The following is a 72,089-nucleotide window of genomic DNA, read 5'->3' as shown; positions in this document are numbered from 1 at the left end:
AAACCTGTATCCTGGGGACAGTGGAGGAACACTTAAGAACTGGGAGGGGACAGACGTCCCCACTAATGTTCTTTTCAGAACCACACTTCCTCTCCATCATATGGATTAGAAGCCTTAATCTGTGAGAAGTGCAGCATATTTGGAAGCTAAGAAGATTGGCTGATCTTCCTGAGCTGCAGTAGAGAAGACTTAGGGAGAAGCAAGAAGACACTCTACCCTAGAGGAAGGGAATTCACAGAGCAATGTCTCATCTGGAGGAGGAACAGGGATGTCTGGAATAGGTCACTGTGTCAAGGGGCATTACATTCGCTGAGGAGTTTGACTCAGTGAGAAAGTCAAGGTATGCCATGTCAATCAACCCTTTACACCGTGTTGACAACTGTCCAGTAAATTTAAAACTAGAATGCACCTTGGGAAGATGAAACAGTTGTTTCTAGGAAAACAAAAGGTCAGAACACAGAGCCAAATAGGAAACAAAGGCAGGATATCTCTGGAGGGTACCCTACATCCTTTGTGGTCAGAGCAGAGAACACCTTTAACACAAGGAGACATGGCATCAATAAACTTCAAATGCAGACCTCAGTAGATTCACAAGACTTCCATAGTATATGCCTAGGAAATACAGGTGTGGTCCTATACAGGAAGAAATGAAAATAAAATAATAAGCCAAAAACAACCATGAAATCCAACATGTCTACCTTATAGAAAAAAAATTATAGGGTATGGCAATAGAATTTAATAAATCATAATGATAAATTTTCTAAATGAGGTACATACATAATGCAGACAGAAAAACTGTCTGATTTAAAAGGAATGTGAAAGTAACTGTAATCAATATCTTAAGATGTGTAAAGGTGAGTATAGCCATGCTACAAAACCAGGCAGCTGACTTGAGCAGAGAGATGGGTATTAACAGAGTCGGATGGAAATGCGCAGAGCACTTTGCAGTGAGAAGTAAACAAGCATCTCTCAGGCACATCAGCAGAGTGGCCTCACCTTTCAAAGAAACCATGACCTTGGAAATAGGCCCAATCAATTACACAGCATAACATGCAAAGGGAGAAACAGAGAAGTAAAAGAACATCGATATCAAAGAGCATAATATAGACATAACTGGAATCTCAAAAGTCAAAGTAAAGGGGAGAAACATACATATTGAAGAGGTGCTGGTCACTAATGTTCCAGACCTAATGGCAGACACGCGAATCACAGATACAAGAACCTCAAGCACCTCTTGTCGGATGAACTTGTACACACACACACACACAACACACACACATAGCCCCAATGCATACATATGCATGTGAAAAAACTAACATAAATTTCCCATTCAAAACACACTTTTCTCTGTATTTTCATTAATTAATTAGTTCATTTAGTGAATTATATTTCAGAATATTACAGGGTTACATTGTGGTTACATGAATGACTTTTGTGCAGTGAGTCAAAGTTATAATTTGCCCATCAGCCAGACAGTGTGCACTGTACACAGTAGGTGTGAATTCACACATCCCCTCCTGCACCCCCACTTGCTTGATTTTGAAGAGAGTCTCCTGTGTTATTTTTTTGTTGTTGTTAATTTAACTACAATTTTACCTGTAGTATGAGTTTGTGGTTGAAAATCATATTCTTCTATGTGTAAGTCTGTCTATTCCAATCTCAACATTTGTATATATTAAAATACATATTCTGGTACAAGTAAAGGTTAATGCCGTCACTGGCAAATGTAGGATTGGCAAGTACAATGACATTGAGTTGTAAGCTCTGAGTTGGTTTATTTCCTATCTATGAGAATAGCGTCCTTTCTGAAAACCAGGGTTTACCAATAGTTCTCACAGCCCAGGCTGCAGAAGGCTCTCAGGCTGGGCCCATGGTCCACCACCACAGGACCCCTGCACCTGGCTGACAGAATGATCCTGAGTCTAAGTCCAGGGGCAGGTGCACAGAGACAAGGCCCCTCCTGACCAGACCCTGCCACGCACCCCCAGGGAGAGCAGACGGTGCTCACTCTGCCACACCAGAGTGTGCAAGGCGGGTGTTATTCCTCCACTCCTGAGACAAGAACCAGGGTGGGGTGCTGCCACCCAGACCAGGGTGTTGCAGGGAGCATGGTCAATGGTAGGAACACGTCTGGCTTCAGTGAGAATGAGGAGAAGGAGCTGATTCAGCAGGCATGAGAGAGGGACAAAGGGACCTGCTGCCTCATTGTGTGGATGTCCAGGCAGACCAGGAGCTTTGACAGAACAATAAGGGGAAGGACTCATCTCAGGATGGATAACCAGTAGCCAGGAAGAGGGGAGGACACACTGAAATGATGGTTCTTCCCCACAAAAGGCAGGGGATAAACAAACCCCCAGCACATACAGAGCCATGTTTCCAGAGAACTGTTTGCTCCTCAATGTCCAACACAGCATATAGCAAACACAAACCCCTTCATGACTCTAGAGGGGATTGTGGATGTTTCCTTACTATAAGGATACTACTGAAAATTTATCAACAGCATATAACTGAAAGAAAATAAGGCTTAAGTTTGTATTAAAATCAGGTCAGAAGCCATCCAATTGTAGATGAAAGAACCCAGGACATTGCAGGGAAAAAAACCACCATGAGTCCTGAGGAAGACTAACAGGCAGAGAGACAGGAAACAGCAAGGTCTGGAAGGAAACCTCAACTTCCCTCAGCACCTGCTCAGGCACTAGGGATAAACCCCCTGGTGGCCTTGCATGTCCCCACAGGAGGTTTGTGTCTGGGCTCACACTGATGTCCTGTCACTGTGTCTCTCGCACAGTAGTATACAGCCGTGTCCTCTGCTTTCATACTGTTCATCTGAAGATACAGCGTGTTTTTGCCGTTGTCTCTGGAGATGGTGAATCGGCCCTTCACGGCGTCTGCGTAGTTTGTGCTACCACCATCACCATTAATTTCTCCGACCCACTCCAGCCCCTTCCCTGGAGCCTGGCGGACCCAGTGCATCCAGTAGCTGCTGAAGGTGAATCCAGAGGCTGCACAGGAGAGTCTCAGGGAACCCCCAGGCTGGACCAAGCCTCCCCCAGACTCCACCAGCTGCACATCACATTGGACACCTGCAAAACAGACACATTCTGGTTAGACTGCCACACACACCCCTGTTACTGTCACTCGCATCCACTCACACAACAAATATCTCTAGTTCTCCGTGAATTACCTTGTAACAGAGCAACAAGGAAAACCCAGCTCAGCCCAGACTCCATGGTATCTCTGTGTTCAGTCCTGATCACCAAACAGGGACACCTGGGAATGCCGGGGCTGGGGCTCCTCTCCCAGAGCTGCAGGGTGAGGGCTGGGCTGGTTTTCATCAGCAGAGGGAGGGCCCTATTTGCATGACCCCTGCTATATAGCAACCTCTGTGTGGGACACTGGAGAACAGAGCTGGCCCAGATCACAACTGAGTGTCAGATGGCAGGTGTATGACAAGGTTAACATTTGATACAATATAAATTATTCTGATGAGACTACAATGTGATCAATACTTAGCAACTGTCATCATATTTCCTATTGATACATGGACATGGATCATGTTTGTAACCGTCCATGTTTTTTCCATGTTACAAATGTGAGGGCCACCCCAGCGCATGGAGAGCCTGTGTAATGGGTCAGGAGCTCGTGTCTGTTAAAAGTGAGTTCTGGTATCTGAGCCTGTGCCGCTCAGCACTGGACACACCGGACCCATGAACCAACTGCCGCACAGAGCTGAACAGGCCTAGTGAGGATTCACGAACTCTGTAATGAGAACATGTGTGATTTTCCACACCTAGACTTTACTCCAACATATGCAGAGGCCTAGGCTTGATGCTGTAGAATTTTTAGGGTGCTTGGACATGTAACATATTATGTTTGTACGATTTCTTACCAATTATATTTTATTGTTTATCTGAAATAAGTTTGATGAGGTATAATTGACATGGGGAAAACTTCATATATTTAAAGTGTGCAATTTACAAATATTGACACATCCACAATCATTATGAAGACAGTGAGAAAATCAGTTCTTGGTAATGTTTCCATCTCTTCTGTCTTCCCTTCTTTCCACTAACTTTCTTCTATGACTACCTGAGGCATATGTTGATCTTGTTTAAACTACTTTACTTTTTAAGCTCTAGAATACATAAAAATGGTATAATGTAGTGTGTACTCTTAATAACTCAGCATAAAGACCAGCAAACATAGTCATGCTGTGGTGTGTATCAAATGTTCATAGATGTTAACAAGGCATATTATTCCAATGAACACATTTGCAGTGTCTTTTTCGGATAAGATATTGATCGACATATAATACTTAAATTTTATGGGTCTTACAAATAAATCTGTTACTCAGCTTGAAGCTGTACATGGTGAGAAACATTTTTTTTTATTTCATTCTTAGAACAACTTTGAAAACAACAAACTGAAGTAGTTGCAATTTTGCAGACATTATTTAATACTTCATATAATTGATGCTATAACACTAAAATCTAACCTGAGATGGGGCAGTGATGAGTTTTGCAGGAAGTGACAGAGCCAGGGAACAAGCTGCTCTGGGGCAGAGGCTGCCATATACAATGCAGGCTGTGGCAAGATGCAGCTACCAGTGTGCACTGGGCTGCTGGAAGCTGAGGATGGTACAGGCACATCAGCACAGCAATTTGGTTCATAGATAACAGAATAGGGACAGGGGTAGCTATTGGGCATTCAGAAATAAATAACCAGAATTCCAGTTTCAGCTTAAGCTGATGTAAAGTGCATCATCGTTCACCACTTTAAATAAATGATGAACCAATCACAGAGCTGAGTTCTCAAGGCAAGGCACCAGACTGAATAGGGAAGAGGTGGGTGCATCCAGACAGAGCTCAGACCTCCTTACCTCCTGAATAGGCTGCAGGAACCACAAACTAGTTACCACAAATCTTCATTACAACTTTGTTGAATTGCTGGAGGCAGATTTTGGCACAGCATGAGGCTGGGACCACCCACCTCTCCCACAGCCACTAGTTCCTCTACTCTGGGACCCACAGAGACACCATGCAGGTCTGGGAGGCAGGGCAATGGAAACATCGGGAAGGACACCCCGAGCTTCTCCACACCAAAGCCTACTCTCAGGGACCATCTTCCCCAGAGACTTACTGTGACTCCAGGAAGAGGTCCTTCCCCTCTTCATGAGCAGACTCAGGTATTGCCCATAGTCTGAAGTTGTCACACAGCAAATGTAAAATAACTGTTTAATATGTGAAGTCAATCAATTACAGCGATGTCTGCTGCACCGATTTGATGAAATGATGAGGATTCTTGTGATGAAGCACCTGAGACTGGTCAACAGAGACAGACCAGTCCTCTTGCAAGACAACATTTGAGTACATGCCGCACAAACGACACTGCTCAAACTACACCAGCTGGACTTGGACACTCTGTGAGCCACAATATGCACCAGACCTTGCACCAACTGTCTACCACTTCTTTTTGGATTTGGATCCCATCTTGAAAGAAAAGATATTCAATTCTCAACAAGCTGTGGAAAGTGAGTTTTGTGATTTCATCGCCACTTGCTCTCCAGGCTTCCTTGCGGGTGGCATAAACAGGCTACCTGTAAGACTACAAAACTCTGTTCATAGCTTAGGAAGATACTTTGGTTAGCTGTACTGCTTATTATTTGAAATATAATAAACTATAATTTTTATTTGAAATTCAACATTGCATATCTAATTACCTAAAAATATCTATAATGACTTTATTTTTCCTACTAGGCCTCCCCCAAGCATTATAACATGATCCAGTGTCCAGCCTCAGTTGCATTAATAATATCTATAAATGTCACAAGATCTGCTTTTTCTTTACAGTAGATATAGTTATCTATTCCCTGGAGATGAACACACACTGCCAACCTATCCACACAAAGGGACATATGCACAATTTCCTTCTCTGTGAGCAGTAACTTATAACATTGTCACTCCAAGTTCACAACACACACCCCCTGCTTAAGGAAGGACAGACCTTTTCCCATATGTTCAAATCATGGACTTAGTGACCGCTAGGTAAGCAACGTCTCACCTTGATCTAAACGTTGGGTCTGTCTCTCCCTTCCAGTGTCCTATAGCACCTTGGCCCAGATCTTCAGCTGTAACACAGGAGCCCAGATTCGTGCTAGTATTTTGGCCCCCATATCTTCTGGGCGATTGTCCCATCACCTACATTCAGAGTGGTAGATTTTTCTTTATTTATAACAATTTCTTTTACTAATATGTTTGAATATCCAGGTGGAACAAGGGGGTGATCAATGCTCTGCTCATGAAATGATATGGAGGAAAGGGCCTTTCAGAGACAACAGGGTCTGACTCAGTCAGTGTGTGTGAGGACCCTGTGCTTAGGGTGCAGGACCTGCCCCAGCCTCACAGGTGTGACATGTCAGGGCAGGGCCAGAGCAGGGGTTCCCTGGGCCATCAGAGGTGAGGCTCACACAGGTCATTTGTGGATCCTAGGAAAGGAAATGACACTACTAGAGGGGATGAGAATATCTAACAACACTGACATCATTTTAAATAGCATACATGTTAAATTATCACTTTTATCCCCAATCTACATCTTTCAGTGGGAGGTTCATGGGTGTGAGGCCACATCCTCAGGGTCACACAGCTACTCAGAAGGGAGCTGTGCTCTGCACCAGGACTAAATCATAGGATCACAGCCACACGCCAGGACTCACTGACATGTGGACTATGACTGCAGCTGTCAGTGGTTGGTCAGAGGGAACCTGCTTCCTGCAGCAGAGAGTTTTCTTCTGACCCTGATAAATGCATCTCTTCCACAAACCATTAGCAATATAGTTCTATTGTAAAAAGATGTGAAGATTTTCTGCCAGAAATTGGGGGGGAAACTTGTTCACTGAATAAAAATCATTATAATTGGCAATGAGAAGACATGAACAGTGTAGCATATGCAGGTTTGTTCATGAAGACCAGGTTGCTGAGCAGCTTCCCCAGCTGTGTCTGTAGCACTGAGAGTATTTGTGTTCATCAAAGTCTTCTCTCAAGGAGAGAGTCCTGAGGTCCAGGCTGGTTTTCCAGACACTCTGCTGTGTCCACGGAAGAGGCATGAAAGAGGCTTCTGTATTTCAACAACCTAAGAAGAAACATCTACATCACCCCAACACAAACTGCATGATTGACTGGCGTGAATTAGCCCAACTCCATAGCAGCCCCTGAATATATTTGGAATTGAAGCTGTTTCAAGTAAGGAGACCCTTACCAAAGTTAGCTGCTCCAGTGAAGCTCCTCTGAAAAACAACAAACTTTGGACTGTACCCAGCTCTGTCTGAATTCATAGTGACTATTCTATTTATACACTGCTCCCTTTCCAATAAATGTCCAAGATTTAAACAGAGTGATGGGGAGGTAATAAAGAGTGCCTGGTAGCTGCAGTTTAGAGGTCTGTGTGCGCACAGAGAGTGCCTGGGTAGGTATCTACCCAGGTGTGAGGGGTCCCAGGGCCCCTCCTCCCAAAGCTGGTCCTGACCTTGGACCTTATTGGCTCCTGTACCTGCTCATGCCAGGAGCCCGGCTGCAGGGAGGTAGAAGAGTCAGAGTTAAGCAGGTGCATCCTCGCCCCCGCCCAGGCAGAGACAGGCCGGAATCCCCCATCCCTCACACTGAGGTCGCTCCCCCTGGGACACCTGCAGGAGTGGGAGTCACCGCCATGCGCACTGAAAAACCGGCAGTTGCCCCTCCGTGGAGACAAGCGTCCAGGAGTTCCGGCCTTGTGGGACAGACTGCGGGAGTCCCGGGGCTCCGTGTCTGGGCTGCGGTTCCCACTCCGGGTGCTCCGGGACCTGCCTCAGAGCTGGGGCCAAGTGGACACCGAGAGTCTGGATCCTACCAGTCCCTGGCAGTCTGCTCCAGGCTGTGTCCTGTGTCCATCGTGATCTTCCGGCTGCCTGGGCAGTGCCCCCGCACGTGCGTGGGCTACAGAGCTCCAGTGCTCAGCCACCTCTGGCATGGGGGTCCGGCAGCTTCTACCCGGGAGCTGAGACTCTGGGCGTGGGGTCCGCTGCATGTGCTGCGGTTTGCGCATGTGCACACGTGGTGGCTGCACGTGACAGCGCACACACAGCTTTCCCAGTATGACCTGGAGCAAGGTCACTGCACCCGGAAACGCTCTGCCCAGGGTCACTTCTGGTCCGGGAGCCTCCCTCACCCCAGGAAGCTGTGAATCCGCACCGTCTTCTTGTTTATTGTTGTTGTGAATGCACACGTTGTCCTGTTTGTGGTTCTGGGCGCACAGTGAGGCTGTGACTGCTGAATGGAGGTGGAATCACCAGATCGTCTAGTCAACACGTCCACCACCTAATGAACCTATTTCTTGTGTCCAGAACAGTTTGCATTACTGTCTTAATGATTATAGGGATGTAAAATAAATTATTTTAGCTATATTCACAGTTCGGTGCAATAGACCTCAAAAACGTATCCCACTTGAGGCTTTGTGATATTTGCCCATCATCCCACTATTCCTTTCACCCCTGGCATCTGGTAACCGCCATTCTTCTCCTTGCTTTACTGTCTTGTACTGTTTGAAATTCCACATATATAAAATATATTTGAATCATGCAGCCTTTGTCTTTCTGGGTCTGGCTGATTTAATTTTGCACAGTGTTTTTCAGTCCCACCTATGTTGTCATAATACAAAAGCATTTCTTTCACTTCTTTCTTCTGCTTTTTTTCCCACTGACTAGTATTTCATTGTCTATATAGACTTTTCTTTTTTTTTTTTTATTTCGGCATATTATGGGGGTACAGATTTTAAGGTTTCAATAAATGCCCATTTCCCCCCTTCCCCCCACAAGTCTGAGTCTCCATCATGACCATCCCCCAGATGGTGCACATCTCACTCATTATGTATGTATATACCCGCCCCCTCCCCCTCCCACCTGCCCAATACCCTATTACTGTAGTACCTATGTGACCACTTAGGTGCTGTTCAGTTAATACCAATTTGCTGGTGAGTATATGTGGTGCTTGTTTTTCCATTCTTGGGAAACTTCACTTAATAGTATGGGTTCCAGCTCTAACCAGGAAAATATAAGATGTGCTATGTCACCATTGTTTTTTAGAGCTTTATCCATTCATGTGTTGGAGGAAAACAGTCTTTTCATCCCTTTGGATTTTGGCAAAATTGCTTTTTTATATTTCAGTGTCCTGATGATGGGGGGCCTTTATTTACAAAAGTGTTATACTTCTTATGAATTTGCAACTTATAATTATGCAAGGTTCTTCTTTTTCTCTAATTACTACTTCTGAGTTGAAGTCTACTGTGTTTCATGTACGTGTAACTACCCTTGTTCTATTTTGGTTTCCATTTTCAAGAAATTTATTTTTCTATAGCTTCAATTTTTGTCTATGTGTGTTCCTAAAAGTTAGGTGTGTCTCTTGTCAAAGAGAAATAGTTGGATATTTTTATTCATTTATTTGTTTAACTTTTCAGTCTCTCTTTTCATTAGATAATTTAATCCATTTATATTCCTAGTAATTTCAATATGCAGTGACTACTCCAATGTTTTGTTTGCTGATTGTTTTATAGGTGTATAGTTGGCTTCTAGTTTTCTTGCTGAGTTCTTTGTGGTTTGATAGTATTCTGTAGTGGTATGCTTTGAATACTTTCTATTTTTCTTTCATGTCTAGTATAGATTTTATGTTTGTTTTTACCATGAAGCTTACATAAAACACCTTACACTGAAAAGTGTCTATTTTCAGTAGATAACAACTGAATTGTCATTGCATACCACAAATTTGACACTTTTACACACAGCCATTACATTTTATGTTTCTGAAGCCAGAATTCCCATAATTTTGTAAGATAGTTGTTACTGATAATTTTGTATTTTAGCCCTTATATGAGAAATAAAATTGCTTGACACACCAATATTATGATTATAGAGTAGTTTCCATATGTCTCTATGTTAATTATACCATTATGTTTTGTGCTTTCATAAGGTTTATGTTATTAATTACTGGTCTTTTTCAGCTAAAAACCCACCTTTTGCACTATAAGGCAGGCCTAATGGTAATGAACTCCATTATCTTTTGTTTTTCTCATATTTTTAAACAATTTCTTCCTTGTTATTGAAGGAAAAAATGTGGGAAAATATTCTTTGTTTTCAGTTTTTTAAACATTTCCCTCATCACTTTGACTATATAGTCTTCTGTTCAGTGATTCTGATGAAAAATGTTTTTCTACTTCTATTGAGAATGATATCTATGTGTTGTGTCTCTTGTACCTTTCAAGCCCTCACAGAAGACCCCCTAAGCAAATTTACATACTACTCACTCTGCTCCAGAGTCTCTCAACATCAGGTCCTTTCATCAGATGCCCTTTATCTGGGACAAAGCCTGGTGCAGCTGCCCAGGCCCTTGCAGACTCAGCCAACAGAGTCACCAAGTCCTGGTCTCCCCAGGAGGACACCTGCCTTCTTTGCCCTATCATTCCTGTCCCTCACCTACACGCTGAGCGAACACGTTCCCCTGTCTGCGACTGGGGCACACGCAACTTCCTGGAGCATGGCATACGCTCAACAGCACCTGAGCCGGGAAGCTCTCCTGGGCTTTACATAAATAAAGTATGTTTTCATTCCCTAGGAAATTTGAAGACAAAAATATTGTAAACAAACAAACACTCCAAAGGACAGCACTCCCCTCTTCCCTGGTGGCCCTGTCCCTTCCCTCACACTCCATGATACACACTGTCATGTTATCACCTTTAACCATCTTATTCCAAAGCCATCTCACAGGCAGGGCCCATAGAATACCAGGAAGCCTCTCCTGCATTTAATTTCTTCCCTCGTTGCAATGAGGACGCATCTGTGTCTCCAGGAAGACATAAAAGTTTCTCAAGAATGGAAATTTCTTCATAGGATGGAGTGCCTTGTTTTCCATGAGAATCTGCCATGATGAGACAGTTCATTTTGGAAGAAATCCTTTGTGAATCCCATGTGGTTTAGACACAAATCATTGTTACACAGTTGAACCTGGTTCCTTCTTGATAACAATGGGTATGGCAATAAAAACAAGGAATAGGAAGGAGGAGATCATAGGAGAGGGCAGTCAGGAGGAGAAGAGGGGGAGTATAAGGAGGCTCTTGGACAAAGGACAATCTTTACCAGGCACTTCACACAGGAGAGTCTTGACTGCAGGGTGCTGTGTCATCATGCTGGGGCCACAAAGATACAACTCACAAAGACATGGATACCACCACAAAGCACTCAACACACAGAGGTTTCCATCTACAGGTCTCCCCGATACCACAGGTGTTGAAGATGACGCTGTGAGAGTCTCAGTGGACACATCCCACTGTGATAAATCAATCCTATTCTCTCAGCTACTAATGGCCACTTGCATTTGTAAAGAGAGCCCATGCCCAGGTGACAGCAGGGGCAACCCAGCAATGGTGGGTGAGATGATCCCATCAGTCTTTCCCAGATCCTACAGGAGGCAGAGCCTGGCCACACCTTAGCTCCAGGTAAAGGGCCTTAGCTGTGGGATTTAGACACAGATACCACATCCTCCATTTTCTGGTGGAAGAAGGAGAAGTGGAAGTAGTGAAAGTAGAACCTAGGAAGAAAGAAAATGGACTTGCAGAAACAGATACAACTGAGTCAGTTCTGCAACAGGAATGTATACTTCTAAATGAAGGGAAAACAACTTGAAATCTTAGGTTTTATGAGACACTGACCTTGGCTGAGGTCCTTACATGTCCTAAGACATCCCAAAGCCTGTCCCACTCAGGGAGTCCCGCTGAGGTCTGTGCACTGAGTCTGGCTGGAAGATGCTCAGCAGATTCCCCTTCGCTTCCTCAGAACTCTGATCCATGTGAACACAGGGTCATTTCTGCCTAGGTGACTGATGTTCTAACTAATGTCCAGGTGAGAATGTGTTCATTTACTACAAGAAATTTCTAACTCAGACACTACAGTGGCAAGCACAGAGCCACAAAAGGTGGGTCCCAGGATGAAATTTCTAGAGAGGAAGCCCCAGACTCTGACAGGAAACCAATGATTATTGGCCACCTGCACCTGCACCTCAACTCTTTCTTACGCTTCCAGGGTCCCACACTCCCCCCTGGTGGCACTGTGTGTTCACACAGAAGGTTTGTGTCTGGGCTCCCACTGATGTCCCCTCACTCTGTTTCTTCCACAGTAGTACAAGGCCATGTCCTCGGCTCTCAGACTGTTCATTTGCAGATACAGCGTGTTCTTGCTGTTGTCTCTGGAGATGGTGAATCGGCCCTTCAAGGTGCCGGCGTAGTTTGTGCTACCATCACCTTTAATTTCTCCGACCCACTCCAGCCCCTTCCCTGGAGCCTGGCGGACCCAGTGCATGGTGTAGTCATCAAAGCTGAATCCTGAGGCTGCACAGGAGAGTCTCAGGGACCCCCCAGGCTGGGCCAAGCCTCCCCCAGACTCCAGCAGCTGCACCTCACACTGGACACCTGCAAATACAGACACATCCTAGTCAGAAACTGCCAGACATGCCTGCTGTTTCTCTCACTAACATCCTCACACACACTCAATGTCTCTAGTTCTCTAGGAATTTCCTTGTAACAGAGCAACAAGGAAAACCCAGGACAGCCCAGACTCCATGGTGTGTCTCTGTGTTCAGTCCTGATGACCAAACAGGGACACCTGGGAATGCTGGGGCTGGGGCTCCTCTCCCAGAGCTGCAGGGTGAGGGCTGGGCTGGTTTTCATCAGCAGAGGGAGGGCCCTATCTCTATGTCCCCTGATATATAGCAAGCACTTATGGGATGCCTGAGTGAGGGCAGGGCCCAGAGTAGAGTAAGTGTCCTGGTGCAGTTCAAATGTCATATTTTAAAGGTGAAACCATACTAAGAGAAGAATTGAGGAGTTTTACAATGTCCTCAAGAGTAAGCGCATGCCTAGTGAGAGGGACACACAGCATCTGATACTGGGCTCCTCACCATCGCATTCAAGTTCTCCTCTGAACCAACTCCAGGACCAATGTGGACATGACTCATGGGGTCTCTAGTATCCCCTTTTAGTAATGCGAACATGACAGTATTTTGTAGCATTCTGGTGTTACAGCTTCAGGGTTGCATCAACCTTTGGGCCTCAGAGTCCTCACTACCTCCCCACAAATTTGTGTGTCACGTGTGAAGTGAACCTCACTCAGCTGAGGGGATTCAGGTTCTCACACATTGTCACATTCAACTGCTACTTCTTTTGTGTTGGGCCCAAGGCTCATGAGTAGCGTCAAGATGGAATCCACTGAAGTTTGTCCTTATATTTCCCGCTTGCCAGGCAGGTGCACACAAGCCCAGGTTCAGTCTAGGGGGCTGCCACTTGCTTGGGACAGTACCTGCCCTAATGTTTGTGGAAATCATAATGTGAGTGAGAGTGTCCACTGCTGCAGTTGGCCCTGTGGTCATATTTGACATTCACTAGTGTCTCCTCCTACTCCCATTCTGGATCCTTCTAACACATGGCCATCACTTTGCATTGAGGGTTGCTGTGTGTTGTTCCCTGATGGAGTGACTCAGGCCTGGGCACAGCAGAGCCATTGTCCTTGGTCCCTTGGCCACCCTCAGGAATGTGGTTGATGGAATTGACCTCCCCAGTGTTGAATGCACTGGAAAAACCACAGAAACTGCCTAGGCCTGAGGGACTGAACCATGGATACACACATGCTTAGCTGCAAAGCAGAGTTAATGTCTGTCAGCGGGAGAGTGCCTCTCATTGTGGACTGGTCCACTGTCATGGAGACCCTAATTGAGGGGCATCAGACCAGGTCTCAGATTCAGGGGAGCACATTGTATCCCCAGCAGGAGTGATCCGACCTATGAACCAAGACTTCTAACAATCACAGCCTACAATAGCGACAGTAAGAGGAAAGATTTCACAAGTTGTCACCATGGGTGCGTTTGAAAGAATTAATCTCATTTCTGCCCCTGATTTCCAGACCCAAGTGCCACAGCACTCTGGAGTGCCCATTGTCTTGGGCGACATGCAGCTTCCTTCATGACCTAGAAAGCCCTAAAATGGAGTTTTGTTTAGGGAGTATGCTACCTCCTGGAAGACAGTGCCATAAATGTGTGGGCCAGACTCACTCAGAACAATTTGCAGAGACTTGAATCGGCTCTTTAGTTTTTCTATCCTGCTGTGTATTTCTGGGAAAACCTGAACGATGTAGTGTGATTGGACCCTGTGCTCACATCCCCATGGCTGCATCTTGTATTCTCTAATGACAGACATATTCCTTGCTCTTGGACAGCACCATACATGATCGCATGTCAGAGACACACACGTCAGAAGCTGAGCAGTGGTTCTGAGAGAAGCACTGTGGCAGGAAAAGCAAACTGACATTACAATGCTGCTAAGTTTTGGTTTGGACAGATCACTGCCTCTCAAGAGGGGATGTGGTCACAAGTAATCAACGTGCTACCATGTGGACAGTGGGTGTCCCGGCAGGATGAGGCTATGCTGACAGACTGGGGTGATGTATGTCACTGTCAGCTCAGCCAATTAGCAAGAGGACCTAGGTCAGGCTTGCTGGGAGGAAGCTTTGGTCATACTCCATGCCAGAGCTGGAGGAGGCGTGATATTGGCACAGCCATCACAGAAACTGGTAGGGCATCATAGGTTAGGCTCCCTAAAGTCATTGAAATATAATTTTCCTTCACACTCTGACCCAGGAGAACAGCTTTCAGTTGCCTGAAGATGCTGATGCATTTTCAAGACTAATATATTTGGGGGGGGGGTGCTCTATGCTATTACTAAATGCTGAAATGGATGCTTCATTCCATCTCAGTAGCCCCAAAGTCTTAGCTCATTCCAGGATTAAACAAAAAGCCCAAAGTCTACAGAGTCATATGAATCAGATATGTGTGAGAGTTACAGCAAATCCCTCCAGCAGTGAGCCCATAAGGTCCACACAAGATATGGACTTCCAAATTTCAGTAGTAGGACAAGCAAAGGATCAGCATTATATATATATATATTTTAATGTATATTAGTATGTATATATCACCTGACTATGTGGGATGAACCTGTAGTCCTAGATACTTGGGTGGCCGAGGCAGTGGAATCACTTGTGCCCATTAGTTTGAGGTTGCAGTGAGCTATGATGATGACACTGTTCTGTAGCCTAGGTGGCATAACAAGATCCTCTTTCCAAAAGAACAAAAAAATAAAAAATGAAAAGGAAAAGAAAAAGAAAAAAGAAAAGAAAATATTTATGTCAGTTTCCAGATACATACATATATATATATATATATATATATATATATATATATATATATATATAGTTGTTGTTGTTTGTTTGTTTTTTCTTGAGACGGAGTCTCATTCTGTTGCCTGGGCTAGAGTTCTCTGGTTGCCTGGGCTAGAGTTCTCTGGTGTCAGGCCAGCTCACAGCAACCTAAAACTCCTGGGTTCCAGCAATCCTTCTGCCTCAGCTTCCCAAGTAGCTGGCACTACAGGCATGTGCCACCATGCCCGGCTAATATATACATATATATATTTTTTTTCCCTTAGTAGTCCAGCTAATTTATTTCTATTTTTTTAGTAGAGATGGGGTCTCACTCTTGCTCAGACTGGTCTTGAACTCCTGAGCTCAAATCATCTGCCTGCCTCAGCCTCTCAGAGTGCAAGGATTACAGGTATGAGCCACTGCACCTTACCAGTTTCCAGTAATTTTATATGATAAAATGGTCAGCCTCATCACTGTAGCATTTTATGCCCATCAGGAATTTGTGTCCCTCTGGGCATGTGACAGAGTTCTAGTCATGGAGGCAGGAGAGGTTCTCTGTTGTGACATTGCTAATCCTTCAGAGGAAATTTCAGAATGGTGTCCTATCCTCTTCCACCCCTTGTCCTATCTGTGCGACCCTTGGAAACGCTCTCACCGCGTCCACATGGGAGGGGAGTGGGGGATAAAGCAGACGTTTTCAGGATATCTGTGAAATTGAGACAAGAAACATTTTGGGTACATGAAATTGGAAATTGGCAAGCATGAAGACACTCACATCCCAGTTTCTTGTTTCATTAGGTTATGATTTTTCTTACTGTGTAGTTATTTCATGTTGCTATTCTTTACCTTTTGCTAAAATAGCCAGATATGGTGGTCTAGGGACATTCAAATCAAAAGTACCTGATCTCCTAAGCAGAAGCAGCCCCAGCTGAGGTGAACAGTAGCATGTGGTTCACTGTGTGACAGGAAACGCTGCTGAAAGCTAAGTGTGGGCACAGAGCTATTTTGTCTGCATCAGGGAAAAGCTCTGTATCTTCCTTAGATGAGATTCTCATTGGGACCCTTGAGACAATATTATTTGTTGCTGTTTCTACAAACACTAAGCTCTTATCTAACAGGTCCAGGGTGGCAGCTACTCCACAGTGTGGCTGTCTGCACCTCTACTCTAAATGTTATGTTCTCACATTCATAAAGCAACCTCTCTCAAGCCCTCACAAGAGCCCCTAGGATCATTTCCATGCTCCTCAATTTATTGCAGAATCTCTCAACATTAATCCTTTCATCAGATACCACTTCTCATGGACAGATCATGGTGCACTGTTCAAGCCCTTGCGGAATCAGCCAACAGGGTCCTCATGTCCTGTTCTCCCCAGGAGGACACCTGCCTTCTTTGGCATAATGTCCATGTTTCTCACCCACACACTGGGTGACCCCTCTCTTGTGGTCACCTAAGGGGCACCCGCAGTGTCCTGCACCATGACGTGTGCTCACCATCACCTGGACTTTGCAGCTTTCTTGGGCTTTACATAAATCATAAATTTTATGTGCATAACATTTTACATAAATCAGGTGTGTTTTAATGCCGTAGGAATTTTGAATTAAAGTACTATAAACAACTAAAATCAATAATGTAACTCTAAAGGACAGTAGTCACATCTGCCCTGCTGGTCCTGTCCCTTCCTCCATACTCCCTGATATGCAGTTTGCTGTTACCACCTTCCTGTCTGACTCTGTATCCATTTCATAGGCAGGGAATGTACAAGGTCATGAAGCCTCTCACAGAGTTAACAGTTTCCTACTTACATGAAAACACAGCTGTGTCTAAGGTAGACATGGACATAATCCAATAATGGAAATTTCTTTCTAAAATCGATGTTGTGCATAATTTTACACAAGTATCTCCCATGATTAAGGCTGAGTTATGGAAGAAATTTATTGTGAATCCCACATAGTTTAGAGACAAACCCTTGCTACAGTACATGACACTGGTTCCTCCAGATAACGATGGGTATCAGAGTAAAAACAAGGAATGATTTTGATTTCCTTAGGAAGGAGGACAACATAGGAGAGGGCATTCGGGAGGGACAGAGGGGAGAAATTGGGGAGACTCTTGGACAAAAGACATCTGGGCAGGCATTTCACACGGGAGGGACTGGACTGCGGGGTGCTGTGTTGTTATGCTGGGGCCACAAGGACACCACTCACACAGAACTTGATGCCACCTCAGAGCACTCAGCACAATGAGGTTCCATGTACAGGTCTCCCCAATGCCATAGGTGGTGACTGTGACTCTGTGAGAGACACATCCCAGTTGACCCATCAATTTTATTCTCTATGATACTAATGGCCACTTCCATTTACAAAGTGAGTCCATGAACAGGTGACAGCAGGAGGGTCCCAGCAATGGTGGGTGAGACAATCCCATCAATCTTGCCCAGGTCCCACATGAGCCACAGCATGGACAACACGTTAGCTCCAGGTAAACGACCTCACCCATGGGATGTAGACACAGAGACCACATAGTCCATTTTCTGGGGGAAGAAGAGGAAGATGTGAAAACAGAACCTACACAGAAAGAAAATGGACTTGCAGAAACAGCTACAACTAAATCAGTTCTGCCACAGGATTTCACAGTACTAAATGAAGAGGGAACAATTTGAAACCTTAGGTTTTATGAGACACTGACCTTGGCCGAGGTCCCTATATGTCCTAATCTGAATCCCAAAGACTGTCCCACTCAGGGAGTCCTGCTGAGGTCTGTGCACTGAGTCAGTTTGGAAAATGCTAAGAAGGTCCCCTGGGCTTCCTCTAGACTCTGATCCAGTTGAACATGACAGGATCATTTCTTCCCATGTGATTGAATTCTGCCTTATGTCCAGGGCAGAATGTGTTCATTTACTACAAGATATCTCTAATTCAGACACTACAGTGACAAGCACATAGCCTCGAAAGATATGTCTGAGGATGACATTTCTAGACAGGAAGCCCCAGACTCTGGCAGGAAACCGACTGTTATTGGCCACGTGCACCTGCCTCTCAGCTCATTTTTAGGCTTTGAGGGTCCCACAGTCCCCCTGGTGGCACTACATGTCCCCACATGAGGTTTGTGTCTGGGCTCACACTGAGGTCCCCTCACTGTGTCTCTGGCACAGTAGTACATGGCTGTGTCCTCAGCTTTCAAATTGTTCATTTGTAGATACAGTAAGTTCTTGCTGTTGTCTCTGGAGATGGTGAATCGGCCCTTGACGGCGTCGGCGTAGATTGTGTAACCACCATCACCATTAATGTATGAGACCCACTCCAGCCCCTTCCCTGGAGCCTTGCGGACCCAGTCCATCCCATAGCTGCTGAAGGTGAATCCAGAGGCTGCACAGGAGAGTCTCAGGGAACCCCCAGGCTGGACCAAGCCTCCTCCAGACTCCAGCAGCTGCACCTCACACTGGACACCTGCAAACACAGACACATCCTAGTCAGAAACAGTGACACACACCCTGTTTCTCTCAGTCACATCCCCTCAGACACCAAATATCTATACTTCTCCATGAATTACCTTGTAACAGTGCAAGGAGGAAAACCCAGCTCAGCCGAGACTCCATGGTGAGTCTCTGTGTTCAGTCCTGATCAACGAATGGGGACACCTGGGAATGCTGGGGCTGGAGTTCCTCTCCCAGAGCTGTAGGGTGAGGGCTGGGCTGGTTTTCATCATCAGAGGGAGGGCCCTATTTGCATGTGCCCTGCTATATAGCAAGCTCTGGTTGGGGAAGCCTGAGGGAGGTGAGAGCCCAGAGAAAAACTGTGAGACTTTAATGTGATAAATAATTATGTCCTGTTCACTTATGTAATTTAGAAACACATACAACCTGTGTGCTGCAGATGTAATGTTTCCACATATTTTACAAATGTGGAATTAACCACAGACACATATAGAAGATGTGAGATATGCCCAGGAACACATACCTTGGAAGAATTCTTTTTAATGTCTGTTCTATGATGACATCCTTGGAACCCACTGCAGAGCAGAGCTGGACATTCACAGGGTGGTTTCTAGAACCCCAATTCCAGAATAAGAGTGTAAAGCAAATTACTTGCCTCTATTTTTTTTCTTAAAAAAAGTAAAAACCTAGAATAGACAAGCTGAATGCAGCTATATTTTAAAGTACCTAAATTCTGAATTTTTTTCTATTTGTTCACCATGTCTTCCTCAACAAATAATCTACTAAATGTACATATTTAAACTTTAATGAGGCATAGCTGGTATACAGTGGCCTTAACATAGTGAAATTCCACAACTGAAAGATGCTGACAGCAGCGTCGCCCTGTCTGGGATATTGTGGATATTGAGTTCCCTCAGTGTTTACACTGGTCCTTCTAAAATTTCTCCTCATTTCTCCTTCCCCCTCCCTCCATTTACTCAGACAACTGTCAATGTAGTTTATATTACTTCAGCTTGCACTTTCTAGAATTTATAATAGTGGAATTATGTAGCAGGTGATTTTTTGCTTATTTTACTCACAGTGCATAGTGTGGATGCAGCCACGCTGCAGTGTGCATGAAACTGTCATTGATGGGTAGTGTTCTAATGGATCATTTACAAAAAATACTTGTGTATTAAGCAACTGGTTAATGTTGTGATTGCTTCCAATTCATTACTATTATGGATAAAGTTTCTCTTCACCTGGAAGAAGGAGGCAGCTGATAAAAAAATCTCTTCTTCTACATCAACCAAAACAATAGCAACATCATCACCATATATAAAGCATGACTGTAGAAGCTGAAGATGAGCACATTTTATTTAATATTTCAGGTAATTGAAGTTATTTGAAAAACAGCAAACCTGAAATCTACAGAGAGACCAGTACTTGAAGGGAGAACCAGGACCAGAGGATTAGCTTATAAGCACATTCCACTAGATGGCATGTTGGCTAGGACAAGACTATGCTGGACATAGACATTGGATTGATGGAAGCTGGATTTAGTAAAGGGATTACAGTTCAAATTTTATAGTGGTCACATGTTTTGGAAATTCCTTTTCTGTTTCCTTTAGGTCACTTCCTCCAGGATTGGGGAGACATGGTAAGGTGGTGCCCTCACTGATGGTTCTGTCTGCGAGGGAGGGAGAACAGGTTTCTGAAATGCATGCAGACCCTCCCCTCCTTTCCTCTACAGATCTATAGAATTACCATTCTGGGGATAAGAGGCAGAAATCAGTGCCCTAGCCACTAGGAAACCTGGGAGGAAATGGGATTGGAAGAGATGTCACCACTTAAGTTATGCCAGAAACACTTCTCTACTTTATCATGGGAACAAAGGCTGTATTGTCAGGGACAGGGAGCAAATCTGGAAGCTGTAGGGGCTGATGGAAAACTGCCCATGCTGTGGGAGACAAGAACCAGGAAAAGAAAGACATTTAGAAGGGTAGCAGGGCAGCATCACCTCTTTGGTGGGACAGGACAACATGCAAGGTCACAGTGCAGACCAAGGGGCATGATGCCTTCTGAGGAACCTGGCTCAGGGAGGAAGACAGAGAAGGCCTCTTTAGGTCAACCTCTATCATCACTCAACAAGTGTCAGGTAAATGCAAAATCTAGACTAACCTGGACAAGTAGAAACAGATTGTCTCTACAACATGGGATGTTACCAGAAAGTCAAGCAGGAAGCACATACTATGTATCAGTGAAGGTATCTAAACCCTTTTGTGCCCATAGCACAGGAAACCTTCAAAACTTGGAGCCACTTCAACAATAAATTTCAAATACAAGTCTGACTAGAGTCACGCAAACTTGCACAGTACAGTCCTGGGAAATGTGAGATGTGGATATATCCAGGAGAAAAAGTACATGAAATGAAATAATAAGTCAATGGCAAAAGTAAAACAATCATGTCTGGCAGTCAGAAAAAATTATAGAGTGTCCCAAATTGAAACCCAAATCCATAATGGAGTAATTATGACAATGAGGTTTGTACATGAGATATATTACAACTATCTTAATTGGAAATGCAAAGGCAGTATGTATTATTAATGTGTTAAAATATTTAAGGGAACATAATTATACTAGAAAACAAGGTAATTAACTTAGGTAGAAAAATGTGGATTGTAAGGAAGAGTGAATTGGAAAGGCATTTGGTATTCAGACAGAATTCAGTACAAATAGGCCTTGGACAAACAAACCAGCTGGGTTGTCTCCTTTTTTGAAAGAAATCATGAATTCTTTGCCTAGACCAGTATCTGATAGGGTTTTCCCAACATCTTCTTCTAGGATTCTTAAAGTTTCATGCCTTAGGTTTAGATCTGTTATCCATCTTGAGTGAATTTTTGTGAGAGGTGAGAGGTTGGGATCCTGATTCGCTCTTCTGCATGCTGCTAACCAGTTTTCCCAGCACCATTTATTGAAGAGAGAATCTTTTCCCCAAAGTATATTTTTGTCTACTTTATCAAAGATTAGGTCACTGTATACAAATGGTTTCATCTCTGGAATCTCAGATCTATTCCAGATATTGATGCTTCTGTTCTTGGGTTGGTACCAGGCAGATTTAACTATTATTGCTTTATAGTACAGTTTGAAGTCAGGAAGACTGATGCCTCCCAGTTTGTTCTTTTTACTTAATATTGTTTTGGCTATACGTGGTTTTCTCTGGTTCCATACAAAGCGAAGAATTATTTTTTTTGATCTGTTAAGAATGCTTGTGGTGCTCAAAAAATGGTAGTGTTCAACAGGGATTTGCGGGGAGAGACCCACTGCTTAAGGAAGTGGTGAGCATTGTGGAGGGGGAAGGAATTACCTCTATCCCTTTTTAGGGAGATGTAAAGATATACATTGTAACCAAAATTTTTGGGAAAAAAATCAAAATCTCTGGAAAAATAATCGGGAACTGGGCAGGTGGAAGGGGGAGGAGGGGAAGAGTATGTACTTACACAGTGGGTTCAGTGCACACCACCTGGAGGCTGGACACGCTAGAAGCTCTGGCATAGTGGGGTGGGGGGCAGGGGCAAGATATGTAACCCTAACAATATTTTTACCCCCATAATATGAATAAAAAAATAAAAATAAATACAAAAAGAAAGAAAGAAATCATGGAAAATAGGTGCAAGGAACTACACCAGCAAAATGCAAAGGAAAATAATCATGAAGACAAAACAATATTAGTACCTAATAGTGTCATATAAATGTGATTGGAATCCCAAAGGTAGAAGTAAAAGACCAGATATGGAAAAATGTATTGAAGGAAAAATAGTCACACATATTCTAAAATGAATGACAGATATAAAATCACAGATCCAAGAATGTAAGAACAATTCCTTGCAGGAGAAACCAAACATAAACCCCTGCTGCTGATAAATACTTGTGCATATGCAAAAACTAACACTGTGTCCACTCACAAGCACCCATTGCTTCTATGTTATTACTTTAATTAACTGAATTAAATTCAGTTCTATTTATAGCATGAGATGGTCATTCCAATACTTATTCTTCTATGTGTTGTCCATCTATTCTGATGCCAATAAACAAGTATATTTAAACACATCTATTTTTTTAAAAAAAAATGAATGAAAATTGCATCCGTGACAAACATTGAATTGGAAGGTACAATGTTATTGAGTTCTAAGCTCTGTGTTGGTTTACATACCATGACAATAACAACCTTTCTAAGCGGGGGCTTACTGAGAGTTCTCACAACCAAGGCTGCAGGAGACACTGAGGCTTGGCCCTTGGTCCAACCTCTCACCTTGGCAGAAACCCTGCATCTGGCTGACAGGATGAAACCAAGTCTATCCACAGGATGTAGGTGCACAGTTATGAGCCCCTGACCAGCCCCTGCCATGCAACCCCAGGGAGAGCAGATGGTATTCACTCTGCCACACCAGGAGAAACAGCTGTATGGAGAAGTGTTATTCCTCCACTCAAGAGACAAGAGTCAGAGGTGGGGTGCTGCCATCGACCCAGGGTGTTGTCAGGAGCACGGTCAGCTGCAGAAACACATCAGTCTTCAGTGAGAATGAGAAGAAGGAGCTGATTCACAAAGCATGAGAAGAGACAAAGGGACCTGCTGTCCTGTGGTGTGGATGTCCAGGAGACCAGGAGCTTTGATAGAACAGTAAGGAAGAGGAACCATCTCAGGGTGGACTACCAGTATTCAGGTGGATGGGAGAAAACACTGAAATGAAGGTTCTTCTCAACACAAGGCAGGTGAAAGACAGGGGCTAAACAAACCCCCAGAACATACATAGTTGTCTCTCCAGCGAAGTGTTTTCTCCTGAATGACCAACACAGTGTGGGAAACAGAAAGCCAACAATGGCACTATGTTGTGGATAGCGGTTTGTCTATTTCATACTTCAAATATTTACTGCAAGTTTGTGCATAGCAGAAAAGTGAAAACAATTAAAGGTTAATTTTGAACAGAATTCAGGTCCTAAACCATGCCATTACAGATGAATGAAGCCATGGCATTACAAGGAAAAAATCCTGGACTCCTGAGGAAGAAGAGTGACAGGCAGAGACAGAAAATTCCAGGGTCTTATAGGAAACCTCAGTTTCCCTCCACATCTGCTCATGCGCTGGGAAATGAGCCTCTTTCTGGTGTCCAGATTGGGGATGAACTTTCTGCCCATGATGTCCCATGGGCCCTGTGTTCTGCTTGCTGGCTCCCATGTGCTGTGCTGCATTGTGTTGTGCAAGAGAAAATCTGTCACCACTTTTCAGACTTATTCAAAAGTGTTGATAATTAATGTACATTTGGGACAGGAGAAAGTGACTGGAAGCCAAGCTCTGCCTTTTGAGCAGGTGAGAATATTTTCTTTCATTACCGCAGACACATCTAATGCAGACACTGAGGGAGGCACAGAATTGTGAACTCAGAGAATTTCCCCAGAGAAAATTGTTATGTGGAGAAGAAGCCGTGACCTCTACAGGAAACCAGCCCTTATCAACCACCCCCCCGTGCCCTGGGATGACTGAGCACAGTGGGTCCTGGCACCCCTGTGGGGACGTTTGCTCCTGAGCTCCATTGATATCCCCTGTACATCCCACAGCAGCACACGTCCACATCCAAGGCATTCAGGCTGCTCCACTGCAGCTATGCAGTCCTCATGGAGTTGTCTGTGGAGATGGTGACATGTCCTTGGGTGGACGAGCAGTAGTGGGTATCTGAGTCACTAGAGCAGATCGTCCCCACACACTCCAGGTCCTTCCCAGGCATCTGGCACAGTCAGCTGATGTGGTAGCTAACAGCTGTGTCCAGATGCCTTATAGGAGATTGTCAGAAACTCCCCAGCCATTTACACCTCTGCCCAGACTGCACTTGCTGCACCTGAGTGGAGACACCTGTGTGGGAGATGCAGGACTCAGATTAGGGGTCTGGTAAGCCCACTCCCTGTAGGACCCAATCCCTGAGCTTGCAATCACCTTCAGGTACAGCCAGAAGCGGGCAAGGATAGTGGCAGACCCCATCCTTGAGGACAGAAAGGGTGGCCGTGAGGGCCCCAGCAGGGTGCTGAGGGAGGCCCACTATGCAGTGGGTTTAACTGGGATGTTCCCTACTTGAGTTTGCATCTGACCTGCCCCACAGGGTGCATAGCTCATCACCACTAGGGAAGCAAGAGGATGAACTGAACCTCCTGGGAGAGGCTGGAAAATGTCCCAATAATTTCCCCAAACTACCCAAACACTGTGGTCCAGGTGCCCACAGGACTTTGGTCCAGGGTTCCCTCTCACGGACCCTTCCCTGTGACCCTGTGGTGGAGGTTGTCAGAATCTAAATAGAGTCACATATCTGGGAGAAAACAAAAACAACTTATAGAATGAAGCGTCAAAGGACTATGAATTGAGGAGTTCATGCATAAATGCCACATAACAAGAACTGTCACTCTTCTTCACCAACTGGGATTTTGCACATGAGCATGAATGGGGCCTGGGCACCCATCTGAGGTGAGGACAGTTGCTCCAGCTGTCCAACCATCCTCACTTTGTTGATTTGCCAGACCGATACCCATGACATTCACGACAAATTACTAAAATCATCTTGTCTCCTGCATTTCCACATTCCTGCAAACTTGTATGAACAGGGAACATGTGTTTAGCTTTCTGAATGTCAGCAGACTTGGAGGGATCACCATTCCTCCACTCAACATCTTGTGGTGCTGAATTACACATTTGTGTTGACCCATCACTGTCCTCTTCAGCTGCCTCTTTCCTTAGTTACCATGAAAGGACTCCCACCTTGCTGGGATGAGTTCCTTTCTTCTCCCCTGCATGTGTTCCCTTCTTCTTTGTATCCACCCTCTTTCCTTAGTACCTCTGACATCCAAAAAGAACTTAGAGTGGGAAGAAAGACATACACAACTTCTAAGGTATTTCCCTGACCTTGCACAGTCAGGGTATCTGGAGTGCAGAACCAAAAGCACCTCATTTTGTCCCAACCTTCTCCCCTGGCCTAGGCAAGATTCATAACATGTGATGCAAAGCCTAGCTCTATAAAGCCACATCAGCAGTTCTTGGGTACACTGCATCAGTTCCTCTGGAGAGTTCGCTTTGCTCTTCAAAGGAAGGAACTTACCTTGCAGGGTAAAGAGTCTGTTATCTCCTGTACCAGGTTAGTTATCCCACCAGGAACAATGTGTTATGTGTTAGGACCGCCAGCACCCAGCCATAATGGCCCTATTGTAAGATGTCAGTCCACACCAATGGCTCCTCAGTCATGTGGGGCACAAAGCCAAGGAGATTCTGCTATGCTTGTCACTTCTGCAGTCCCTAAGTAAATATTGCTCAGGAACCTGATGAGATCAATTAATGACTTAAATCATGTCACAAAATGATGCAACTCTTTCATGCTACTCCCTGGGTTAAGTATTTTAATGGTTTTCCCTCCCCTGTCATACACATGGACAACCTTCTGTGACACTGTGGGCCATAGTAGTTTGCTCCAAGACAATTGTCATCTTGATGGTGAATCTGAGCTTTGTAGCCACAGCTGAGTGTGTACAGACCCTAGATTGACAGCAAGTTTATTGGGTTCATTTCAATTTTTATTTATACATATACAGATTGTATATTTAGATTATTTCTGATTATCTCTACATTGCCTTAGTATTAGTGATATGAACTCCTACAGTGTTGATCTACCTTTCACACCCTCCATTGATAATTTTTATCTCCCACCACTTATTGGAGTGGATGTGTTGCCTCACACCATGTGACTGTGTGAGCATCCAGGCATCAAAGGTTCAAACCCCCCCCCCCAGCTTGTCATCCTTTGATTTGCTAAGCAATGCTTTATCCATGTGTCAACAAGGCAGGGTTCTTCTGGCAAATCCACTTCTGCTGTAATTATATTGAGTCTTCCAAAATCACCCTAATCCTCTAATATAAATACAGGTCTTAGAATGAGATAATATACTCTTGGTCAGTTTATTACAGAAAAGTATATGAATTAAAATCAGCAAAGGCACAGGGGTTAACTCCCAGAGCAAATAGATGCAAGTGCCCGGGTGTGCTCTTCCAGTTTAGTCTTTTGTCCACCTTCAATTCTCCCAGTAGTGATGTCTGATGACATATGTTAGGGGTTGTTGTGGGGGACTGACATATATTTTCCTAGTTTAAGAATTAAAGTTAGTGAGTAATGTACGTGTTCTGCCCAGAGTGTTTGAAAGTAATGTGTTCTGGACAGGCTCCCTGTGATAAACAAAGGTGTTGCCTAGAGGCATAACAAAGGACCTGAGTGACAACTAGCAAGAGTAACCCTGCCCCATGGCATTGGGGGTCTGGAGGCCGCACGGTAAACACCTCATAAGATGGCTGGTTAGTCAATGATGGGTAAGACCCCTCAAGGGAGGGATGACCTAAGCCATGCACAGATGCCGGGGTTCAGCGGAAGATCTTAGGGGGTCACCCTAAAAGAAACTGGGGATGAGAAATGTCCCCTGTGGCTCACCTTGGCCATCCTTGCTAATCTCGGTCCTTTATCTATGCCTCGTGCCTAGAGCAACCACCTTGAAATTCTGAGTCAGGGGATATCTGCTTCCCTAAGGCTACACTTTCTGGAATTTATGGCTATCTCTGCCACACCTGGGTGGTTACATACAAGGAACTAACTTTGATATTTTAGAATATAAAAATAAAACAGACCAGGTATATTACTACTCGAGTCAACTGTCTGTATGTGTGTCTGTGTTTCTCTTTGTGTTCTGCACGTTTGTGTTTTATGTTCTGTGTTCATCCTCCATCCTGTAAACAGGCCATGACAGTTGTCCTCAGGGAAGCTCACCTGAGCCTTGGTGCCCTGTGCTGCTCACTGGGTCACTCCCAGGTGTCACAGCACCTGCATAGCTGACCTTCACTGGTCAACACCAGCCCCTGGGGCATGAACTGGCATTCACCATAAACACTATGTGATCAAGTACTGTAGTGTATTCATCCGACACACAAACAAGTATAAAAACAAAATAAATGATAACAATAACCTAATAATGTTAGAGGGTATGGGAGGAAATCTTGGGAGGTGATGGATATATTTATGTCCTGCTGTTGGTTAGGTGTATGCATACACCCAAACTCATTCAGTATGGAAGTTGAATATTGTAATTACGTGGAAAGCACACCTTAATAATGTTGGTTTAAAAATGCTATTATCTGGAGCAATATGCCAAGGGATCAGAACTGATCTCTCATGAGCTGACAATGAGTGGGTCCCCAGAATGGAATTTCTCAGAAATGGACATGGTTTGAACAGCCCATGCCTGCTAAGTAAACTCTTTCCCGTGCATCAGTACAGCTGAGATGAAAAAGGGTTGTTAGAATGAAAGTCATGACTCAGAATAAAAGAGAGAGTGAAGAGGGATTTAAGATCAGAAACCATGTTGGTGCAACATGGAATGAAAGTGATGTTGTGAACCTGTGCAGGGACTATAGGGCAGACCTGGGGCATGGGGTAAGGCAGGGCAGGTGTGTTCTCCAGAAGCCAACGCAGCAGGTGCCACATTGCAGAGAGGGGGAAGAGGCCATGAAGAGTCCATGTGGGGTGCAGTGGAATGGGGGAGTTATTATGTTGTAGACTTAGGACAGAGGGAAAGAAACAAGCACATTCTCCAATAGAGCATCTGCAGAATGAAGGTTTGACAAGTCTCCTTCCTGGACCTCCATTCCTACATCAAAGACAGATTAATTGATTCCCAAACCTGATGGTTATGACCGAATGTGAGAGTGAGGAAGGAGAAGAGAGGTGTTTCTGGGAGAGAAAAACCTGGACGTCACAGCCTCCCTTACCTCACACCACACTCCCTATGCTCCTGCCACAGCTGAGAGTCTCATCCTAGTCATGTAGTGGGAGCCACATCAACTCTTTAGTCCACTCCAAAGACCCACTTCCATGCTTTGCTGAGTCTGAGAAGAATGTGGGGTTAGAAGCAACAGCTGAATCTATTTCTCATTAATGTATTCATGATCCTTTAAGGCCAATGAGAGAAATAAATGACATAAGAACTAAAAGAGTAGAAATATCAACAAACCACTGGTTTTTCCTACTATTGAAACATGAAAATGACCAACACTCAGATAGACTAACTAGGGGAAAAGGAGACACTACTCAAATAAATAAATTCAGAAAGTAAAAACATTAAGACTGATACCACCAGATTACAAAAGAAAGGACAGATGATGGTCCTGACAGTGGTCAAGGTTGTCTCAGTCTTCCAGGTCAGAGGTAGGTTCCTCGTCTCAGCACGAAGGACGTGCACTGAGAAGTGATGTTTTTGATGTCCACAGGCTTCTGGGAAACACGATGAAATTTTCAAACACTCACATCTTGGTAAGAATGAAAAATCCAAGTTTGTTCAATCTCTGAGTATCCTAGAAGAATTCAGGAGACTCTGAGGCTAGATTTGTGCAAATATATGGCAACAGTTTATACTCCCCAAACATCTGACCATATAAGAAATAAAAAAAAAAAATCAGAGTAAGACGAATTCAATTATCACCCTATCATGTATAAGGGAAATATTCAGAATAAAATCCAATTATCCTCATTCTTTATCCCACAATTACACTTGAGCCACTTCCACTGAAGTGTGGATGCTGAGCTCCCTCCATGCAGGAAGTGTCTGACCACACAAAGCTGTACTGGGGTCTCTGCAGACTCTGCAGCCTGCAGGGCCAGCTCCTCCTCAGACTCGGCAGTCAGGGAGATCTCTGCTCTCTCTCTGGGTGAGGGGAGGGCTTGTGTCTCGAAATGACCGAATTACTCGAGATCTCTGCACATGGACAGAAACCACTGGATGTGGGACCCAGTTGGTCACACTACAGATAACAATTCTTCATGTGAAGGGAAACACTGAGCCAGGAGAAATTTAAGGAAGAGGTGGCAAACATGGAAATTATAATTGTTTGCAGACTAAATGCTTCTTTTTATATATCATCGGAGAGGCTCATGTAGAACCGTATTATCTTTTATGGAAATCTATGAGCAGCGTGTGCACCCTGAGGATTTACCTCTCTGCCTCCACCTATGGGTGGTCCAGGACCAGGCACCCAGCTGCCACTCTCCACCATCCACCCCCTGGTGTGTGCTAAAGACTCACATCCTGTGGGGACCCCTTCCAGGTGATGACACATCCTGGCAGAACCCTAAGTAACAGTCATGGCTGGGAGACCCAGTGGTCCTATTAAGGGCAACTTAGGCTCACACAGGCATGGATGGTTCTGCTACATTTTGCTTTGACTGCAGTGTAGTCAGGAAGTTCCACTAACCTCCCCACTTGCAATGAATGTCACATTGCATCCTGGGCAGACAGTTTCGACAACCTCACCTGACTCCTGTGCATTCTTCTGCCTGCATGAATGGTAAATAATTTGGTGGCATATGAGAATGATTTATCCTCATATAAGAATCTTTTCAAGTTCACAGACATCATTGGTAGGCACAGAATTTTAAATATAGACAGGCTTCCAGGAGAAACTGTAAGATACAGAGGGAGACTTAGGTTTTCCCTGGAAAGCTGACCTTAACCTCCTGTGCACCTGACATTAACCTCCATCTACACTTGCCCTGGGCCTACTCTGCTTCCTGTGTCCTGCCTGCCCCCTAGTGGCCCTATGAGACCCCACAGAAGGTTTGTGTCTGGGCTCACAATGGCACCCCTCACTGTGTCTCTTGCTCAGTAGTACATGGCCATGTCCTCAGCTCTCAGACTGTCCATTTGTAGATACAGCATGTTATTGCTGTTGTCTCTGCAGATGGTGAACCGGCCCTTCATGACGTCTGCGTAGTATGTGCTAGCACCGTTCCAGCTAATATGAGAGACCCACTCCAGCCCCTTCGCTGGAGTCTGGCGGACCCACTCCATGGCATAGTCATCAAAAGTGAATCCCGAGGCTGCACAGGAGAGTCTCAGGGACCCCCCAGGCTGGACCAGACCTCCCCCAGACTCCACCAGCTGCACCTCACACTGGACACCTGCAAACACAGACACATACTGGTCAGAAACTGCCTGACACACACCCACTGTTTCTCTCACTCATATCCACTCACACACCCACTGTATCTAGTTCTCCATGAATTACCTGTTAACAGAGCAACCAGGAAAACCAAGCACAGCGCAGACTCCTTGGTGAGTGTCTGTGTTTAGTCCTGATCATGGAATTGGGACACCTGGGAATGCCAGGGCTGGGGCTCCTTTCCCAGAGCTGCAGGTTGAGGACTGGGCTGGTTTTCATCAGCAGAGGGAGAGCCCTATTTGCATGTCCCTTGATATATAGTAAGCTCTGGGCTGGATCTCTGAATGAGGACAGGGCCCAGAGAAAAACTGTGTGATGGCACAGTGATTACTATTAACTTCTGTTGGTTTATCTAATTTACAAGCACCATTAACGATGAGTTGCAGATATCAAATTTCCATGCATTTTACACATGTAAAATTACCCAAGAAGCATACAGAGGTTTTGTCATATGTCCAGGAACACATATCATAGAAGAATGAATCTTAGTGTCTGACCTATAGTCCTGTCCTTGGAACCCACCTCGGACGAGAGCTGGACATGCCTATGGTGGTTTCTAGAATTTTGATTCTTGATAAGAATGTAAAGGAAATTTTTTTCCTTCATTATATAATATATACAAAATTTGAAAGATAATGTCAATGCAGATCCATTTCCAAGTACCTAAAGTTTTACTTATTTTTATCTATTTCTCCATCAAGCTGTTTCTACCAACTAATCTATTTAACTGTTCATATTAACTCCAGTGAGGCATAGTTGATAAACAGTGGCCTTGACATGGTTAAAGTGTGCAAATGAAAGATGCTGACAGTACCAACACCATATTCCTGATATCAAGAAATAAATTCCACAATATTCTTTTTCTTTTAAAATTTCTACATTCTTTCCCTTTCCATCTCCTGCCAGTTATACAGGCAACTGCTCATATAGTTTATGTTACTTTATGTTAGTTTTCACTTTCCAGAATTTATAAAAGTGAAATCATGAAGAAGTGTGATTTTTTGCTTATTTACTCCCTGTACATACTTGTGGATGCAACCACATTGTAGTGTGTGTGAGACATTAGTTCTTATTAAATATGGGTAGTGTTCTAATGAATCATTTAAATATGCTTATTTATTAAGCTGCTGGTTAATATTTTGATTGTTTCCAATTTTTTGCTATTAAGGATAAAGCTTCTCTTCATCTAGGAGAAGGAGGCAACTGAGAAAAATCAACCTTACCATCAATCTTACATCAACCCAAACAATAGTAACATCATCACCATCTATAAAGCATGACTGTAGAAGCTGTAGATTAGAAAATTTTATTTAATATTTCAAATAGCAGAAGTTGTATTACCAACAGCAAGCCTGAAATCTACAGAGAGCAGTACTTGCAGGGAGAAACAGGACCAGAGCAGTAGCTCATAGGCACAGTCCACCAGATGGCATGTGGGCTAGCACAATACTATATTGGACATAGATATTGAATCACTTGAAGCTGGATTTAATATGGAGATAACAGTTTAAATTTTCCAGTGGTCACATAATTGGGGAATTCCTATTCTATTCCCCCTGAAATTTCTTCCTCCAGGATTGGGGACACATCATAAGGTGGCACCCAACAGATGGTTCTGTCTGAGAGAGAGGGAGAACACGTTTCTGAAATGCATTCAGACCCACCTCCTCTGTCTCCTACGGATCTATTCAATTATCCTTGTAAGGACAAGAGGCAGAAATCAGTGTCCTAGGCCCACTGGGAAACCTCACAGGAAATAGGAGTGGGAGAGATGTCACCATTGAAGTTATGCTCAGAAATATCTCCATCACAGGAACAAAGGCTTGATCTTCAGGGACAGGCAGCAAATGTGGAAGTTGAAGAGGCTGATGGATAAGTGTCCGGGCTTTGGGAGAACTGGGAAAAGAACCAGGGAAAGAAAGGCAATGAGAGGGTACGAGGGTAGCATCGGCTCTTGTGGACGGACAGGGCAACACCCAAGGGCATAGTGCAGACCAAGGGCATGATGCCTGCCTAGGAACCTGTGTCAGGGAGGAAGTCAAAGAGGGCCACCTCAAGGCCACCTCTTCTACCACATCAACCATTATCAGGTAAATGCAAATTGAGACTAACCTGGGAAAGCTGAAATAGATTGTCTCAGAACAGGGAGTGTAAACAGAAAGCCAGACAGGAAGCACATATGATGTATCAGTGGAGGTGTCTAAACTCTTTTGTGCTCATAGCACAGAAAACCTTCAACACTTGGAGCCACTTCAATAATACATTCCAAATGCAAATCTGACTAGAGCCACAAAAACTTCCACAGTACAGGCCTAGAAACATAAGGTGTGCACATATACAGAGAGAAAAATACATAATATGAAATAATAAGTCAATGCCAAGCACCAATCCCAGAATTCTGACTAACTTACAAAATTATGGGTTATAATAAATGGATATCAAAAAAGTCATAATGAGGTCAGTGGAGCAAGATGGCAGACGAGAAACACTGCCAGACAGAGTGTCTCTGCAGAAAAGACAGATTCTAGCAGAAATTAGAAAAAAAGAAGCAAAAAGACGAGCATACAGGGGACGAGGGCTGGAAGGAGGAGTACCTGAGATCCCGGGAGACTCCACGGGAGGAGGCTGTGGAGGAGAACTGGAGGCTGAGACCACTGGAGCAGCCCGGAGACCAGCGGCAAGGGTAGGTGGATTTGCTGTTTCCCCTCCCCTGCATTTGGGACTGCTGGTGGGCTCCCCAGCCGGTGGAGAGACCTGCGGACACCAGCCTAGAGACAGCCACCGCCATCCAGCGGTAATCCTGAAGCAGACATGGCACCAGGTTCCCAACTTCCTCCTGGCACCTCCGTGTGCACAGACCTGAGCCACGCGGCAGGCACCATATTGCCTCTTCCTCCCCTCCGCCGACCCTACCTGGGGCTGCCCAGAGAGACAATACAGCCACCAGCCAGATGCACCTCCAGGGAATGGGACCTTCCATTTTGGGACCCTACAGCTGACTAAGGGGAACTCAGACTGTGAGCTCCCTACCTGCCAGCTCTCCCAGGTGCTGCTGGCACGGTGTTCCCAGGAGAAAGGTGCCGACTCAGAGGCTGAGAGACATAGACCAAGCTTGAGCTCCCTGTGGGTGAATTGGGACCGGAAATCCCCTCCCTGGTGGGGATACAATTTGAACTCTGGGACCCAGAGGTCCGACCTGCAGACAAGATCCCCTGCACCAAGGGCTAGCATTGCCCGGGGCACAGAAAGGTTATACGTGAACAGCCTACTGAGGTGTGTGTGCCTCCAGGGGCGAGTCAGCATCCTAGAGGGAAACCCTCCTCCCAGGAGGAGGCTGTGTGCCCAACCCAGGTGGCGTTCCTGTACAGGGAACTTCCCCGCCGGCATCACAGTCCGGGAAGGCCTGGTGGCTTGTGGTTTGGCATGCTGGCAGAGGCCCAGGAGTAGCTGCAGAGTTGGGGAGGGTGGAAAGAAGTGAGGCACGCTCCAGACTGCAGGTCTCAGACAGCCCCACCCCCACACCCAGACTTTCTGGCTGAGCGGGACCATTCCAGCCCTGCCCTGACAGCTTTTCCTGGAAGCAGTGTTCAGAACTTTGAACCCTGCTAACTGCCTGAGGGCAGGCTTACCCAACCCAGCTCTGCCCAGAACAAGAGCTGATAACAGGACACAAAATCAATAGCATAGCCTGTTCCTCCAAGAAAACGCCACCTACTGACAGGGACGGCATCTTGCACAGCCTTTCCATGGCACCCACTGACTCAATATAGAGGGAGTGGTCCAATCTCACCCACAGACACCACATAAGGCCTCAGAAACTAAACAAGGTGTGTGAATACCCAAACAATAACCTAAAGGAAAGAAACAACAACTGATCGACATGGGAAGAAATCAGCGAAAGAACTCAGGAAATATGAAGAACCAAACGGAAAACACACCCCCAAAGAGGAGCACCAGCCCCCTAGAAACGGACACAAACCAAAATCAGGCAACCAATATGACAGAAGAGGAATTTCGTATGTGGATCATAAGAACACAAACCGAGCTGCAACAACAACTCAATAAACAACACAAAGAAACCACAAAAAGCCTCCAGGATATGGAAAAAGAAATAGACATAATGAAGAAAAGTTTAACCAAACTCCTGGAAATGAAGAACCAATTCAAGGAAATACAAAATACAGTGGAAAGTCTCAAGAACAGGGTAGATCAAACAGAAGAAAGAATCTCAGAGCTTGAAGATAACACCCTCCAATTAAATAAATCAGTCACAGAAATAGAGCAGAGAAACAAGCGAAAAGAGCAAAGCCTACAAGAGCTGTGGGATAATGTGAAGAAACCTAATGTGAGGGTCATAGGGTTACCAGAAGGGGAAGAAGACAACAGTCAAGGGTTGGACAAGCTGTTTGAAGATATAATAGAGGAAAATTTCCAAGGCCTTGCTCAAAATCTTGATATACAAGTTCAAGAAGCTCAGAAGACCCCTGGGAGACTCAATGCAAACAGGAAGACGTCACGATATGCAGTCATCAGACTGACCAAAGTATCAACTAAAGAGGCCCTTCTAAGAGCTGTAAGACAAAAGAAGCAAGTAACATACAAGGGAAAGCCAATTCGAATAACATCAGACTTCTCTAATGAGACTTTACAAGCAAGGAGAGACTGGGGCCCCATTCTCACTCTTTTGAAACAAAACAATGCCCAGCCTATAATATTATTCCCTGCAAAACTAAGCTTCGTATATGAAGGAGAAATAAAAACATTCTCAGACAAGCAAAGGCTCAGAGAATTCACCAAGACAAGACCAGCCCTACAAGAAGTACTTAAAACAGCGTTACGCACAGAACATCATAATAATAACCCACGAATATAAAAACAACCAAAAGCCAAAGATATTAAAGGCCAGATATTACAATGGCTCAAGACAGAAATCATAGCAACAACACCCAACCCAACAGAATGATCAGTAATCTACCTTACCTATCAGTTCTCTCAATAAATGTGAATGGCTTAAACTCTCCACTCAAGAGACATAGGCTGGCTGAATGGATAAGAAAATACAGGCCAAGTATATGCTGTCTTCAGAAAACACATCTAACATGCAAGGATGCATATAGACTAAAATTAAAAGGGTGGAGATCAATATTCCAAGCAAATAGAAGCCAAAAGAAGGCTGGTGTGGCAGTTCTAATTTCAGACAATTTAGTTTTTAAACCAACAAATGTAGTAAAAGACAAAGAGGGTCATTATATAATGGTGAAGGGCACAGTCCAACAAGAAGAGATAACAATTTTAAATATATATGCACCCAACTTAGCTGCACCCAGATTCATAAAGCAAACCTTACTGGAGCTAAGCAAATGGATTAATAGCAACTCCATAATCGTCGGAGATTTCAACACCCCACTGACGGCACGAGACAGATCCTCCAAACAGAAAATTAATAAAGAAATAATGGACTTAAACAAAACTCTAGAACAATTGGGTCTGACAGACATCTACAGAACATTCTACCCAAAATCCACTGAATATACGTACTTCTCATCGGCTCACGGGACATTCTCTAAGATTGATCATATCCTAGAACACAAAGAAAATCTCAAGAAATTTAAAAAAATAGAAATCATACCATGTACCTTCTCAGATCACAGTGGAATAAAAGTAGAAATCAACCCTAACAGAAACTCACATTTCTACACAAAAACGTGGAAATTAAACAACCTCCTACTAAATGATTACTTCGTAAATGAAGAAATCAAGACGGAAATAAAAAAGTTATATGAAGAAAACTACAATGGAGAGACAAGTTATCAACTCCTCTGGGACACAGCTAAAGCAATTCTGAGAGGAAAGTTTATCTCCATAAATGCCTATAACCAAAAGACAAGAAGATCACAAATAGACAATCTAATGAAACGACTCAAAGAGCTGGAAAAAGAAGAACAGACCAACCCCAAACCCAGCAGAAGAAGTGAAATCAACAAGATCAAATCAGAACTAAATGAAATTGAAAACAGGGAAGCTATTCAGGAGATTAATAAAACAAAAAGTTGGTTCTTTGAAAAAATAAACAAAATTGACACACCATTGGCTAAGCTAACGAAAAGCAGAAAAGAGAAATCTCTAATAAGCTCCATCAGGAACTAAAAAGGAGATATCACAACTGATCCCAAAGAGATACAAGATACAATTTATGAATACTACAAAAATCTTTATGCACACAAACTGGAAAATGTGGAGGAAATGGACAAATTTCTAGAAACACACAGCCTCCCTAGGCTCAACCAGGAAGAAATAGATTCCCTGAACAGACCAATCTCTACAGCTGAAATAGAAACAGCAATTAAAAATCTCCCTAAAAAGAAAAGTCCCGGTCCAGATGGCTTCACACCTAAATTTTACCACACTTACAAAGAAGAACTAGTACCTATCTTGCAGAAACTATTCCACAACATCGAGAAGAACGGAAACCTCCCCGACAACTTTTATGAAGCGAATATTACTCTGATACCAAAACCAGGAAAGGATGCAACAAAAAAAGAAAACTACAGACCAATATCCCTAATGAATATAGATGCAAAAATTCTCAACAAAATCTTAGCTAACCGAATCCAGACACTTATCAAAAAAATAATCCACCACGACCAAGTGGGCTTCATCCCAGGGATGCAGGGATGGTTCAACATACGTAAATCTATAAATGCAATTCACCACATAAACAGAAGCAAAAACAAAGACCATATGATTCTTTCAATAGAAGCAGAAAAAGCTTTTGACAAAATTCAACACCCTTTCATGATACGAACACTTAAGAAAATAGGCATAGAAGGGACATACCTAAGAATGGTACAAGCCATATACGACAGACCCATAGCCAACATCATACTGAATGGGGAAAAATTGAACTCATTCCCACTTAGAACTGGAACCAGACAAGGCTGCCCACTATCTCCACTTCTGTTCAACATAGTGCTGGAAGTCTTGGCTACAGCAATCAGACAGGAAAATGGAATCAAAGGTATCCAAATAGGGGCAGAAGAGATCAAACTTTCACTGTTTGCTGATGATATGATACTGTATCTAGAAAACCCCAAGGATTCAACCAAGAAAATCCTGGAACTGATCAATGAATTTAGTAAAGTCTCAGGATACAAAATCAATACACAGAAATCAGAGGCATTCATATACGCCAACAACAATCTAATTGAGAACCAAATCAAAGACTCAAATCCCTTCACAATAGCAACAAAGAAATTAAAGTACCTAGGAATATACTTAACCAAGGACGTAAAAGACTTCTACAGGGAGAACTATGAAACACTGAGGAAGGAAATAGCATAGGATGTAAACAGATGGAAATCCATACCATGTTCGTGGATCGGCAGACTCAATATCATCAAAATGTCTATACTACCCAAACTGATCTACAGATTCAATGCAATACCTATTAAAATCCCATCACCATTTTTCACAGATATAGAAAAAATAATTTTACGCTTTGTATGGAACCAAAGAAGACCTCGAATATCAAGAGCAATTCTAGGCAACAAAAACAAAATGGAAGGCATTAATATGCCAGATATCAAACTATACTACAAAGCTGTAGTAATTAAAACAATATGGTATTGGCACAAAAATAGGAATATTGACCAGTGGAACAGATGTGAGAATCCTGATTTAAAACCATCCTCATATAGCCATCTAATCTTTGACAAAGTAGACAAAAACATACGCTGGGGAAAAGAATCCCTCTTCAATAAATGGTGCTGGGAAAACTGGATAGCCACCTGTAGAAGGCTAAAACAGGACCCACACCTTTCACCTCTCACAAAAACCAACTCACGCTGGATAACAGACTTAAACCTAAGGTATGAAACTATTAGAACTCTAGAGGAAAAAGTTGGAAACACTCTCCCAGACATTGGCCTGGGCAAAGAGTTTATGAAGAAGTCCCCAAAGGCAATCACAGCAGCAACAAAAATAAATAAATGGGACATGATCAAACTACAAAGCTTCTGTACAGCCAAAGAAATAGTCATTAAAGTAAACAGACAACCTACAGAATGGGAGAAGATTTTTGCATCCTATGCATCCGATAAGGGACTGATAACTAGAATATACTTAGAACTCACGAAAATCAGGAAGAAAAAAATCAAATAACCCCATTAAAAAGTGGGCAAAGGACTTGAACATAAATTTTTCTAAAGAAGACAGAAGAATGGCCAACAAACATATGAAGAAATGCTCAACATCTCTAATCATCAGGGAAATGCAAATCAAAACCACAATGAGATATCACTTAACCCCAGTGAGAATGGCCTTTATCAAAAAATCTCCAAACAATAAATGCTGGCGTGGTTGCGGAGAGAGAGGAACACTCCTAAACTGCTGGTGGGACTGCAAACTAGTTCAACCTCTGTGGAAAGCAATATGGAGATACCTTAAAGCGATACAAGTGAATCTACCATTTGATCCAGCAATCCCATTGCTGGGCATCTACCCAAATGATCCAATGACACTCTACAAAAAAGACACCTGCACTCGAATGTTTATAGCAGCACAATTCATAATTGCAAGGCTGTGGAAACAGCCCAAGTGTCCATCAATCCAAGAATGGATTAATAAAATGTGGTATATGTATACCATGGAGTACTATTCAGCTCTAAGAAACAATGGTGATATAGCACATCTTATATTTTCCTGGTTAGAGCTGGAACCCATACTACTAAGTGAAGTATCCCAAGAATGGAAAAACAAGCACCAGATATATTCTCCAGCAAACTGGTATTAACTGAGTAGCGCCTAAGTGGACACATAGGTACTACAGTAATAGGGTATTGGGCAAGTGGAAGGGGGAGGGGGGCGGGTATATACATACATAATGAGTGAGATGTGCCCCATCTGGGGGATGGTCATGATGGAGACTCAGACTTTTGGGGGGAGGGGGGAAATGGGCATTTATTGAAACCTTAAAATCTGTACCCCCATAATATGCCGAAATTAAAAAAAAATGCAAAAAAAAAAGTGGGCAAAGGACATGAACAGAAACTTTCAAAAGAAGATATACTAATGGCTAACAAAAATATAAAAAATGCTGAACATTTGTAATCACCAGGAAAATGCAAATCAAAATCACAATGAGATATTACGTATCTCCAGTGAAAATAGCCTTTATCAAAAAGTCCCAAAACAATAAATGTTGGCATAGATACAGGGAGGCAGGAACACTCATGCACTGCTGGTGGGACTGCAAACTAGTGCAACCTCTGTGGAAAGCAATATTTGCCTCAAAGACACACAAGTAGAAATACTATTTGATCCAGCAATCCTGTTACCAGGCATCTACCCAAAGAACAAAGGATATTCGATAAAAAAAGACATCTGCACTAGAATGTTCATAGTATTGCAATTCACATTTGCAAACATGTGAAAACAATCTAAGTGCCCATCAATATATGAGTGGATTAAGAAAATGTGGCACATGTATACCATGGAGTTCTACTCAGCCACAAAAAAAAAATGGTGATCTAGCACCTCTGTATTGTCCTGGATGGAGCTAGAGCCTATTCTACTAAGTGAGGTATACCAAGAATGGAAAAACAAGCACAACATGTAGTCACCATTAAATTGGTATTGATTGATCAACACTTAAGTGCACACATAGTAGTTACATTCACTGGGTGTCAGGAAGGTGGGAGCAGGAAAGAGGGATGGGTACACACACCTGATGGGAGAAGGCACTCTATCTGGGGGATGGACATACTTGAAGCTCTGCCTCACTTGGAGCAAGGGCAATATATTTCACCTGAACATTTGTATTCCCATAATATATTCATATGCTGAAATTAAAAAACAACAACAAACTTTCACAGCCTCCTCAGACTCTTGCTGTCACCTCAGAGTTTGTGGTTGTCAATCATCCCTTGACCCCAATCCCTTCTACTCCCCTTCCCTTAGCATAGAAAACATCCTAAATTCCATACAACCTTAAGATGTTTCTTTAGGACACTAGTCCTCGATCTTTCCAGATCAATGGCTTTCAAAATGAAGTCACTGTCTTTGCCCCAACTCCTTTCTTTCAATGTATCAGCCCTCGTGTGGCAAGTGGTATGAGCTTGGACTCAGTTACAGAGAGCTGAAGGTCAGTTCTACATCAATATGCTGTTGTGAGCAAACTGCTATTATGCACTTGATGACTAATTAATGTGTACTTGCATTTCCCAAATGAGACCATCAAATAAGACAGCAGGATGTCCTGCAAAGGCAAGTGAGAAGGTCTCTTCAATCTCTCCCAGGACCTGCAGGGCACAGCCTGGGACTCCCCTGAGCTACAGGAAGAGGGGCTGTGTCCTCTTAGACAACAGAATATACAACCTCCATTTTCAGGGAAAATATGGAGAAAAGGGAATTGTGATAGAAAAGCCTAGAGATAAAGAAAATGGATTGGCACAAAATGGAACAATTGGGTCAGTCCTGACGCAGATGTGCACAGTTATACAGGAGAGACAGGGACAGATTTGGAACCTGTTAGATTTCAGAGTCCACTGACCCTTCCCTAGCCTGTCGGTTGCTTCTAACCTGAATCCCAAGGCCTGTCCTAATGAGGAAATCCCACTGAGGTCTCTTCCTGGAGTGTGACTGAACACTCATCAGCTTCCCCAAAGCTTCCTGAGGACTCTGTTCCTGGTTACAACTGCAGGAGCACTTTGGCCCCTAAAGCGACAGTGTGACATTTGCACAGGTGAGAGTGTGTCCTCCTCTTATAAGACAAAGAAACAAAGGTTTGTATTTACAGATGGCAAATGTCAGTACAGAATTCTAAATCTAGAGAGGTCCCTTGGGGAAAATTAGATGGAGAGGAAGCTCCACCCACCAATAGGAAATCAGCTGTTAACCTCCACCTCCACCCTCACTGGGCGGCTCTGTGTTCAGTGGGTGCTGGGCGCCCCCTGGCGGCCCACGTGGGCCCCACAGGAGGTTTATGTCTGGGCTCACACTGAAGTCCTCTCACTGTGTCTCTTGCACAGTAGTACAAGGCTGTGTCCTCAGCTCGCAGACTGTTCATTTGCAGATATGCGGTGCTTTTGGAATCATCTCGTGAGATGGTGAATCTGCCTTTCACAGATGCGGCATATTCTGCTGTTCCACCATTAGCCTTGTTTCTAATTACACCAACCCACTCCAGCCCCTTCCCTGGAGCCTGGCGGACCCAGTTCATGTAGTAGTCACTGAAGGTGAATCCGGAGGCTGCACAGGAGAGTCTCAGAGAACCCCCAGGCTGGGCCAGGCCTCCCCCAGACTCCACCAGCTGCACCTCACACTGGACTCCTGCAAACACAGACACATCCTGGTCAGAAACTGCCACACACCCCCGCTGTTTCTCTCACTAATATCCACTCACACACTCAATGTCTCTAGTTCTCCATGAATTACCTTGTAACAGAGCAACAAAGAAAACCCAGCGCAGCCCAGACTCCATGGTGAGTGTCTGTGTTCAGTTCTGATCACCAAATCAGGACACCTTTGAATGTCAGGGCTGGGGCTCCTCTCCCAGAGCTGCAGGGTGAGGACTGGGCTGCTTTTCATCAGCAGAGGGAGGGCCCTATTTGCATTTCCCCTGTCATATAGCAAGCTCTGGAGTGGGACATCTGAGGAGAGTGCAGAGCCCAAAGAAAAGGTAAGAGCTCTGAGGGAGTTTATAGGTCATGATATTTTACAGATGAAACTGTACAAACAGAAACAGAGAGAAGTTGCGCTATGTGTGCAAGAGCAGACACGCATCTGGTGAGAGGCATTGGCAGGATCTGGGACTGTGCTCCACAAAACTTGACCCTACAGCTCCCCTGAATCAACTCCAGGATTAGTGTGAACAAGCCTCCTAGGGTTTTCAAAAACTCCTTTCCATAATGAGAACATGGTGGTGTTTTGCTGCATTCTACTGTTACAAAGTCAAGGTTGAATCAAACTTTGGCCACAGAACTCACACTGCCCTTGACACCCTTGTCCATGAACTACAACATATGCCTCGCTCAGCTGAGGGGTCTCGAGTTCACACAAGTTGTCAAATGTTACTGCTGCTTCCTGTGTGTTGGGTCCAGGGCACAAGCGCGGGTTCAAGAAGGAATGCACTGAAGTTTGTCATTACATTTCCCTCTAGCCAGGAAGGTCCACACAGGCCCAGGTTCAGTCTATGGAGCTGCCACATGCTTGGGACAGTAGTCAGCCCTGATCTTTGTGGAAGTCACAATATGTGTGTGAGTTATCACTCTCCACTGCTGCAGGTGGCTCTGTGGTCATACTTGACATTCGTTGGTGTCCCCTACCACCTGCACTCTGGATTCCTCTAACACACGGCCAGCATTTCACAGTGAGGGGTGCTGTGTGTTGCTCCCTGATGGAGTGACTCAGGCCTGAGCACTCAGAGCCATTTTCCTTGGTCCCTTGGCTACCTTCAGCCATTGGGTTGATGCTATTGACCTCCCCAGTGGTGAATGCAGTCGAGAAGCCCAAAGAAACTGCCTAGGCCTGAGGGACTGCCCCTGCCTCCATGGATACACACAAGCTTCACCTCCAAAACAGAGTTAATGTCTTCCAGTGGGAGAGTGCCTCTCATTGTGAATGGTTCACAGTCATGAGGACTCCAATTGAGGGGCACCAGACGAACCTGCAAATTTAGGCAAGCACATTGTGCCCCAGTAGGAGTGATCCTCCCTGGGAACCAGGGCTTCTAACCAATCACAGCCTAACACTGTGGCAGTAAGAGCAAAGATTTCTCAAGTTGTCATGATGGTTTGCTGATAGGAATTAATCTCACATCTATCCCTGATTTGCATACCCATGTGCCACAGCGGTCTGTAGTGCCCAGCACATGCTGAATTCTCTGTGATCAAGGAATCCTTGTAAGGGACCTTAGTACAGGCGTCCTCAAACTATGGCCGGCGGGCCACATGCGGCCCACCTAGGACATTTATCTGGTCCACCAGGTGTTTTGGTGGCTGCTGCCCATCCTGCTTAGCAGCTGCTGCCTGTCCTACTTAGCAGCTGACTCGTCCTGTGCCCACAGTGCACATGTGTGGAATGTGTGCTACACTATCAAATGGCCCTTCAAAGGTCTGAGGGACAGTGAACTGGCCCCCTGTTTAAAAAGTTTGAGGACCCGTGGTGCAGATTAACCAAGACCCATATGTTAATTTTTGTTGTTGCTGTGGTTACTGTTGGGGTCTTAATAATCTATTGGCATAAGCTTATATGTTGAAGAGGTTTTCCAACATTTTATTCTATTATTCTCCTGCTCGCCACTCACAAAAATTAATTAATGGCATATAACAGACTTAAACCACATCACAGTTTATCTCCCACAGCCAGTATGATAGAGGATCTTACACAGGACTGTTCCCCAGTCCCCTGTGTGAGGGCCTGGTGTGAGACTGGAGGGAAGCCTGTGTGGGAGGTGGGCCCTGCTGTGTGTACCACTGAGAGTGTCTATGATTACATATGTGCTCATACCTTGGCCACCTGTTGAACATTCATAGTTTAATCATTTGTAAACATTCCTAGGTTAAACATCTCTAGTAAATTTTAGTTTAAGGGGTCATGTGACAGTTGCAAGCTTATTACCACATAATAAAATTCACCATCTTGATTCTTTCTCCCTACAGGCAGCACCTGTCTCTAGCATGTGGGTTATTTATGCCTGTGCTGTCAGGGCCTTGGTGTGAAGACCTTTGCACTGCATTTCAGCATCTTTACAGAGCACTCCCTGTGGAATTACATTGACAGTCACATGCATGGAATTAGCCAGAGGACAATAGTAATCCGCTGCAATCAGGGACTCCAGTGCTGCCCAAATGATCCATGAATTAAGAGGTCACAGTGACAGAGATGGACGACACACATCACCCAACTTCCTGTACTTTAACCCATCAAGGCAGACTGAGGTCCTCCCTCTGCCTAATCTGAAGTCTGCAAGCAAAATAGACCACCAGTGACCTCAACAGGGCTCCTTAACCAAGTCCAGGAATCACCTGATGGCAAATTCACTAAGACCTTTGACTCTAGAAGGTACAGCAACTCAACTTGACTGGATCTAGAGCATGTGTGTGTCTTCCACAACACAAGGCCTCACTCAGGACCACTCGCTCTGTGATTACTATGCATCCAATTCAATTAGTGGTGTCAACCTGACATTTCCTGGGGCCAAGGGCTCCACCTCCCAGTATAGACACTCAGCATGGTATTCTTCAGAAGGTGCTGGCCTGACTGAGAGGTTTACCTGTGTCAGCAATTTTGTATGCCACGTTACTGACCATTACATTAAGTACAATGGGGCTTCCCGCATGTACATGCATAGCTCCCTTTACTGGGTGGAAGGGTCACAATGTAGCAGGTGGCAGATTTTATCCCAGTCTGTAGACATTTCATGGGAACAAAAAGGAGCATGAATAGGAATAGCACCAGCCCCTCACTTTATCTGGCAGCACTCCCAGTGGCCCATCTGAGGAACACGTGGTGCTGCCCAACTCATTTAACCTTCTCATGCAAAAAATTAGCAGGGTAGGAAAGAGTCACCGTCTTTGCAAGGGCAGTGACTACAGTATTAGGGTGTGGCTGTGTTTGCACAGTACATGAGGAATATATTTAAATTCCAGTAATTCCACTGGAATATTATTTGGAAATCCTAGGTTTTGACAATATATACAGAGATGCAACTTAAATGCATAATTAACTCAATGATAATTAAACACATTAGTGTATGACCTCGGCCATTGCAATAGTCCAGTATGTGTTGGAATGCCCACTGCACTCCGTGCAATGACCATCCACCAGGCTATCAGACGACAAAACCACAATTAACCCTACTTTGTCTATTGCCACCTCATTCCCAAACGATCAGAAGCTGCAATCATCCAGCATTTCAAAACAGATTCCAATTTTTATTTCAAATTAGATTTCACTTCTGCACATCTACATGAACTTTTACTCACTTGGCCAACATCATCTTCATAGCACATCACCCACTATCTCAGGATTCTTGGGAAGCAGAGACATGATATCACCCCATGGCATTTGCTCCAACACACAAACACCACCCTTCCATAGCCTGGAGACACTGAGATATGTGTGTAGCAGGGTATAGTCTTTGGGTGGATGCTCTCATCTTCCCCATGTAGGTGAGCATGAGGGTCTGAAGACAAAACATGCCCCTGGACAAAGAGACCAGCAGTTGCAGGTCTTGTAAAGTGGATTTAGCGTAAACACTGATACTGGTGCCCTCCCACTATTATTCTGACTTTCTCATCTTAAGAAAAAAGAACTGAAATATTCACACCATTCTCTCTGTCACTGAACATTGAAGACGCCCAGAAGCCATGAGAGATCAGCTGGAGCTGCTGGAGAGGCCTGTACATTTTCACAGCAAGGACCAGTTTGCATATGATCTGAATAGAGATGTGGACAAAATGACTTAAAGAATGTAAAATGTGTGGCATGTGAGTATTTCCTCTCATTCTGTAGGTTGTCTGTTTGCTCTTCTGATAGTGTCCTAGGCTGTGAAGAAACTTTTTAATTTATTGGGTCCCATTTACTTATTTTTGTTGTTGCTCTGATTCCCTGTGGATTCTAGGGGTGGACATGCTTGTAGCTCTGACGTGGGTGGGGCAAAGGCAATATATGGATTCTAAATTTTATATCCCAGGAATATTCTAAAATAAAAAGAGATATGTAAAAAATTAAATAAAAATTAACTGAACAGCACCTAAGTGGACACAGGAACTACAGTAATTGGTATTAGGCAGATGGGAGGGGGGAGGGGAGCGGGTATATACATACATAATGAGTGAGATGCGCACCGTCTGGGGGATGGTCATGCTGGAAGCTCAGACTTGTGGGGGGAGGGGGGCAAGGGCATTATTTGAAACCTTAAAATTTGTACCCCAATAATATGCTGAAATAAATTTTAAAAAATAAAGAAAATTATACAATTTGCATAAATGGAAGTATACCTGCATTATTTGTACTGTTACATTAAAAAAACCTCATTTTATTTTAGTTGACAAAAAATACCTATATTTAATCTCATAAAATGTGTTTTGATATATATTTACCTTGCATACTGATCAAATTAAGAAAACCAGTATATTACTCATCCAAAGTATTTATCATTTCTATCATTTCTTTTTTGCATTTCACAATATTATGGGGGTGCAGACATTTTGGTTACACATACACCTTAGCCACCCCCAAGCCAGGTCTACAGAAATGCCCTTCCCCCACACAGTTCACTCCCCATCCATTAGTGTGAGTTTACTGACCCCACTGCCCCCACCTGTGTGGCACCCATTGAATATTACTACCATGTGAACACCTTAGTGTTTTAATCAGTTGGTACCAATTTGATGGTGAGCACATGTGGTGCTTGTCTCTCCATTCTCATGATACTTCACTTAGTAGAATGGGCTCCAGCTATTTTATCCAGTTAACAGGATAATACAAGAGATGCTAGATCACCATTGAATTTTGTGGCTGGGTAGAACTCAATGGTATACAGATACCACATTTTACTAATTTGCTCTGTATTGTTGGGCACTTGGGTAAAATTTTATTTATTTTTGATTGGAAAACAATAATTATATATATTGAAGGAATGCAATGGGATGTCAATGCATGTATACATTGTAGAATGATCAAATCAGCATAATTAGCATGTTAATCACCTTCAAATATTTGTTATTTCTTTGTAATGAGAATATTTAAAATCCTGTTTCACTTATTTCCAAGTATGCAATACATAATTGTTAACAATAGTTATACCGTGCAATAGAACAGAGAACACTTGTGACTGACCTAATTGGAAATCTAAAATATACTAAAATATGATAAAATATAAAAAGGGTGTTGCCAGGCTTTTGGTCCTCTTCAATGAAGGCTGTAAGTATCTTACACATTGCAGAAATTCACTGTTGAAAATACTGCATATCCTTAATACCGAAGCACATATTACAATTATATCTAGGAAACCAAGAAAAAATTTTTAAAAAGTACCCCTATACTGCTATGGTTTTGCCATATACAATAGGGACAAAGAGGTACATCTCACCTTAAACACTGTAAGCATTCCCTTGCCTAAATCACCATGGTCATAGCACACATCGTTCCCAAATACTCTACTGTGGGCTTGGATGCTCTAACCCGCAGAGTAGTAAGTTAAAATTAAGTTAAATCATTATGATTTACACTTAGATGTGACAAAAAAAATACTCCATGTATCACCTCTTTACAATAGTAAATACAGGCTGATGTAAGTCAAAACAGACTTTTCAAAGATGAACACCATTCGCAGGAGTAGTTTAGAACAGAAGTGATTACCCCAACTGCATCTGCTTTAGCCACCCCCATTTGATATGTTTAACTGGGAAACAGTGAAGGGCATTTCAAGGTAGGTTACTGCACATGTCACGTTGTGGCTCCAGACACCCTCACCACATGCATCTTACTGAAGTCGCTGACTCCTTTCAATCAGCAACTTGTAAATATTTTTCTCTTGTGGATGTGGTGGCTGTGCTCTGATAGGGGCACATTTAAACAGGCTCCCAAGCCACAGTTAATTTGCCAAAGCAAGCTTATTGACAAAAGGAACCTATAAACATCAGTAATTATAAAATAATCATGAATTATGCAAAACATATACTATTGTCTTGAGCAAATAAACTAAGAAAATAAGCATGTTCCTAACTCTAGACATGAATATTCAAAGCTGATATTGTGAAGACAGAATTCTGTGCTGACTTGTGTTGTCCTGCACTTTTCACACTTTCCCATGAGAGACATGTGCAGCCACTCACATGCACATCATTCCTTTGTGCTGTATGTCAGATGTGCTGCTTCCGCACACACAAAGATCCCATTTAACAGGTCCAGAGGTGGTGGCTCCTCCACAGTGCAGCTGTCTCCCCTTCTACTCCAACTGTGATGACCACTCATTTAAGCAACAGCCTCTCCCAAGCCCTCACAGGAGCCTCCCAGGCTGATTTCCATGCCCCTCACTTTATTCCAGAATCACACAACATCAGGTCCCTTCATCAGATGCCACTTCTCTTGGACAGACCCTGGTGCACTTGCCCAAGCCCTCACAGACTCAGCCTACAGAGTCACTGTGTCTTGTTCTCCCCAGGAGGACACCTGCCTTCTTTTCCATAATGTCCAGGATCCTCACCCATACTCTGAGTGACCCTTCTCCTGTGGTCACTTTATGGCCAACCACAGCATCGTGTACCATGATATGTGCTCACCAACACTTGAGCTTTGCAGCTTTCTTGGGCTTTACATAAATCAAGTGTATTTTAATGCTTTAGTAATTTTGAATTAAAAATACTATAAACAACTAAAATCAACAAAACAACTCTAAAGGACAGTAGTCACATCTGTCCACTGGTCCTGTTGCTTCCTCCACACTCCCTCATATGCAGGGTGGTGTCACCACCTTCCTGTCTGACTCTGTAGTCATGTCAAGGCAGGGACTGTACAAGGTCCAAAGCCTCTCACACAGTTATCAGTTTCCTACTTACAATGAGGATACATCTGTGTCTAAAGGTAGACATGGAAATAACTCAAGAATGGAAATGTCTTCATAAGATGGATTTTGTGCATAATTTTACACAAGTATCTCCCATGATGAATACTGAGTTATGGAAGAAATCTTTTGTGAATTTCATGTGGTTTAGAGACAAATCCTTGTTCTATACATGACACGGGTTCCTTTTTGATAATGATGGGTATCAGAGTAAAAACAAGGAATAATTTTACTCTCCATAGCAAGGAGGAGAACATAGGAGAGGGCAGTCAGGAGGAGCAGAAGGGGGAGGATGAGGAAGCTCTTGCACAGGAGACCATCTGGGGCAGGCACTTCATACACAAGGGACTCGACTTCAGGGTGCTGTGTTGTCCTGTGGAGCAACAAAGGCACCTGTCACAAGGACATGGGTGCTACCACAAAGTGCTCATCAAACTGAGGTTTCCACCTGCAGGTCTCACTAATGCCACAGGTGTTGAAGGTGACTCTGTGAGAGACTCAGTGGACACATCCCACTTTGAGCAATCAATCTTATTTTCTCAGCTACTCATGGCCACTTGCATTTTCAAAGTGAGTCCATGAGCAGGTGACAGCAGGAGGGTACCAGCAATGATGGTGAGACAGTCCCATCAAGCTTTCCCAGCTGTGTCTGTGGCTCTGACAGTATTTGTGTTCATCAAAGTCCTGTCTCAAGGAGAGAGACATGAGGTCCAGGGTGCTTTTCCAGACACTCTGTTTCCAAGGGAGAGGCAAAAAAGGGGCTTCTGTAATTTCAACAATCTAAGCAGAAACATCTACATCGCCCCCACACAAACTGCATGATTGACTGGCATGAACTGACCCAACTCCATAGCAACCCCTGAATATACTGGATTTGATGCTGATTCAAGTAAAGAGACCTTTACCCAAGTTAGTTGGTCCAGTGAAGCTCCTCTGAAAAATAACAAACTTTGGACTGTACCCAGCTTTGTCTGAATTCAAAGTGACTATTCTATTTATCCACTGATCCCTTTCAAATATCCAAGATTTAAACGCGAATGATGGAGAGGGGAATGGAGAGCCCCGGGCAGCAGCAGTTTAGAGGTCTGCGCGTGCATGAAGGTTGCCTGGAGACGTGTCTACGCAGGTGTGAGAGGCCTCACCGGGCTTCCTCCTAAGCCGGCCCTGGACCAGCTCCTGCCACATGCCGGGTTGCAGGAGGGGAGGAGAGTCCTGGTCCCTGTGTGCTCATCCGCGCCCCGCCCAGGCAGAGACAGGCCGGCACGCCCTGTCCCGCACACTGAGGTCGCTCCCACAGGGACACCCACAGGAGCTGGACTCACCATAGCTCGCGCTGAGGACCGGAAGTCGCTCCTCCCTTGAGTACTGCCTCCAGGAGTCCCGGCCTTGTGGGACAGACCGCGGGGAGTCCTGAGGCTCCGTGTCCGGGCTGCGGTTCCCACTCGGGGTGCCCCAGGACCTGCTGCGGAGCCAGGGAACTGCCGACCACAGGGGGCTGGGTCCTACCGGTGTTGACACGCTGCTCTGGGCTGTGTCTCGTGTCCCTCGGGATCTTCCTGCCGGCTGGGTGGCGCCACAGCACGTGCGTGGGCTACACAGCTGGAGACGCCGCCCACGGCTGGCACCGGGAGGACCGGTGCGTCTACACGGGAGGTAAGGCTCTGGGCGTGGCGTGCACACCTGTGCTGTGGTGGCCGCGCAGGTGCCAGCGCCTCCTCACAGCCTCCCCAGCTGGACTGGGAGGAAGGTCATCACCCCCGGAAATGGTCCTCCTGGGTGACTTCCGGTGACCGCGAATCCGCATCCTCTTCCTGTTTCTTATTGTTGTGAATCCAGACGTTGTCCTGTGAGTGGTTCTGGGCTCACAGTGAGGGTGTGACTGCTGAATGCAAGGTGGATCACCAGATCCCTCTAGTCAACACGTCCACGACCTAATGAACCTATTTCTTGCGTTCAGAACAGTTTTCATTAGTCTCTTAACGATTCCGGGATGCAAAATGAATTATTTTAGCTATATTTACAGCTCGGTGCCATAGACCTCAAAACTCATCGTGTCAAATTGAGGCTTTGTACCCTTTGTCCATCATCCCACTATTCCTTTCACCCCTGGCATCTGGTAACCGCCATTCTACTCCTTGCTCTACTGTCTTGTACTGTGTGGAATTCCACATATATAAAATATATTTGAATCATGCAGCCTTTGTCTTTCTGGGTCAGGATGATTTAATTTGCACAGTGTTTTTCAGTTCCACCCATGTTGTCACAAATGACAGCTTTTCTTTTACTTCTTTCTTCCCCATTTTTGTTTTTCTGGTGACTAGTATTTCATTGTTTATATAGACTTTTCTTTATCCATTCATCTGTTGGAGACATGCGGGATGATTCAGTAACTAGATCATTGTCCTTCACAGTGTGCTGCAATAAACAGGGGACCGCAGGCATCGCTCGGCATACTCATTTCAAATATTTTTGGTAAATTCCCCGAAGTGCAATAGCAGCATCATATGATACTTCTTTTGGTTTTTTAAGGGACCTCCATACCATGTTCTCTATTGGCTGTACTAACTTACATTTCCACAAACAGTGCATGAGTCCTGTTTTCTTCACAAGCCAGCCAGCAAGTGTTACATTTCATCTATTTGATAATAACCCTTCTATTAATAATATGAGTGAGGTGATATGTTATTGAGGTTTAATTTCATTTCCCTAATAGACAGTGATATTGAACATTTTCTTCACATATCTGTTGGTCATTTATAATTCTTCTTTTGGGAAAATTCCCATTCAGATCTCTTTCTCATGTTTTCATTGATTATTTGTTGGACAGCTTTCAAAAATATATTTATATATACTGAATATTAACCTCTTAGCAGATATATAGTTTGCAAATATTTTCTTCCAAAATGTAGGTTTTCTTCACTTTGTTAATTGTTTCCTTTCTTATGCAGATGGTTTCCTGTTTGATTTTTATCCCATTTGATGATTTTGTTTTGCCTTTTTGCATTTGCAAGTAAAATCTAGAAATGTATTACTCAGATGAATGGTGTGCAGTTTTCCCCTACATTTTCTTCAAGAAGCTTTACCATTTCAGGTTATATGCTCACCTTCAATCCATTTGGAGTGGATTCTTGTATATTGTGTGATGTAAGGGATCACTTTAATTCTTCCATATGTGGATATTCAATAATCCCAATGCAATTTCTGAACAAGCCTTTCTTCACCTTTGTGTATTCTTGGCAATACTGTTGAAAATCAATTGATGGTTGATTCTAGGTTGATTTCTGGGCTTTTTATTCTGTTCTTTTGGTTGATTTATGTATTTTTATGCCAGTACCATGCTGTTTTATGTACATCACTTTGTGATATAGTTTGAAATCAGGTAGTGTGATGTATCTCATTTGGTCCGTTTAGTTCATGGTTTCCTTATCTGCTAAATTGTTAGGATTGTGTGTTATTTTATTGATATGTCAAATTACATAGAAATATTGGAAACAATTGCTTTGAATATTTTATAGTATGGACATTATAACAATATTCATTCCTTCAATCTATGAACTTATGTGTCTTTCCATGCATTCGTGTTTTCCTTATTTTCTTTCATGAAATTTTTGTTGTATTCCTTGTGCAGATCTTTCATCTCCTTGATTAAATTTATTCCTAATTATTTTATATTTTGTACCTATTATACATGGGATTTTTCTTTTCATTTTTTGGAAAGTTCACTGAGAATGTATACAATGCTACCAATTTTTGTGTTTTTATTTGGTAACCGAAAATTTATTGCATTCATGTATTGGATCCAATTTTTTGTGTCTGTGGTGTCTTTAGGGTTCTCTCTGTGTAAAATCATGTGGACAGCAAACAATGACAATTTTACTTCTTTTTTTTTCATATTTGTATGCGTTTTACTTTTTTCTCTTGCCTAATTACTCTGATAAGGACTTCCACCACTATGACCAAAAGAAGCGGCAATAGTGGGCATTCTTACTTTGTTGCAAATTTTAGATGAAAGCTTTTCAATTAGTATGGATCTTTTCTTTATTATGCTATTGATTATAATGTTAGCTGTTGGTTTAGCATACATGACCTGTATTGGATTTTGTTACACTCCTTCTGCATCTAGTTTTGAATAGTTTTTTTTTAATCAAAAATGTATGTTAAACTTTGTTACATAATTTTTCTGCATCTCATGTCATGATCTTGTGGTTTTTGTGGTACATCCTGATAATATGATGTATCCAATTTCTTGAATTGCGATGTTGAATCATCATTGCATCCTAGGGATGAATTGAATTTTATCATGTTGCCTTGTACTATTAATGTGTTATAGAATACAGATTGTATTTTATTGAGAATATTTTCATGTATGTTTATCAAGGATATTTAGGTACAATTTTATTTTCTTGTGATGTGCTTGATTAGCTTTGTTACCAGGAGAAATCAGGTCCCAAACAAAGAATTTGGAAGTACTCCCTCATCTTCCTTTTTTGCAAGAGTTCATGAATGATTTGTTTTATTTCTTCATTAAATGTCCAATGGAGACAACAGTGAATCTTTCAAATCCTGGATAATATGTAGTGACTACTCCTCTGTTTTGTTTGCTGGTCATTTTATACATGTACCATTGGTTTCTAGTTTTCATGCTGACTTCTTTGTGGTTTGATGGTTTTTTGTAGCACTATGCTTTGAATACTTTCTATCTTTCTTTCATGTCTAGTATAGATTTTACATTTGTTGTTACCATGAAGCTTACATAAAACACCTTACACTTAAAAAAGAGAATTGTTTGCTCCTCAATGACCAACACAGCGTAGCAAACACAAAACCGTTCCATGATGTAAGGATGTTGATTGAGGATCAATGATTTATTGTGACAAAGATTGTACTGAAAGTTTATGGGTAGCAGATAATGCAAAAAAAAAAAAAATAAGAAGCTTAAATTTGTATTGAAATGATGTCCCAAGTCATCCCATTTCACATGAAGAAGCCAGGGCATTACAAGGAAAACTCTAAGAGCCCTAAAGAAGAAAAATGACAGGCAGGGACAGGAAATTCCAGGATCTGGAAAGAATCCTTAGCTTCCCTCCACACCTGCTGCTGAGCTGGGGATGAGCCTCTGGTGGGCCTCGAGCACCCCCGGAGGCCTCGTGTGCCCCTGCAGGTCTGTGTCTGGGCTCCCCCTGATGTCCCCTCTCTGTGTCTGGCACAGACACACAGGGCTGTGTCCTAAGTTCCTGGGGAAGTCAGCTGCAGGGACACCTGGATCCTGGACGTGCTTCTGGGGTCAAAGACGACTCTTTACGGACTGGCTATGCCTTAAGTTCCCATCATCACGGAGGCACCTCATCCATGACAGACCCTTCCCCATGGGCCGGGGGACCCAGTCCCACAGCAGCCACTGGTGGTGGTGGAGAATCCTCAAACAGGACAGGTGAGGAGAGGGTCTGCACAACTTCCCCAGCCCCGGGCCCACTCCTGCTGCTGCCTGGGACAGGACACCTGGGGACACCTGAGGACAAAGTGGACCCGATCCTGCCATCATGTGTTGTCAAAACTGTCCCCTGGGCCCATGAGCGACAGCTGAGACACCATCCCACCTTGCCATAGACCACATCTCCGACCTTCCCAGAGACCTCAGCCCTGTGTGAGGATGGAACTGTGAGCTTCCCCAGCCCAGCATGAATTAACCTTCTCATCTGAATGAGAGTTGCCTGTGGGGAGCCCTGTCTTATAAATGGGGAAGGACTGAGATCTGGATTCTCCTGTGTTTCCCAGGCCCTGGGGGACATTTCTGATCTTAGCCCCAGGAGGACAACTTTGGAGTTCGAATGAGACTACGATGCTCATTTTAAACATGGCAAAGGAGGGCCAAGTATTGTGAGCACAGACTCACCTTTGCTCAAGTTCCCCCTCCCACCAGCCCTTACAAGACCCCAGCCCCACTTTCCCCCATGATCTGAGGACTTCTCCTCCATGCTCAGCCCAGCACATCTCCTGATTGCATGTGGCTCTTGTCACCCTGGAAGCTTCTTAGGATGTTGCATTAGTTGATAGGTAGATAGATAGATAGACAGATACAGATAGATAGATAAATAGATTTCAGATAGATAAGTAGACAGAAAGATAGCTATGGACAGACAGATAGACAGATACATTAAAGGGAAGACAGAGCCCATGGGATCTGCTAGCATGGCTTGGTCCAACTCTGCTGGCCTGAGACCAGTGGGTGACTCTCAGTCTGAAACCTAAGGCCAGAGAACCTGGTGTGCTGATGTGCAGGTGCAGGAGGAGAAGGATGTCCCAGCTCCTGAAGAGGGAGAGAGGGAATGACTGTGCCTCCTGCTGCCTTTCCAGCTGTCTGAGCTCCCAGCTGATTGCACCCTGCCCACCCACCTGAGCTCAGATGATGCCAGTCATTCCACTGACTGACAGTCTCCTCTTCAAACACCCTCACAGACACACCCAGAAGTAATGCTTTACCACCTCTGCAGGTATTCTTTAATGCAACCTATTTAGCAGGTAAAATTCACCCTCACGGGGACCTGTTTGATGAACACACTAACGGAGTGGGAGAAACACAATGATCTGGTTCATCAAAACATCACTGAAGATATTTCACAGATAATCAACTCCATTTCCCCTCTGCTTTCATAATCCTACATCAAAGAGAGGCTCGGTCCTCCTAGTCCCCGTCACTGTCTCAGCCCAGCACAGCTGCATCTCCCTCAAGGTTTCTGAACACCTCAGGATGTGATTTGTCACACTGTGTTTCTTGCACAGTAATACACAGCCGTGTCCTCAGGTCTCAGATTGCTTAGCTCCATGAAAGCTGTGTTTGTGGATGTGGTCGCTGTCATGGTGACTCGGCCCTGGAACTTCTGCGCGTAACTTGTGGAACCATCTTCAGGATCAACACCTCCCATCCACTCCAGCCCTTGTCCAGGGGCCTGTTTCACCCAGTGCATATAGTAGCTGGTGAAGGTGTATCCGGAAGCCCTGCAGGACACCTTCACAGAGGCCCCAGGTGGCCTCACCTCAGCCCCGGACTGCACCAGCTGGACCTGGGAGTGGGCACCTGTGCAGAGGAGACAGGACTGGGTGAACCCACCTTGCCTGGTTCCAGTCCCTTCCTCACCCTGGGACTGGGGAGACCCTCACATGTAGCTGCTGCCACCAGGAAGAGGATCCTCCAGGTCCAGTCCATGGTGAGGAGCTGAGCTCTCAGGGGCTTCTCCAGTGGGGGGACGTGGCTTAGGGTGATGCTCTCAGGGCACAGGCATAGCTGTATTTACCTCAGCAGACCTCGGGTAGTTTGCATATTCATGAGGTGGGGCATTTCATAGCCCTAGACCTGCCACAGCATAAGAAGGAGCAACATGAGGATACGTGGACCATGCAACAACAGGGAGATGCTGAGGACAGGGGTTCCTGCAACCCCCTTGCACTCTATGTGCACAGAGGTCCTCCCACTGAAAAACAAGCCCCAAATACACGTTCTTCACTGTGAATCCACATGTGAATTGCATGGTCAGCTCCAGCACCACCTACGGGCTTTGGCATCTGTATATCTTCTTCTTTGTATTAGTGAAATTCTTGAAATGTTCTACCCAGTTATATGTAAAAAGCTTCCCTTGCCTCCAGCTGCTTACTCTTAACACATGTAGGAGGGCTAGAGACCCTTTGTAAATGTGGCTTTCACTAAAGTACTGTGTTACATAAACACAGCTGAGTAGGATATTCATACAAATGTCAACATATCATATAAAATTATTATTATACATTTTCAGAAAAGAAATACGCAGTCCCTAAGAGCAACCCCCTCCCAGCCTCCTGTGCATTGCTGCTGGGCGGCAGCCTGTGCTGGGTGCTCCTGAGCACACCCTGCAACCCAGCCCCACCTGCAGGGGAGGTTCCCTCTGGACTCTCAGAACATCTTCCTCCCAGTGTCCCTAGCCCAGTGTGACCGCACTGTGCCCTGGGTCACATGCTTCTTCACGGACAGCATGTGATTTTGACCAGAAACTCTGAACTGGCCTTTTTAAACCCAGGGAATTCTGCAGGGAGGCCACAAGCAAGGATTCTATGAAACCATCAGGGAGCCCCTTCCCCAGTGCTCCACGTGCCCTAGTACGGTCACACCCACAGTGGGCCAGAAACCCTCAGGGGTTATGGAGGAGCCTCATATTTTATTTAAGGTCCTCTGCTCAAATGTAACTTTAACACACAGCTAATGGGCTGGCCCAGAACCCACCACACTGCTAATCCTGTAGCACACTCACACACACACACACACACACACACACACACACTGTGGCCAGTGTTCACAGCTGTGGGAGGACCACTTCTCTTCTTCTCTGCATGTTGCACATGGGTCGAGTCCACACACTGACCTTGGGCCTGGGTATGTGCCCTTGTCAGACAGAAAACAGCAAACACCTCACAACTGGAGAAAGGCACTTGCACACGTTGTGGGTTTGCTTGTTCTCCCAGCAAGAGAGACCCTGCAGATGCTTGCCCATAGAGGGTCAAACCCGGCAGAGCCATATGTAGTCAGTGCAGAGAACACCAAGCTGCCTGGACTCTGGGGAGGGCCACACTGGCCCCTAGCTCAGCAGGTCCCCCTCTCAGAGACACAGCCAGGATCCTGAGAGCAGGGCCCTGGGGACTTGGATGGGACATCGCCCCAGGGGAAGAAGCAAGAACTGATCTTGGAAGAGGGGACTCAGGAGGGAGTACTGGGCATGTCAGACTCCCAGAACCGGATCTAGGATGGGCCACCACTTACTAATTCCACCATGGGGAATATATTGGGGGACCGTGTAGCTCTGCCACCTGGGCAGGTTGGCTCCACAGTGAATGACTTGTGTTTTCATGACTCTAGTCACAGGACAGAGAAGAGCTGCACTTGAAAACCCCAGGTAAGGATACATGTCTGCTTCCCAGTCCAGGCTTCAGTGGATGCTGCACAAGGACCCACATGTCTCCTCTGGGGTGAGCAGGGGCTGCACGTGGCCTGAGGAGGACTCAGGCAATTGCACCAAGGTCCCAGATGTCCCATCCCATAGCAGGGCCCTTTGTAATGTGCCTACCCAGTGCCTCCTGCCCAGAGAAAGGGGCTGTGTCTAGCCCCAAACACAGGCTTTGCCTAAGAACTCACTTTTGCCATCCAAGAGGCCATAAAAGTGCAGGGATGCTGGGTGTCCTGAGTTCACTGCTTCCCAGGAGACCAGCAGGGGTGTGAGCCAGGGGCGGAAGGTCCACTGGGAACTCACAACTGAGGAAAGTTAGGTCCTGATAATTCAAAGGAGGAGTTATCAGCCAGCTCAGGAGTTCCTGCTCAGCCAGGTCAGCTCCTGGGCAGGGCAGCTGCCTGGTGAGTGTGGTTCCTGCCCTGTGAGGGAGGCCAGGCTTCCACAGGGGTCCCTCCTCACCAGAAAAAAAGGTGGCCTTGTCCATCCTCATGTGCCCAGCCTGCTGGTCATCTAACCTTCCTGACCTCCTGCCCAGTGGCCCACAGGCCCTGCATATGACACAGGGCAGAGGCACTTCTTAGTCACCCCTGCAATTGCCCAAGCCCAGGTCGCTGCAGGAGAGACCTGAGTGTCCCTGGTTCTGATGCTGGATGACCCAAGTGATTCACAAGGATATGTTGAATATTACCTTGAGTAGAAGAGAAACTTTTCTAATACCACAAAGGATGAGAAAGATGTGAGTCCGAGGATGGTGATAGAGGGTTGCTGAACATGTAGCTGTCAGTGGGTCCAGGTTCCTCTAGTGACTTGAGTTTTGTCCCCCTGTGTGTCTGGGCTTCCCAAGGTTCTCCTGCTCAGATAGACTCTGTCATCACATACTGAGCTTTCACCCACTCTCATCATGCTGCTGGGGTGAAGAAGTTTGAGGAGGGGGAAGATGGATATTGTTATGACTACGTCTCACTGACTCAGTCATCCTCTTCCCCTGGGCTGTGACCATCACCAGGAGCCCCCAGTAATAGAGGTCATTTGCACCTGTGCTCTACTCCCTTCCGTGGGAATGGTGAACGGGACTATGGCCCTTAGTCCTCAAAATTTTTTATTATTTCCTCTCATAGGAGATACAGGGCGAAAGGAGGGTCCTGGAAGAGGCACAGTTCCCCTCCCTAGCTAACACTCTGCAAATGACTTTCCTCCAGAGAGTGTGTCTGCACCAGCCTCAGGGTACAGGTCACAGGGAACACCCTTCCCTTCTGGTCTCACGCACCTGTTCATTAGCAGACAGGCAGTGCATTTGAAATCATCTCATGAGATGGTGAATCTGCCTTTCTCAGATAAAGCAGATTCTGCTGTGCCACCATTAGCCTTGTTTCTAATAAAACCAACCCACTCCAGCCCCTTCCCTAGAGCCCGGTGGACCCAGTTCATGTAGTAGTCACTGAAGGTGAATCCAGAGGCTGCACAGGAGAGTTTCAGGGACCCCCCAGGCTGGACCAGGCCTCCCCCAGACTCCACCAGCTGCACCTCACACTGGACACCTGCAAACACAGACACATCCTGGGCAGAAACTGCCTGAAACACACCCGCTGTTTCTCTCACTCACATCCACTCACACACCCAACGTCTCTAGTTCTCCATGAAACAAGCTACCGGTGAGACTGCAACACTGTGTTGATAGTTTAGGCACATACTTTATATTGTGGTACTGCTTATTATTTGAAATATAATAAACTACAATCTTTATTTTAATTTCAACATTTCATATTTAATAACCTAAAAATATCTATAATGACTTTTTTTTTCCTACTAGGCCTCCCCCGAGCACTATAACGTGATCCAGTCTGCAGCATCAGTTACATTAATAATAGCCAAAAATGTCACAAGATCTGCTTTATCTTCACAGCAGACATAATTATCTCTTCCCTGGAGATGAACACACACTTGCAACCTATCCACAAAAGGGTCATATGCACAATTTCCTTCTCCTTGAGCAGTAACTTAAATCATTGTCACTCCAATATCACAACACACACACCTGCTGAAGGGAGGACAGACCTTTCCCATCTGTTCAAATCATGGACCCAGTGACCACCATGTAAGCAACCTCTCACCGTGATCTGCACGTTAGGCCTGCCTCTCCCCTCCAGTGTCCTATAGCACCTCACCCCAGATCTTCAGCTGTAACATGAACCAAGATTTGTGCTAGTATTTTGGCCCCCATAACTTCTGGGGATTGTCCTATCACTTAAATTCAGGGTGGTAGATTTTTCTTTATTTATAATAATTTCTTTTACTAATATGTTTGAATATCCAGGTGGAACAAGGGGGTGATCAAAGCTCTGCTCATGAAATGATATGCAGGAAAGGGCCTTTCAGAGACAACAGGGTCTGACTCAGTCAGTGTATGTGAGGACCCTGTGTTGAGGGTGCAGGACCTGCCCCAGCATCACAGGTGTGACATGTCAGGGCAGGGCAAGAGCAGGTGTGCCCTGGGCCATCAGAGGTGAGGCTCACACAGGTCCTATGTGGATCCTAGGAAAGGAAATGACACTACTAGAGGAGATGAGAATACTGACATCATTCTAAATAGCACACTTGTTAAATTATCACTTTTACCCCCAATGTACATCTTTCAGAGTGAAGCTCATGGGTGTGAGGCCACATCCTCAGGGTCACACAGCTACTCAGAAGGGAGCTGTGCTCTGCACCAGGACTAACTCATAAGATCACAGCCACACGCCAGGACTCACTGACATGTGGACTCTGACAGCAGGTTTCAGGGGTTGGTCAGAGGGAGCCTGCTTCCTGCAGCAGAAATTTCCTCTAACAATGATAACCACATCTCTTCTGCAAACTATTAATTATACCCCTCTACTGTCAAAAGTCATGAAGTTTTTCCACTAGAAATTAGGGGGAAACATGTTCACTGAATAAAAATTATAATTGGCAATGAGAAGACATGAACCGTGTAGAATATGCAGGTTCATTCACAAAGACCAAGTTCCTGGGCCAGCATTCAGTAGCTGAACAGCTTCCCCAGCTGTGTCTGCAGCACTGACATTATTTGTGTTCATCAAATTTCTGTCTCAAGGAGAGTTCTGAGGTCCAGGCTGTTTTCCAGACACTCTGCTGTTTCCAAGGAAAGGGCAAAAAGGGGGCTTCTGTAATTTCAACAACCTAAGCAGAAACATCGACATCGCCCCATCACAAACTGCGTGATTGACTGGCATGAATTAACCCAACTCCATAGCAACCCTTGAATATACTTGGGTTTGAAGCTTATTCAAGTAAGGAGACCCTTACCCAAGTTAGCTGGTCCAGTGAAGCTCCTCTGAAAAACAACAAACTTTGGACTGTACCCAGCTTTGTCTGAATGCAAAGTGACTATTCTATTTATCTACCTATCCCTTTCAAATGTCCAATATTTAAATGTGAGTGATGGAGAGGGGACCAGATAGCACCGGGCAGCCACAGTTTATAGGCCTGCGAGGCCAGGGAGGGTGCCTGGGGACGTGTCTATGCAGGTGTGAGCATCTCACCTCGCCTCCTCTGAAATCTGGCTCTGACCCTGGGCCTCATCAGCCCCTGGACCAGCTCCTGCCATGTGCCTGGCTGCTGGGATGGAGGAGAGTTAGAGACTCTGTTGTCACAGCCTCGCCCCCGCCCAGGCAGAGACAGGCCAGCCCCACCCTGTCCCTCACACTGAGGTTGTTCCCACAGGGACACCCTCAGGAGCCTGAGTCACCTCCACGTACGCTGAGGGACACTAAATAGCTCCTCCCTTGAGTCGTGGGTCCAGGAGTCCCGGCCTTGTGGGACAGACCGCAGGGGTCCTGAGGTTCCGTGCTGGGGCTGCGGTTCCCACTCCGGTTTGCCTCAGGACCTGCGGCAGAGCCGGGGCCATAGAAACACCAGGGGCTGGGTCCTACCGGTCCTTGACGCTCCTCTCCAGGCTGTGTCACCTGTGTATCCCGACCTCGCCACTGGCTGGGCGGCTCCGCGGCACGTGCGTGGGCCACAGAATTGGAGACACTGCCCGACTGCTGGGACGGGGAGCTCCGGCTGTGTCTACACGGGAGATAAGAATCTGGACGCCGAGTGTGCGCACCTGGAGGCTGCGCACCTGACAGCACCACGCAGCATCCCCAGCCTGACCCGGGGGGAGATCACTGCCCCAGGAAACACTCCACCTGGGTCACTTCCGGTCTGCCTGCCTCCCACACCCCAGGAAGCTGCGAATCCCCATCCTCTTGGTGTTTCTTCTTGATGTGAATCCACGAGTTGTCCTGCGTGTGGTTCTGGGCACAGACTGAGGCGGGACTGCGGAATGGAGGTGGAATCACCAGATCCCTCTAGTCAACACGTCCACGACCTAATGAACCTGTATCTTGTGTCCGGAACATTTTTCATCATTCTCTTAATGATTTGGGGATGTAAAATAAATTATTTTAGCTATATTGACAGCTTGGTGCCATAGACCTCAAAAAATTATAGTGTCTAATTGAGGCTTTGTACCCTTTGCCCATCATCCCACTATTCCTTTCACCCCTGGCATCTGATAACCGCCATTCTGCTCCTTGCTTTAATGTCTTGTACTGTTGGAAATTCCACATGTATAAAACATATTTGAATCATGCAGCCTTTGTATTTCTGGGTCTGGCTGATTTAATTTTGCACAGAGTTTTTCAGTTCCACACATGTTGTTATAAAATGACAGCATTTCTTTTACTTCTTTCTTCCCTTTTTCCCCCCACTGACTAGTATTTGATTGTTTATATAAACTTTTCTTTATCCATTCATGTGTTGGATGACAACAGTCTTTTCATCTTTTCAGATTTTTGCAAAATTGCTTTATATATTTCAGTGACCTGATTATAGGGGGCATTTATTTACAAAAGCGATATCCTTTTTTATGAATTTACAACTTATAATTATGCAAGGTTCTTCTTTTTCTCTAATTACCACTTTTGTGTTGAAGTCTACTGTGTTTCATGTACGTATAACTACCCCTGCTCTATTTTGGTTTTCATTTTCATGAAATTTATTTTTCTATAGCTTCAATTTCTATGTGCGTTCTTAAAAGTTAGGTATGTCTCTTGTACCAGAAAAATAGTTGGATATTTTAATTCATTTATTTGTTTAACCTTTCAGTCATCTTTCTTTCCATTGGATAATTTAATCCATTTATATTCCTAGTATGTTCAATATGTAGTGACTACTCCTCTGGTCCTATTTCCTGGTCATTTTATACATGTATTGTTGGTTTCTAGTTTTCTTGCTGACTTCTTTATGGTTTGATGGTTTTCTGTAGCAGTATGCTTTGAATACTTTCTATTTTTCTTTCATGTCTTGTATAGATTTTCCATTTGCTCTTACCATGAGGCTTACATAAAACACCTCACACTTAAAAGTGTCTATTTTCAATAGTTAACAACTGAATTATCATTGCATACCAAAAATTTTACACTTTTACACACAGCCATTACATTTTATATTTATGATGTTAGAATTCACATATTTTTGTAAGATAGTTATTATTAGTAATTTTGTATTTTAGCTCTTATATGAGAAATAAAATTGCTTTGACACACCAATATAATAATTATAGAGTACTCTTCATCTGTCTCTATGTTAATTATGCAATTATGTTTTGTGCTCTTTCGTAAGCTTTATGTTATTAATCAATGGAGGATTTCAGCTAAAAAGCCTCCTTTTGGCATTATAAGGCAGGCCTAATGAACTGAATTATGTGGAGACCTTCTCAATTGTTTATGGTCCCATCACTGTCTGTGATGCTGAGCAGGTGTGTCAACCCATCCTGGTCACACCAGGTGCAGCACACACATTGGCAGCTCTGAGACAGTGACCACTGGCCATCCTGTGTCAGTGACCAGCAGGACCCATGGGTGGCTTTGGGATCTGCAGGCAACTCCTGACATGGACACCATGCATGTCTGGTGTCCTTAGCTCCACATCTGTTAGAAATAAAGTTTCCTGGACACGGAGCAGCCCTGGGATGTGTGGACCAGGTCTGTGTTTCTGATCCAAGTAAAAATAGGAATTTTATGGATCTCTTCTTTTTGTAGCATTTCAGCATATTAAAGGGGTGCAAGTGTTTGGGTTAAGTATGTTGTTAAGTGTATTGCTTTTGCCCCAGCCAAGTCAGAGCTTCAAGAGTGTCTACCCCTCGCACAGTGCACACAGCTTCTATTAAGTGTGTGTATACTCATCCCCCTGCCCTTCCCACCTGCCCTAACCAGGGAGATGTCCTAGTCAGGGAGTCCCGCTGAGGTCTTTGCCCTGAGCTTGGCTGGAAAACACTCAGCAGATTCCCATGGGCTTCCTCGGGACTCTGATCCAGGTGATCATGGCAGGGTGATTTCTGCCCATGTGAGTGACCTTCTGCCTTGTGGGCAGGTGAGAATGTGTTCATTCACTACAACAAGACGTTTCTAATTCAGACACTACAGTAACGAGTGCAGAGACACAAAAGAAGGTCCCAGGATGTAATTTCTAGAGCAGAATCCAAAAATTCTGACAGCAAACGAACAATTATAATCCCCTGCACCTGCCCTAGGCTGACTCTGCTCCTTGTGCCCACACGCCCCCTGGTGGCCCTCGCACATAATCGCAGGAGGTTTGTGTCTGGGCTATGCTGATGTCCCCTCACTGTGTCTCTCACACAGTAGTATAAGGCTTGGTTCTCAGACTGTTCATTTGCAGAGAGACAGCACTTTTGGAATCATCTTATGAAATGGTGAATCTACCTTTCACAGATGTGGCATATTCTGTTGTGCCACCATTAGCCTTGTTTCTAATAAAATCAACCCTCTCCAGCCCCTTTCCTGGAGCCTGGCGGACCCAATTCATGTAGTAGTCACTGAAGGTGAATCCAGAGGCTGCACAGGAGAGTCTCAGGGACCCCTTAGGCAGGAAAAAGCCTCCCCCAGACTCCACCGGCTGCACCTCACACTGGACACCTGCAAACACAGACACATCCTCGTAAGAAATTGCCTGTCACACACCTACTGTTTCTTTCACTCACATCCACTCACACATCCAGTGTCTCTAGTTCTCCATGAATTACCTTGTAACAGAGCAATAAGGAAAACCCAACTCAGCCCAGTCTCCATGGTGAGTCTCTGTGTTCAGTCCTAATAATCAAATGGGGACACCTGGGAATGCCGGGGCTGGGGCTCCTCTCCCAGAGCTGCAGGGTGAGGGCTGGGCTGGTTTTCATCAGCAGAGAGAGGGCCCTATTTGCATTTCCCCTGCCATATAGAAAGCGCTGGGTGGGACACTTGAGGATAGTTCAGGGTCTAGATCACAAGTGAGTGTCTGGGGGGAGGTGTATGACAAGGTTAACAATTGATACAATATAAATTCTTCTTATGAGATTGTAATGTGATCAATACTTAGCATACATCATCATATTTCCTATTGGCACATGGACATGGATCCTGTGTTGTGACTGTGCATGTTTGTTCCATGTTACAAATGTGAGAGTCAGCGCAGAACATCGAAGGCCTGTGTCAGGAGCTTGTGTCTGGTAAGAGTGAGTTCTGGTATCTGAGCCTGTGCTGATCAGCACTAGACACACCTGACCCATAATCCAACTACTGCACAGAGCTGAACATGCCTAGTGAGGTTTCAAGAACTCTGTAATGAGAACATGTGTGATTTTCCACACCTAGACTTTACTCCAACATATGCAGAGGCCTAGGCTTGATGCTGTAGAATTTTCAGGGTGCTTGGACATGTAACATATTTTCTTTGTAAGATTTCTTGCCAATAATATTTTTATAGTTTATCTGAAATAAGTTTAATGCGGTATAATTGACATGGGGAAAGCTTCATATATTTAAAGTGTGCAATTGACAAACATTGATACATCCACAATCATTATGAATACAGTGAGAAAATCAGTTCTTGGTAATGTTTCCATCTCTTCTTCTGTCTTCCTTTCTTTCCACTAACCCTCTTCTATGATTCCCTGAGGCAGATGTTGATCTTGTTTAAACTACTTTAGTTTTTATGTTCTAGAATACATAAAAATGGAATAATGTAGTCTGTACTCTTATTAACTCAGCGTAAAGACCATCAATCATAGCCGTGCTGTAGTGTGTATCAAACATTCATAGATGTTAATAAGATGTAGTATTCCAATGAACACATTCGCAGTTTTTGTTTGTTTGTTTGTTTTTCTGTTAAGATGTTGATCGACATATAAGACTTGCATTTCCTGGGTCTTACATATAAATTCGTTACTCATCTTGAAGATGTACACTGTGAGAAACACATTTTTTATTTTATTCTTAGAACAACTTTGAAAACAACAAACTGCTGCTTGGAGAAGAGAAGATAGTGGATGAGAAACACCACCAGACAGAGTGTCTCTGCAGAAAAGACAGATTCTAGCAGAAATTAGAAAAAAGAAGCAAGAAGATGAGCCTACATCGGATGAGGGTCGGAAGGAGGAGTACCTGAGACTATGGGAGACTCCACAGGAGGAGGTCACGGAGGAGAACTGGAAGCTGGGAAGCCCAGAGCAGCCCGGAGACCAGCAGGAAGTGTAGGTGGACGGCTGTTTCCCCTCCCCTGCATCCTGGACTGCTGGTGGGCTCCCCAGCGAGGGGAGAGACCTGCGGACACCAGCTCAGTGACGAGTGCTGCCAGTGAGCAGTAGGCCAGTAGTGTACGCATCAACAGGCTCCCAACTCCTTCAGGGCACCTCCCTGTGCACAGACCCGAGCAGCGTGGCAGGTGCCATATTGCCTTCTGCTCCCCTCTCCCGACCCTACCCGCGGCTGCCCAGAGAGACAGATAATATAGCCACCAGCTGAAGGCACCTACAGGGAACGGGACCTTCCCTTTTGGGGCCCTACAGTTGACTAAGGGGAACTCAGATTGTGAGCTCTCTACCCGCCAGCCCTCCCAGGTGCTGCTGGCGCGGTGATCCAAGGAGAACAGGGCAAACCCTGAGGTTGAGAGACATAGACCCAGCGTGGGCCCACGGTGGGTGAATTGGGACTGGCACTGCTCTCCCTGGTGGGGATATAGTTTGAACTCTGGGTCCCAGAGATCAGACCTGCAGATAACATCCCATGCACTGAGGCCTCCCATTGCCTGGTGCACAGAAGGGATATACCTGAGCCCAGCCCAGGTGGTGTGCCTACACAGGGAACCTCCCCGCTGGCAGCACAGCCAGGGGAGGCCTGGTGGTGTGTGGTCTGGCCTGCTGGCAGAGACCCAGGAGTAGCCATGGAGTTGGGGATGGTGGAAAGAAGCCAGGACCGCTCCAGAATTCGGGTCTCAGACAGCCCCACCCCCACATGGAGACTCTCTGACTGAGCCTGGCCATTCCAGCCCCTCCCTGTCATCTTGGTCTGGAAGCAGAGAACAGAACTTTGACCCCTGCTAAGGACATTGGTGGTGCCTGAGGGCAGGCTTACCCAACCCAGCTCCGCCCAGACTCTCTCCTATTCTAGCCCTCACTGAAGAGGAGAAAAGCACACACCTGGAAGTCCCAGGGCCACACCCACCACATGAGGCACTAGAGTTCTCTCTACAGGAACAAGAGCTGATAAGAGGACATAAAAACAACAGATTAGCATGTTCCTCCAAGCAAGTGTCACCTACTGACAGGGACGGCATCCTGCACACCCTTTTGAGGACACCCACTGGCTCAGAAACTAAACAAGACGTGTGAATACCCAAACAAAAACCTAAAGAAAAGAAACAACAACTGATCGACATGGGAAGAATCAGAGAAAAAACTCAGGAAATATGAAGAACCAAATGGAAAACACCCCCCCCCAAAAGAGGAGCCCCAGCACCCTAGAAGGAGGCACCAACGAAAATCAGGCAACCAAAATAACAGAAGAGGAATTTCATATGTAGATCATAAGAACACTCACCAACCTGCAAGAACAACTCAATAACCAACACAAAGAAACCACAAAAAGCCTCCAGGACCTAGAACAAAAGTTCACTAAAGAAATAGACACAATGAAGAAAAGTTTAACCAAACTCCTGGAAATACAGAATCAATTCAGGGAACTACAAAATACAGTGGAAAGTCTCAAGAAAAGGGTAGATCAAACAGAAGAAATAATCTCAGAGATTGAAGATAACATCCTCCAACTAAATAAAACAGTCACAGAGATAGAGCAGAGAAACAAGAGAAAAGAGCAAAGCCTACAGGAGATGTGGGATTATGTGAAGAAACCTAATGTGAGGGACATAGGGTTACCAGAAGGGAAAGAAGACAACACTCAAGGGTTGGACAAGCTATTTGAAGATATAATAGAGGAAAATTTCCCAGGCCTTGCTCAAAATCTCGACACATAAGTTCAAGAAGCTCAGAGGACCCCTGGGAGATTCAATGCAAACAGGAAGATGTCACAAGTGACCAAAGTCATCAGACTGACCAAAATATCAACTAAAGAGGCCCTTCTAAGAGCTGTAAGACAAAAGAAGCAAGTAACATATAAAGGAAAGCCAATTTGAATAACACCAGAGTTCTCTAATGAGATTTTTTTTTTTTTTTTTGAGACAGAGTCTCACTTTGTTGTCCAGGCTAGAGTGAGTGCCGTGGCATCAGCCTAGCTCACAGCAACCTCAAACTCCTGGGCTTGAGTGATCCTTCTGCCTCAGCCTCCCGAGTAGCTGGGACTACAGGCATGCGCCACCATGCCTGGCTAATTTTTTATATATCAATTAATTTCTTTCTATTTATAGTAGAGACGGGGTCTCGCTCTTGCTCAGGCTGGTTTTGAACTCCTGACCTTGAGCAATCCGCCCGCCTCGGCCTCCCAAGAGCTAGGATTACAGGCGTGAGCCACAGCGCCCGGCCTTCTAATGAGATTTTACAAGCAAGGAGAGACTGGGGCCCCATTCTCACTCTTTTGAAACAAAACAATGCCCATCCTAGAATCTTATTCCCTGCAAAACTAAGCTTCATATATGAAGGAGAAATAAAGACATTCTCAGACAAGCAAAGTCTCAGAGAATTCACCAAGTCAAGACCAGCCCTAAAAGAAGTACTCAAAACAGTGTTATGCATGGAATATCGTAATAATAACCCACTAATATAAAAACAGCCAAAACCCAAAGATTAAAGGCCAGATATTACAATATTTTATTAATCCACTCATGAATTGATGGGCACTTGGGTTGTTTCCATAGCTTTGCAATTGTGAATTGTGCAGCTATAAACATTTGAATGAAGGTGTCTTTTTCATAAAGTGACTTTTGATCTTTTGGGTAGATGCCCAGTAGTGGAATTGCTGGATCAAATGGTAGATCTACTTGTATCGCTTTGAGGTATCTCCATATTGCTTTCCACAGAGGTTGAACTAGTTTGCAGTCACACCAGCAGTGTCGGAGTGTTCCTCTCTCTCCGCATCCACACCAGCATTTGTTGTTTGGGGACTTTTTGATAAAGGCCATTCTCACTGGAGTTAAGTGATATCTCATTGTGGGTTTGATTTGCATTTCCCTGATGATTAGAGATGTTGAACATTTTTTCATATGTTTGTTGGCCATTATTCTTTCTTTTTTTGAGAAGTTTCTATTCATGTACTTTGCCCATTTTTTTGATAGGGTTGTTTGATTTTTTTCTTGCTGATTTTCCTGAGTTCTAAATAGATTCTTGTTATGAGCCCTTTATCAGATTTGTAGCTTGCAAACATTTTCTCCCATTCTGTGGGTTGTCTGTTTGCTCTCTTGACAGGTTCTTTGGATGTGCAGAAGCTTTTTAATTTCATTAGGTCCCATTTGTTTATTTTTGTTGCTGTTGTGATTGCCTGTGGGGTCTTCTTCAAAAATTCTTTGCCTAGGCCAATGTCCTTGCAGGTTAGATGTGTTTCCTGAAGGCAGCAGATACTTGGCTTTTTTTTTTTTTTTTTTTTTTTTTTTTTTTTTTATCCATTTGGCCAGCCTATGTCTCTTGAGTGGGGAGTTCAAGCCATTGATATTTTTGAAGATAACTGATAGGTGGGGAAGATTTCTGTTCATTATGTTGGGTTGAACTTTGTTCCTTAGTTTTCCCTCTTGAGCCATCATAGTGTCTGGCCTTTGATCTTTAGCTTTGAGTAGATTTACATTCATGAGTGTTATTGTGCTGCTCCGTGGGTAGAACTGTTTTGAGTACTTCTTGAAGGGCTGGTCTTGTCTTGGTGAATTCCCTGTCCTTGCTTATCTGAGAATGTCTTGATTTCTCCTTCATATACAAAACTTAGTATTGCAGGGAATAAGATTCTAGGCTGGGCATTGTTTTGTTTCAGAAGATTGAGAATGGAAACCCAGCCTCTCCTTGCTTGTAAAGTCTCATTAGAGAAGTCTGGTGTTATTCGAATTGGCTTTCCCTTATATGTTACTTGCTTCTTTCGTCTTACAGCTCTTAGAAGGGCCTCTTTAGTTGATATTTTGGTTAGTCTGATGCCTGCATGTCATGATGTCTTTCTGTTTGCATTGAATCTCCCAGGGGTCCTCTGAGCTTCTTGAACTTATGTGTCGAGATTTTTAGCAAGGCCTGGGAAAATTTCCTCTATTATATCTTCAAATAGCTTGTCCAACCCTTGAGTGTTGTCTTCTTCCCCTTCTGGTAACCCTATGACCCTCACATTAGGTTTCTTCACATAATCCCACAGCTCTTGTAGGCTTTGCTCTTTTCTCTTGTTTCTCTGCTCAATATCTGTGACTGATTTACTTAATTGGAGGGTGTTATCTTCAGTCTCTGAGATTATTTCTTCTGTTTGATCTACCCTTTTCTTGAGGCTTTCCACTGAATTTTGTAGTTCCCTGAATTGATTCTTCATTTCCAGGAGTTTGGTTAAATTTTCTTCATTGTATTGATTTCTTTAGTAAACTTTTTCTCCAGGTCCTGGAGGCTTTTTGTGGTTTCTTTGTGTTGGCTATTGAGTTGTTCTTGCAGGTTGTTGAATTTTATGATGATCCACATTCAAAATTCCTCTTCTGTCATTTTGGTTGCCTGATTTTGGTTAGTGTCTGTTTCTAAGGGGCTGGTGCTCCTCTTTTGGGGGGTGTTTTCCATTTGGTTCTTCATATTTCCAGAGTTCCTTTGCTGATTTTTTCCCATGTCGATCAGTTGTTGCTTCTTTCCTTTAGGTTTTTATTTTGGTATTCACACGTCTTGTTTAGTTTCTGAGCCAGTAGGTGGTGTCTGTGAGTGAGATTCAATTACTCCCTGTATAATGAGTCAGTAGGTGCCATGAAGAGGGTGTGCAGGGTGTCCTCCTTGTCAGTAGGTGGCACATGGTTGGAGAAACCAGCTTTGGTGTTGGTTTTTTTTTGTGACCTTTGACCAGCTCTTGTTCCTCTGGAGAGGCACTCTAGTGCCTCAGGTAGTTGGTGGGGCCCTGGGACTTACAAGTGTCCTTTTCTGCCTCTCAGTTAGGGCTGGTCTAGGAGATAGTCTGGGCGGAGCTAGATTGGGTAAGCCTGCCCTCAGGCACCACCAATGCTGTTAGCAGGGGTCAAAGCTCTGTTTTCTGCTTCCAGAAAAAGCTGCCAAGGAGAGGCTGGAATGGCCCCGCTTAGTCAGAGAGTCTGTGTGTTGGGGTGGGGCTGTCTGAGACCCGAAGTCTGGAGCAGGCCTCACTTCTTTCCACCCTCCCCAACTCTGAGGCTACTCCTGGGTCTCTGCCAGCAGGCCAGACCACACACCACCAGGCCTCCCCTGGCTGTGATGCTGGCCAGGAGGTTCCCTGCACAGGAACACCACCTGGGCTGAGTGCACGGCCTACTTTTGGGAGGAGGGTTGCCCTCTAGGATGCTGATCTGC

At 44.6% G+C, this 72,089-nt stretch overlaps 1 protein-coding gene and 1 gene segment (V, D, J or C); both read right to left on the bottom strand.

The window, feature by feature from the left end:
• Window positions 1–2,688: 2,688 nt before the first annotated feature.
• On the bottom strand, window positions 2,689–3,283 carry LOC142871419 (immunoglobulin heavy variable 3-74-like). The segment is given in 2 exon segments: window positions 2,689–3,083; window positions 3,185–3,283. Coding segments are annotated over 2 exon segments (441 nt in total).
• Window positions 3,284–17,172: 13,889 nt separating this feature from the next.
• Window positions 17,173–51,026, bottom strand: LOC142871424 (uncharacterized; the record flags this gene model as incomplete). Its single annotated transcript, XM_076003646.1, has 2 exons — window positions 17,173–18,706; window positions 50,633–51,026. Coding segments are annotated over 2 exons (918 nt in total), but the record flags the coding sequence as incomplete, so codon positions are not given.
• Window positions 51,027–72,089: the final 21,063 nt, after the last annotated feature.

This window comes from Microcebus murinus, chromosome 6 (genome assembly GCF_040939455.1).
Source record: "Microcebus murinus isolate Inina chromosome 6, M.murinus_Inina_mat1.0, whole genome shotgun sequence".
In the NCBI taxonomy this organism is placed as follows: domain Eukaryota; kingdom Metazoa; phylum Chordata; class Mammalia; order Primates; family Cheirogaleidae; genus Microcebus; species Microcebus murinus.
Note: the sequence above shows the minus strand (reverse complement) of the source record. Positions and strands in the feature narration are given on the sequence as shown.